Raw genomic sequence first — 71,280 nt, forward strand, 5'->3', positions numbered from 1 at the left:
AGTCAGGATAGCAGTCAACCCCCCTCAGTCGCCGAGATTTGATTTTATGGATCGTCGCGATACAGCCACGGAGGCAGTGAGAGCGAATGAAAGAAAAACGGCCGTTTATTTTATATCTGTACACGTGCGCGCGGGTGTGTGTGTGTGTGTGTGTGTGTGTGTGTGTGTGTGTGTGTGTGTGTGTGTGTGTGTGTGTGTGTGTGTGTGTGTGTGTGTGTGTATGTGTGTGTATGTGTGTGTGTTATAATAACAATATAATCTCCCGCCGACCAGTGGCGCCCTAAAGATGAGTAACCATAGGAATGGGATTGTTCTCGCAAGGGATTGCTGTAGGGTGTATAAAATTGTAAATGTATAACTACACACGGATAATAAATAATTTTTTTTTTTAGTTTTTAACTTATCTATAGTTAGTTAATCTTCAAATTAACTTAATAATTTGACTAGTTATTAGTTTAATGAACTCCTGAAACAACTTAACTATTATCACTTAATTTTAAAATAGTCCATCAAGTTAAATATTCAAAACTAAAAATATATATTTATTGAAATGTTTGGTTTTAATGGTTTCATAGTTTAATTTCTTTACACACGTTTTTAAATAAAAATAATCTTACACTTTACAATATACCAGTGTCCAGTAGTATACTTTTCAACTGAGTTAAATTAACTCATTGAATTTAGAATCAAACTATTATACAATATTTAAAATATTCGTACATCAACATTAAATTTAATAAAGTGTTCTGTTTTAGAATATCATGTTTACCTAGCGTTCGTATATGCATGCATTAAAAACCGTTTGAATGTGCAGTTGAATAAGAATGCAACCATGCTCCTAAAAATTTTCAAATATGCAGTAAAAAAAATTAAACTATATACAATAAAACTGATAGGTAGTATGGAAAAAAAATTATAGAAATTTACGGAACTCATACTAATATTTTTGAATTTTAATTTGTATGAATAAATACATTACTGGTACCTAATGCGTTCGTTTATAATTGTTTTAATTGGAATTGCATGTCGACCAATAATTTCAACGACTTAATAGTCTTCATATTGATTATACTATAAAATGTAGACAGATGTTTTCAAAGTTTTTAAACAAATTGTCGTTTATGATACACGTTGAATAAATTAGTAGATATAGTTACATCATATACCTACTAGCAATGTAACTTAAAATATACCTATTTATGTTTAAAAATTGTCATTAAATAGAAAACTTGCATAATTATATCTAATATACCTGAAACCTTGAAATATGCAATTATGCATATTAAATAATATAGGTAGGTATACTATACAGAATAAAATTGTAAATAATATTGAAAAATGTCCCATCGAAAAAAATGTTTATGTTAATTGTATTTAATACGACTCAGCAAGAATGATACACAAATGTATGAACTTATGAAAGTATATCAGAAATGATTAATGATTATATTAAACTATTAAAATAATATGTGTTGTATGTGCCAACTAATTAAATAATAAAAATAATAGACAGTATAATATTCATAATAATAGGCCAATGAAGCAAATGAGCCGAGGCAGCAATTTGTAAAATAATATTTAAGGAATATTTTAAATTCCATTATGTTTTTAGAAAATAATAATATACCTTTTAGTGGTAAAAAGTTTCAGGTTAATAATTATAAATAGGTATCGATGTATATTTTTGAATAGCAACAAAATAAACTAAAATCGTTCGCGGTAAAATGGTAAATTTGTGTTGATAATATTTTTTATTTAATATTATAATGACATTTTTAAGTTGCAACCCAGTTATTTCAATGAAAATATCAAATAGACAATTTATTTACGTATTTTATTATTATCTCCATACCTTAGGTGTTAAAATTCTTAGATCCGATCCTATTTATACCATACATTGCATACAATTTATACACTGTAAAAGTATTGTTAACTTACACACTTAAACCGATAACGTTTTAGGGCCAATAGTAGACGTATATAATAGGTACTATGCTACGTAAGTATAAAGTAGGTACCAACGACCTATATTATTTTAGTTTTGAATAAATGTTCAAGTTTTATACATGCGATACGCCTTTCTTTAATATATATATATATATATAGCAGTATACCTAAATTAAGCCTAATTAAGTATACTCTTAAGTCTTAATACAGGATTACCAAAGTTATATAAATTCTGCTGTACATAAGCTTTGTTTGGAAAATGTAAATAACATTAGGTATAAAATATGTATAAATAAGTATTACACTGTCGCCGTATTCCGTGTGGTCCGTGTTCAGAATTTTCTTATTATTCACCAAATTAAATAATATTGTTTAGGTTGAACGATTACACTACCAATCATTAAAATAACCACATTTAAATAACCACCCAACCCATGATGGTGTATTTGGTTTACCTATTTGGTATATATTACTGCGGTAACGGGTTAACCAAACGATTTAAACGAAATTCGAATACAGTATAATAATAATAGGTATAGGTAGGTAATAATAGGTATAGGTAGTAGGTACCTTAACAAGATTAAAAATAATCAAGTTAAAATGAGTTCACATCGAGTCCATTTAGTTGTTTGTAAACTCGTATCTAACGTTTATAGGTAAGTACTACACAGTATATTATAAGCTGTTCCTATTCGGAAAAATAGGTAATGTATAATGAAGTGTTCTGCGTGTACCTAGTAATGAAAAATAAAAACAAAAAAAAAAAATGGGTTGTTGTTTGGGGAACCACAGGTGAATCCATTTTAAGTATCCAGCATAAAAACAAAATTCAAATAAATCTATATAGTAGTATAAACTATAAGCTGGGGGACACTACATTAAATCAATTTAATCTGATTTTTAAACCCTGCATAAAAAAATTTACTCTATATTAAAATATTCATTGATGAATGAAGCTCACCCGGGATTGCTGCAAGTAAAAGTATTAAAAATGATTTGATATTTTCTCCGCTGGGCGAAAAAAATATTGAAATAGGTATGTGTTTTTGGTGGTCACTATTCTAATATCTAATGTAACAAGTATAGAGCAAAAAATATTAAAAATCGGCGAACAAAATATACTATTTATTTATTTGTCAATATTTGGGTTGCCATTGCAACTGTTACGAGAAATCATAAAGTTTATAGGTATGTGCGTGAAAATTACAAAAACTATATTATTTATTAATTTGTTTATTCATATAAACGGACCTAAGTCTTACAAGTTACAACACATTATAAACGCGAGCACAGTAAATGTTATATATCGTATGTAAACTATGTCTGATATACAGCAAGACAACATAAATATAACAGAATTAGAAGCTAAGATGATATATATTACGATTATACAGTTACAGATAGAAATAATATATAGGTACTTACCTATATGTTAAAACTGGTTGGCAATTTTGATTTATTAACTGCAGTGAATATTGGTTAGATATAATAGTGGGCAGTGGCAGAATTTCAACAGTTTTCTGAGAGGAAGGAGTCCTGAAAATTAATATGTATTTCAAAGGTGTTATTTTTATCTTTATTAAAAACAAATATGAACAGTATTTTTTTTTAAATATGTATATCGGTATCTGCAGGGGACTACCGGACTAATACCCCACTTAACGTAGGTAGACTTTTTTCATTATGATATGTTTAGGTAACATTATCACAATAAGAAATCTAATCTGAAGTCATTTATTTGTACGTAGTGCGTAATAAAAATAATTTAAAATTATAATTAATTTAGTTAATAATACTAAAACATCCTATACTCAATTAATTTAGAATATTTAAGTGAAAATTAAAGGTAAGCATGCCGACTGAAGAAATAAGAAAATACATAGCCTTAACAACATGTATGTAGCGTAAACGTATAGGAATACAATCGGGGAGGCTTTAGAGTTTGAGGGCTAAGTCTCCGCTAACAATTTCTATAGCCCTCCCCCCCCCCCAAACTTATTTTGAATTTTTTTTATACTTACCTATTGAATATTATTATTATAGTTGGATTCAGGCTAAAACATTAATTGTTTGTAATATAAAAATATAAACATTAAACATTATGCACCACTGGTGAAAATTGAATGACGTCATTATAATAAGAAGGTTAATAATTAGGTACTTATTATAATACCTACCTATTAATGTAAGAAATTCATCTTCGAACCATTGGCTTATTTTTATGTAAGTTGATGTTGAAATTATTGGAATCATTAATCCTATTTGACGATAACCATAATGTAATTTGACATAGATTATAGATATAATATTATGATAAGTTCTTATGAAATCTTAGAGATTTTTCGCCAATGATACTTACATAAGCATAAGCTACCTTAAGCTAATTTCGTATTATTTTGTCGCCTAATCAGTTTTGTAATGCATCAAATTTCGAATAAAAATATTCAAATACTTTTTTAAAAAAATATTTGAATACGTATAGGTATTCTGAAAAAAAAAATTTTTTAACTCGAAAAATAGTTTAGATTAGTGACAACTGTCAAAACAAATGTATCTATTAAAGTTAGGCACTTTATAAGTTAATAAAGTTAAACAATAGTTTTTCTCTTAGAATGAAATATAAATTAACCCACATTAATTTCATACCAATCCAAAACGACAAATATTACTGTGGAAAAAATATATTCTGAATAGGTATATTCGAATACTCGAAAATGTATTCGAATATTATTATTTTTAATGTATTCAAATACGTACCTATTCAGAATACTTTAATACCTACTCATTTATTCAAATAAGTATTCCGAATACAAAATAAAAGTATTCTTTACAAGACTCCGTATATGTATACATAGATATATATTAAAAATGTAAAAACTTTAGGTTTTAAATACAACTTTTTACACTTGCTTACCTAGTTGTTTTGCGAAGTTGCTACAGCAAATATAATACAACGGCAACAGTGCTTGAATTGGGAAAAATTAAGAAGATGAGCTCAATTCAACAATTTAAAAATTCATTTCAACTTTCCAAGAGAAATATTATTCAAGACTTGCCCCCCTCAACATTCTTAAATGTTGAATATTATATTTCACCATATAGTTATTGCATTTTAGCTTTATTATATTCCAAATATAACATATAACATGTAAGATGTAAGTGAATGTGGATTTATATTCACTCAATTTTTCTAGTTTTTGTTAGAACTTTTACAACTTTGTCTGAATAACTCTAGCTCTAACATTAAAATGTATATATATTATACCATTGATTATACATTTATACATTTATACATTTATACATTTATACATATATGTACATTATATACATATAATGAATGTTAATAGTTAAAAGCTATTAAAATATCTATTATTTTAATTTATATTTGGTAATAATGATTAAGATTTAATACTTAAATAGCTGTATTTATATATCTAATTATAATAATTATTTTTATTTAAGCATAATTAGAATTTTTAGTAGAAGAAATTTACACTAAAATCATGTGGGCAAACCCACTACTAAGCAAATAAAATAATTGGGTGATGCAACCTGTGAAATTGTCTTGTCTAACTTGCAAAAAGTTCACACCACCACTGCTCATATCTTACTCTAAAATTGCAATATCATAAAAAATCCAATGTACAAATACAAATTAATATGTTCTTAACTTTAAATTTAAGGATAAGTTGGTCAATTTACTCTAATACTAAAGTTATCAGCACAAGGTTGGATATGCTGAACGCAAATTTAAGTAAATATAGTGCATGGCTCAGAGAGAGAGAAAACAAATAGTACTGACATCCTCTTAAAAAGTTAAACAATTGAATTGTACATAAATTCATTATTAAAATATACATATTACTTATAATATTTATAAATATAGTTATAAATATTTATAACTGACTTTTTTTTATCACTAAGTGTATTTTTCACTTTCTTAGTAACCTTGCCTTGATCTCAGAATAAACTTGTCACTCGTTATATAATCATAAATCTTCTAGCTGAGTTCCATAAAAAATTGATTAATTTAATAGGCCACTAAAATACTGTTTAAGGGACTATTAGCACACTATTCATTTGTTAATTGCTTAGTAATCTTTCATGCAACCAGGAATTAGTATTATAAAAAGATGTTTGTTTAGTTTACTTGGAAGTGGAAATAATGAAATTTTATTTTGAATGTGATTTAATAAAATAAACTCGATTATATTAATTCTTGTAACTATATCTTTTTAAAAAACAAACAAAAATTACCTAACTGTACACATTAATTTTTAAAGAGGATAGCGATAATTTAACCTATTAACGCCGTGCGTTGCCATATGGCAACATAGATTTATTACAATCATTTTTGAGGTATAATATATACATTTTCAACAAAATGTTGATTATAATTGTAAATAAAAAAACTCTGGCGCTAATGGGTTAAAAAAAATAGATTAAAGAGTAGGATCAAAATAATTTAGATTGTATCAAAAATAATAACCATTAAATAAAATGATAATTTTCTATTAAAAATATAACAATGTACTATAGATGATAATATTTTCACAAGTATGTTATGAACACCGGGTATTTTTTTATAATTATTACATTGACATAACATAATTACTCCTTCTTAGCATGATATGTTGGTGTAAATTTTATTCTTGGTCCTCGACGATTAATTGCATACCTTAATAATGGTGGCGTACGAATATAAATGCCTCGACTTTCAGGTGTCCAAGCTTGTACATAACATACGTCATTTTCATATGGAGTCACGGCAACCCATCCTAAAATAAACACATATTTATATTATGTTGCTGAATTGTACTATCAAAACTATAAGTATGTTGTTAAAAATTTAAACAAGGAAATATATGCTACAAGTACTGAGCTGCAGCGCTAAACATGCATCTCAAATGAAGTTATACCTCAGTGACTCTTGTGAGACACTAAGATATATCTGAATATATTATGAGCATTTATATTTTATATCCTGAAATTTATAAAAAATATCATTATTTTTCAAAAGATCTACTTATATCAAAACATATTTTTTAACCATCTAGGATGGGACCAAAAATAATTTATATTTCAGTGATTTATAAACAATTTAGTGTCACCCTCTACAAATACCCTAAATTCTTAATTCCATATTTCTACACATAATTTAAGATTCTACAATAAAATATACTCAATAGTTGGTGTTATAAACAATATATTTAAATTAACATTATTAATAAAGTATGAGTTCCTTCTTACAAAAAAAGATCATATTGTGTTTAATTGTAATTAAGAAAATTTCAAATTTGTTTATGTTAATTCATTTTAATTCAAAATTCAAAATATAATTCATAATATTAGAGCTGTGGGTACAGTGGCGTGCTCAGCTTTTTAATAAGGGCCCGGGGGGGGGGGTATGAATTGTCTACTATTTTCAGTTCATAGAGTAGTAAATATATTTTCATTGCTTTATAAGATTATATTTTATACAACAAAAATGACACCCATATCCACCGTAAACACGATACTGTGTGAATATCATGATTTTACATATTATTAAGAAAACAATTTCACAATATAGGTACTAATCATATAATATCTAAACTCCTACACCTAGTAGCAAATAATTCTATTTGCAAATTTAATTATTCATCTAAATCAAACATTAAACATCGTAGTACTAATTATTAATTTTCAAGAATATTCATAGTAACAATGATCCCATTTAAATAATAAATTTCCACACTTCTATTTGGACCACCAGTAAAATGTACTAACAATGAAATGAAAAAATAAAAAAATTGTATTTATTCAATTAAATAATTTATTAAACAATGGCATGAAATTTTAAAATGTTGATTAAAGGAAAAGAGCAGCTTAGTCAAGGACAAAAATCACAAACAATGAAAACAAATTTATCTACCCATCAATGTCAAAAAGAAAAACGATCTCATCAGCATGTTACCTATTGTCACCCAACACCATTTATAGGATTTAAAAATTATTCATTTTACCGTGAACTTTAAACTACATCAAGGAAAAATAACCATAGAATGAAGTTGACATGAAATAAATAAAAAAATATCTTATATTATAAAATGCCAATATACATATTACAACGTATAGAGCAATAATTACTATGTTTACTTACTGTAGATTAATCTACATTTAAAAAAAGATTATGTTATGGACAAACGATACTGATTTTTATTATTATTGCATATGACATAATATCTCGGCATGGGACGATACTAATAAACTTATTGGACGTCTACAGGCTAAAATGAATAACTATAAATACTATGAGTACCATAGGCGGAACTATACAGTTTTATTAGACTGGGCCACTTTTCCTAGTCAATTCAGACATGTAGACTTATAAATGGTAAGGAGGAGGGGGTGGAAAATTCATTGATACCTTTTTTTTTAAACTAATTTCTATGATTTTTATATAAAAATTCAGGTAATAATTATATAAGTATATCGTAGTATAATATATAATGTTCAGTTCATGTTGACAATAATTTATGTTTATTAATGGAATACAGTAAAGCGTAGGTATAACATATAATAATTTATACAATTCTGAAGACAATAGTGGAACTGACATAATATTACAGTGTTTAAAGTTTTATGTTTTGTTTCAATATTTAAAATACCTAACCACAACTGGCATTGGCATGGCATAGTATACCTTAGGGAGGGGGCAAGCGGGGCATTGTGGATTATATCCATTTAATATATTACGTATAGACGTATAGTAGTACCAGTACATACTGACTACTGTGTATATTATTACAGGGCGCGATTAGCCTGGGCCAAGGCCCAGTTGACCCCGGCCCTAGTTCCGCCTATGATGAGTACAATAAAAATAGTTATTTTATTACTCACCTGCAGATGACAAAACAATATCGGCACAACTAGTTTTTTCATTTATACCAGTCAATTGAATTGGGTTCTTGTAACTACTTAGCCCTGGCCACTTGGACAGCCTTTCAATACTACCACATGGAACTGCTAATAAATGTGTACCTAAAAGTTTCTCATACACCACATCAGCGTCCTCTGTATTACAAACAGTGATTGGAAGTGTATGAGCACTGAAGACGGTAAAACGAACAAATTTAGCTCCTGTTTTCAAACAGTCAATTCTACCAAGACCACCAACAAACAGTGTTTGCAGGGGTCTTAAGCTGAATGTTCTTGGTTTCATAACCGTAGTTGGCAGAGTCATCATTAGCTCTTCGGTAGTCAATAAATTAATAGATTGATCTGGATGAACAACACCTGGTGTATCGTACATAAATTTACTGTTTTTGAATTGTGGATCATTTTCATCAAAACCCAAAGTGCTACTGGTTACGCGGCTTGTATTAACTTTAACTGCGTTTGTAGTAAATGGATCCGTTTCATTTTGTCTTACGATATCATCAATACTTGATTGTTTATGAAAAGTAAGACCGATTTGACCTGAAGTATAATTTTTATTAAATTTTACAATATGCAATAATCAAAAAAGCAATTTATTATTTACTAACCAATAATTGAAGGTAAATCATTAATTTTCAATTTTAATGATCGTCTTTGGTCTGCATCTAATTGTTGTTCTAAAATCCTTTCTTTTCTTTCATATTGAAGACGTTGAGTCCTCATGTACAATCTCCAATTAGATGGTCGCATTATTGGAAACTTCAAAATAAATAGTATTAGTACAAAAATAAATTTAGTCAATTAGCTAATCATACCTTAAGTAGATTCAGTGTAGTTCCAGGCCAGGGTGACGTAGTTGCTCTTTGTACCAAATCTACAGCTTTTACTTTACAATAATCTGATTGCAACAAGGTATTAAACATTGTTGATTTTCCCACATTAGTACACCCGATCAAATAAACATCGCCTTTAGTTTGCCAAAGTGAATGTAATTTATTGATTAATTCTTCAATGCCAAATCCTGTTTTTGCACTAACAACAGTTACGTGTTTAATATTAATATCTTTCGGAATGCTTTGAACCAATGATTTCTTTGCATGTTCAACCCATCCAGGGAAATCACCAGGTAACAAATCTAATTTATTACCTACAACAACTACTGGCTTATTAATACCAATACACTCCATTAAATTTGGCCAAATACTGCAAGGAAAATCTGTCAAATCCACCATAAGAATAATTAGTGCTCGTTTCTTTTTGATAGGATACAATAGCTTTGGGTATTCAACAGGGTCGACTTGTACAGCTAGAGCTGTGTTATATTTCTGTATGAAATGACATCGTTGGCATATCATGGTTCGGAGATCTTCAGGTCCACAGTGACAAAATAACTCGCTGGGCAAATAGCCAGGTATCGATGAGTTCTGACAATGTAACAACGCTCCACAGCCACCACACGGTACGTTGCTAATTAGTATGGATGGATCAGGTGTACCGTACTCCGAAGTCCATGAAGGAATACTGTTTTCCTCCTCTAGATTTCTCTCTTCATAACACTCATAATCGCTCAACCAGTTCTTTGTCATCAACTCGTTCAGCTCATCTAAAAGTTGAGACACACAATTTACAATAACGCAATGTCCAAGTAAAATAATCGAAAAAAAATAATAACGCTACGTCATAATGAAGGTGACACTTACAATCATAATTTATTTCATTATCTTCATTGTCTTCGGTCTGTTTGCTGACATACTTGTCGCTGACAATTTTACTAACAATACTGTACGGAAAATTGTGCGGTCTGTCCATAGACACTTCTGCCGCACTGTGTTCTGCGGTTTCGTCTGCTCCCGTATACCCATCCAAGTATTGCAATGACACGGGCTCGACATCACACTTCATCTCTTCAAACCTTTGTTTTTTAAGCTTCTCCCGAACGCTGCACCAGTGTTTTACAGGCTTTTTACCCTGCAACACTGAATTATACACGATTCTATCCAACACGTCGTTCTTAAAAGCCGGCGACTGGCCGTAGGCGCGACACCGCCGCTTCAGGTGCGACCGCAACAATCGAGTGGCGAACATTTCTCCACGTCAACGACTAAATTCGCGTAGTCATATTTGTAATATTCTCACGTAAAACACTGGTGTAACTCGAAACAACACTTCTCCAAAAGCACCCACACGCCGGGCTACAGTGTGTTGTATTCGTATATAACTATACTATAATATTTTATTTATATTCAAATTATCACCTAACCCTTAATGAGTCCGGCAAGATTTAAAAATTGTTTAGTTGTTATCACGGTTAGTAGACGTTTGTGGCTGTTATCAATTTATTGCGGACCGCGGTGTTTTTACCATAGATAATAAAGATCTATGTTATTATCTATATTTTATTCCTACTTTTTTTTACTTTTTGACGTGCCCATAGTAGTTGAGGTAGGTATAATATAGTTCAGTAGTTCCTGGTATAATATAGTTCAGTAGTTCCTACAATTAATGCCGTCTTTACCACGATTTAAGATATACCTTAATTTGTGGTCTTTACTCATATTCTACGAATCGTATTTTGTATTTATGTAAATCGTAATACCGTTGACAATGATTTTAAAAATTATATTTGAAGACTGAAGACAGCTTACTATAAGAGGAGAGCTGTTCTTATTTTACAATATAATTGAATTATTCAGATATTCAATTAGACTTCCAATTATATGTATAATACAGATTACAAAACTATAATAATTTTTCTTTAAAAGCTTAAGCAACATTTTATAATTAATCATGTTCTTGTATTATTTTTTTAAAAGCTCATTTCAGTACATTCTAAAATAATGGTACAAATATACATTAATATATTATATTATTTCCACAATTGTTATTTGAATAAAATATTTAAATATATATTTCATAAAAATAAAAGCAGTATGAATCAATTAAAACATAAAAATATATAAAATAACATGTGAATAAATATTTATAAACATTGTCCATTCCATACAAACATTTAAATTAAATATACAAAGTCTAAACACATAAATATATAAGTACTATAAAATAAAATAAAATGTCAAGTTTCAACAAATGTATAAATAATGGCCCATCGTAAAAGTATCAAATGAAGCTTAAATGCGTCAGTTTTTTAAAAAAAAATAGGATTTACATATTGCACAGTGCTCATTAGAAATGTAAGCAACTTAATGTAAGTTAATAAATAAGTATGTCAGCTTGTATAAAATAAGTATTTTGAAAACAATTATATTGACTATAAAAGAAACAAAGAACCAAGAATCTTAGGAAAAAGTTGATACTGCTTAAAAATTAAAACAACCTCATGTGCTGGTTTTCACAATTTGTGTATTGGTAGAATTTTTTACAATTGGATTTTTAGACTTGGATAGTTTTATTATTGGACTCTTGTGCCACATTTCTCCATTAATATTTTTGTCTTCGCATACACACAAAAATAATGTATCGATTACCACCTGTAAAATGTAAAACAATAAAATTATCTTAAATATATATAAATTTACTATCACTATGAAATTACGTTAATTAATGTAGGTAGTTACATTTTACAGAATATTATACTAATGGTAAAAAGACAAAATTCAAAAAATGTACTTCATCATTTATTGCGCTGAAAAACTAAATTAACGAAATGTTAAATGACATTACCTCGTGTAATGAAATGACACTGTGAGCAACGAAAAATGCAAATATACATATAATGATGATTGGTATTGCATGAAAATGCAATTCCAAGTTTGATCGTAGAGTGAACAATGCTAGAGAACCAATAATCAGAGTGACCAAACACTTAGCCAGGAATAATATGAAGTCGCCTATACTGTTTATGGAACCCAATCTCAAAGCGTTACCAACAATAACATGCCAAGCCTGAAAAGAATAAAAATCATTTAACGTTTTTCATTATATTTATATAATTAACATTATAATAATATAGGTACCCTCGAAGCAGCTAAACAAAATCCAATGCCTTCCATTGATACTATAGTATAAGCATTATGATTGATGTATTTGAAAAAATTATCAAACGAATATGAACAACAAGTGCATGTTTTTTTTAGACATCGGTTATTTGTTGACGTAGTATTGCTCCTGAAAAGGTAAATTGATTTCATTATATACAATTCCAATACAAAAACAATGAAAATGTTTGAATTACTTAGAATGACATGTCGTCAATACAAGCCTGGGAATCTTAAACAGAATAATTAACAGAGATCCAAGTGCTATAGAACCCAAATGGTAGAATGCCAGGTTATACATTGAAGAAAAAACAACAGATTTTTTATTTTTGCCGCTGAAAAATAGAACAATTTAAGTAAAATTAACAAATTACAAAATTTCATAGATGGATTACGCACTTGGTGAAATACCATTTTGCTACTGCTCCAGAAATAATCATATGTTGACATGCTAATATAAATTCTGAAGACCATATTAGGCCAATTATATATACCCACCACATATAACGTACCCAAGTAGCATCTTTAAACTCAACAGCTGAAAAACAATGATTGATAATAACTAATAAGAAACCAATAACATAAATATAAAATAAAACACACCATTGATGAATGGCAAAATATGTTTCTCTGACTTTTCAAGACTCGATGAATCATTAGTTTTCATGTTTTTCTCTACAAAATCAGTTACTAATTGTAGTGATTTTGTACCAGGATAATCTGTAACAATTTATTTATTTGTCATAAACCAATCATCATTAAACTGAAAACTTTAACTAAACTTAACTTACTTGCTGTAGCTAGATGAAGGATTACAGCAGTCCAAAATGCATACAAACAAATCAGCACAGAAAATGTACAAATAGGTTGCCAATATAAGGCTGGAAGTTTAGATAGACAATCGGCCGACTCGTGAAACAAAGTGGACAAAAAATTCAATCGCTTACGCATAGCCAAAACCAACATAAGTATAATAACCTGTAATTAAAAAAATTATTTAGAAACAATTAAGTCTTAAACACCAATTCAATTTACCGAAAATAACGTAAATAGGATGGAAAGTATTAGAAAGGTGTGTTCATTGCAAGCATCAGCACTTAATGTTTGTGCCTCAATAGTGTTGTCCAGACGCTTTTTCAAAGTAAAATATTCCCACCAAAGTAAAAACACATTTACTGAAAAATTCATGTTTTAAAACATAATTGTTAATGTCTTCATAGTATACACTGTAAAATAATCAGATAATTAAATATTACCTAGTACCATCAAGCTGACACCAATCAATAATATATAGGCTATAACTTTTGTAAGTAAATGAATTAATAAAATTATGATAAATGTCAATACTGTAAACAAAACAAATCAAAAATCATTAAATACATTTAAATAATGAAACTGAATATTTGGCATAACATTAGTGCTATTTTTTTTTTTAAAACCTAGGTAATTTATAGGGTGTTACCACTGGGTATCTTCCTTAATCTTATTATCATATAATCCTTACTTGTCACTCTACTAATTGTAGATTACTTCAAATAAATAGAAAAAAAAAGGTAATTACCTAGGACAGCGTTTCTCAGCCTGTGGTACGCAGAAAACTCATAGGTGGTACCGAAGAATATCTCCTTTTATAAAAAATTGGAATGGAACATTATTCACATTAAATATTATTTGATTTATTTGATGTAAATAATAATTGTACATATTTAATTTTCTTTTTGTGCATTAAATGCTTATATTGTCATAATTTTGAAGTTCCTGATAAAATAAAATTCCATACATGTAAAATAAAGTATATATTTTTGATAAGCAAATAAATAATGTTAATTGGTCAAGTAGTACATGAAAATTTTCAAACTTTGTAGGTGGTACGCAGATATAAAAGGTTGAGAACCGCTGACCTAGGGTGTTTAAAATGCTGCTGTCAAAATTAAACACAAACGCTTAACTTTAGGGTTATAATGATTTTAAGTTTATCAATTATGGTATAATTTATATCATATTTATAGCCTAATAGGTATTTAAGGAGAATAAAGGGTTTCTTCCTCTCCCTTTAGGAGAGATTTTCCTATCCCTCAACCATCTAATATCTAATGAGTAGGCAGCTGGTGCTGGCCGGTGTAGCTGACTACTTGTCATTCTTTAACTGGCAAGGTTACATCAGTTAGGATACCTTGTTGTACTATAAACTGCAATAATTGTTTCGCATATTCTTACCAAAAGCTAATATTGTGTAATACAACATTTGTGGCCAAGTTTTGTACAAATCGTTCAATATTTCTTCTGTGAAATCCCAATCATTCATCATACCATAAATGTTATAAATCAAAGGCAAAGTTTGATTGTTCAATTCTTCAGGAACACACCTATTCATCACATGATGACTTTTGTATACTGGAAATGGGGGACAAGGCCCCAAAGATGTAGTGAAAATAGTAGATTTGTAAAGCTCTTCATCGGTAGTGAAATTGTTCAAATCAAAATTATAGCTATGGAAAATTATATTAAAAACCCTATTATTAGTATACAAAAATAATAGGAGTATAATTTTAATTAGAAATATACAATTAATTTTAAGAGTATTACCTGCAAAGTAACGATTCTGTTCGATTATAAAAATTCTGAACATCTTCTAAAGTTAATATATTACTGTCTGGACATTGTTTAACACATATTTGCATACTATGTTCAATGTTTGCTGGATCTAAATAGAATAGGAACCTAAGAGCCAACAGTAAATTGCATTTGTTGAGTTTGTTTATATATGTCAATTGAAGGTAATGATTTTTAAATTTACTTTTTATCAGTAGTATCCAAGTTGGAAAGTTTGCCCATTTTGGAATTACCAGAAGAACCGCAAGTATTTCCAAAACTGTCATGGCCATTGATCAGACGCAGAGGATCGCCGTAAATAAAAGCAAACACAGCTATAAATATCTAAAAAATTATAATATGAAATTAAGAACCAACTCATACAATTAATATTTAATAGGTGTAAAGAAAAGCTGGGCGCCTTGGTATCAACAAATTAAAAAGTTAAGTTACCGAACTTAAAAATTAAATTTTAACTAAACCGTTTTTATTAAGGTGACATGAAATCAACTAAATACATTTTCATTTGAACTTATTTTTTTGTATTCAATTTTATTTTATTACTATCGATTTAGTTTTTACGTCAAAAAATATCTTGGGTTTTGTTTTATTATTTAGTGATAAAAAACTTCAATGAATTAGGTACTATATAGAAATACTGTCTAAACAATATATATTTTTAAGTTGGTTATAAATAATGAAGTAGGCTAGTAAATAACAAAAAAAATTAACTTTTTTTAAATTAATTAAAAGTTTAAAAATATGTTAATAAATAAAATTAAAATAAACTTAAAAAGATGTCAGCGCACTATCTTTTTTCTCTTTCTCTGGCCTCACACCAAGCACAGTACATCAAATTTATGTTTAGCAGAACTAACCCTGTGTTAATACTTTTAATATTAGAGTGAATATATTAATATTAGTATATTAATATTAATACTTTTAATATTAGAGCCTAATATCAAACTTTAAGTTAAAAACATTACCATAGCTCTACGTTGGCTATTATTTTATGATAGTTTAATTTTTATGTATGTTATGAGCGTGTAAATTGTTACAAATTAAAATATCATGAAAAAACTAACATAGGGGCACAAGTAATATTCTTAGCTTTAAGTTTGATAAGAGAATTCACTCTAATATTTAAAGCAACAACACAGGGTTGGTTCTAGTCAAATTGTGACAAATTGTCTATGTTGTACGTGGGTGTGAGTGAGAAAATAAATGGTGCACTGACATCCACTTAACTAAATTCACCAAAAATTATTTTAACTTTGAACTTTTTGTTATTAATGCATATTAACTAAAATTATAACTTAGCCGGGTAAAAAAAAAAAAAATCATTAACCAATTTTTGTCTACCTACCATCAGACACCAGAGAATCAAAAATGCGCACAGCCATACAATGTCCGTACATCCCCGGACACGGATTTGACCAGGCACTTCGGGCGCGTCACGGTCGAATCCGAAGCAAGCCATTTTCGATTTGGTGTTATCGGAAAACTGGTGCGACGGTCAAGCCGTGGGCGACGACAGTGTTGGGATGAGAAGTCAAGTGAGTGTTGCACTTTGCCTAGAAATTTGAGGTGAGAATAACGGGACGATGAAAATGTCAGCAAAGCGGCAACAGGTGGCCGGCCACAGCACTGTCTTCCGGCGACATCTCTATTGATATTAATTTGAATTTTTACGGAGACATAGGCAGAGCTGCAGACGGCATACCTATGTGCGGCACGTGACAAGTGACGGTGAGTACAGACTGACGTCGACAATGGAAATTCTTGAGTTGCGTTGACTGATGACCACAATATAAATTATTATTTAATAATTAAATATTATGTACGAAGTACCTGTGTACTATGACCTATACTCCTATCTATGTAAACAACGATATATAAGTGTATCAATAATATAAACAATATATTTTGTTATTATTACGAAATTACGAAATTATACACAAACATTACGTTGATAACATGTTATCAGTGCGGACTGAGGACCGTCGGCATATTCATCTTAGATCATTATTCATTATGTAATGAATTACGTTTGCTGCACTTCAAATGTTGAAACAATAAAATATTTTGTCATTGAAACATTTACCCAGATCAAGTTAAGAAAAAAAAATATTAAAATTGTATTAGAAAATGCTGTTTGAATTGTATCTATTGTATAATACATATTACTATAGAAAATGTATTCAATGTTTTCAATAATAATTGTTGTACTTAAAAATAGTTGTCCCACAGTGGCACAGTCCCCTGACTCTGGATTCGAACAGGATATTTGAATATAAGATGTATACTTTAGTACTTTACACTAATTGTCCCGTATTTTAGTGAGACAAGCTCAGACTGTTTATATACTTTTTGTACATTTTATGTGATATGTTTCATGTTTTAGAATCTGAGCGTAGCGATGAATGTATTGATTTTACAATGATGTGTGTTTTTTTTGTGTGTCTGTGTACACGATAAAGAGTTGAAATAATGCTTCGATTGAACTTTGGGCGTTGCCTGTAACAAATTAAATTCCCATATAATTAAACCCATCTTAAAATCTGTTAAACGTAAACGGCGCTGATATTTTATGCGATCATAATTACTTAATGTTTTATTTTCTGTAACCAATGGCAACAATATATAAATAAAATAATAATAGATTTTCGTGCGTCAACTATATTCAATATGTATAAATTTAAAAGTAAAAAGTAAGTAATAAAAAATAGCTCATGAAGTCATGACACGACGGATCCAGTTGAACCTATTGAAGAAAATGTTATGAAAAATCGGTCAAAAACTGGATTTGCATAAGGTTCATTCGTTTTAGACCTTTGATGTTACCTATATAGATGTAAAACCCGGGAAAAAATGAACAAATATAAAATTAAACGTTTTAATATTGGTGTGTCTCGGTTTCAGTGTATCTCAGTTTTAGTGTAGATACCTCAGTCCATGTGCCAATCGGTCTCAGTGTACCTAGCTTTGAAAAATAAATAATTCATTGGCGGAAAAAAAGTCCGTCAAGCCCCCTCCTTTTTTAGTTTTGTAGGATTGAAACCCCTCGCTAACATTAATGTTAACAATCTAAGCCTCCCCTGAAATTGTAATGGATTTCCGCCTATGGAAATAATTTACGTGTAATTAACGGGCAATAGCCCTTAACAAAATGTAGGAATACATTATTCAACAAAAAATAAGACAACAGCCAAGCTACATATATAAATAATAATTATATGACATTTCGATATTATTATACAAATTAGTGTTTACTGTATAGACCTATAAACTAATGGACAGCCGCGCATTCCACTCCGTCCTGCCATCAATGCTAAGGCGATCGTATAACCATATAACTGAAACTTGAGAGAGAAAGAACATAAACTTATGTCATAAAGTAGCATGAATAAGGAGCACTGCATAAGGAACTGTATACATTTTTCTACATTGTTTCTTTTCTCGCTCACGGCTCACTCTATATCATAGTATCATACCCCTGACTTCTCTCTCTCTAAGCGCTGTACATTAGTTAATTATAGATCTATGGTATTATAGACTAAATAATAATAATAATAATAATACAAAACTTCAATAATGTTTTAACAATTTAATGTATAATAATAAAATTTATAGACCACTAATCATGTAGGTAGGATAATTTTAAACCGGTCTAGTTTAGCGAATTTGTGGACTAATAACACTAGTTATCCTAAATAACAGTGTGCAAAAACGTAAAAATAGTGTAAAAGTGTATAAAATCGACGTTAAAAATAGTCATAAAAACACTTTACGATTTCCACTTTCGATTTCAAACGAACGTCGAAAGTCGATAGTTTTGATACCAAGGTTTCATCAATAAATTACTCGTCCTTGGCGGCTGATGTCACAAGCACGGTCATATTATACCTGCATAACATGATCCAGTTACATATGCTAGGTTGCCTATTTAAAATGCCTTGCCATTGGGATCATAATACATAATATTATTGATAACGTTTAATAAAAATATCATATTTTTTCATATATTATTTTGTTTAGACTTTAAAGACACTATAATGCGACAGAAAAATCGTCACCCAAATTGTTGTCACCCGACCAATGGCTTAGCAAATATTTACCTTTTTTTATTTTTGAACCGACGACGTCATGCCGGGGAATTATGTTTAAGTAGTTTCCTATTGATTCCCCGAAATAAATAATTATCTTGGATTCCACAGTGTCTATGTCGCCTTGGTTGGCTAATATAACGATTGCTTAACTGAGCGGAGCGATAAACGTATTGACTTAATAGTTAATAGAGAAGTGTTTATTTTGTCGATTTTCTACTGCAGCTATTCCGGTAAGAAAGTGACTATACTTAAAAATTCCAAGTAGTTTTCAAAAACTTTTTTTTAAAATTATTGTCAGTAAATATCTAATTTTTTGCTCGGTCATAAAACTTTACAAACATTGTTATACAAGGCGCCTTTAAATTTATTGTTAATAGAGTAATTAAATAAGACTTTTGAGTGAAAATCCACAGTATTTTTTTAATACCCAAAAGTCAAAATAATATTGTGCTTAGGAAAATGAATTAAAGATGTATGTTGTCATTCAAAAAAACTTTTAAAAAATAAAAAATTATAATTTTTACCAAAAATTCTATTTTTTAATGACTTAAAATTATATAAAAATAATATTTTCAAAAACATTAGTATTTTTTTGAAATATTGAGAGTCACGTTAAATGGATCACTCCGTATATGTATATTATATACCTATATTATATAGCTACCTATTATTGTACTTGTATAAATTATAATATTGTAAGTAGACTTTACATGGCAATTGTTTGCATGTGTATATTATGAAATATGAACACTTATATAAACACATAATATGACATAATAATACTACATATTATATTGTACTCGCTGGCAATTTGAAGTTCTCGCAAATAAATCTACATAATAAGGTATAATACTATAATGTACCAACACACGAGTAATTTTCAAACGACATATTGCGTGTCAGGTCCCTATTGTCACAGTCGCGTTGTACCATAGGAGTACATTATAGTACCTACCTACCTATAGGCTATATGGAAAAACAATAAAAAAAAAAATAGAAAAACAAACAGTCGTGTGCACTGTACAATATATATATATTATAATATATAATAAAATACATATATAGTGATTCAATGCCCCCCCCCCCACTAATTGTACGCTGTATTATGTGTTTATTTAATATACTGGTTTTTGAAATTTATTTAGACCATGTTTTAAAATACTAAAATTTGTTATGTCGTATAAAAAATCTCCTAACTTACTCCTATTTCAGACACGATAGAAACTATTTATCCCAAAAATTACTGGTTTGAATTTTATTTAAAATGTAGGTGGATCAACAATTTACAAATAAAAATCATTTGCTTAAACAATAAAAAACGAGATTATATCGAACAGTAAATAATATACCTTAAAATATCCAAGTATTTATAAATACCGTGATTTTACTCTAAGATTACTTAAAAACATAGAAAAAACGATTCTGCGCAAATGCATTTTGTCTATGTTGCGCGTGGGCTAGAGAGAGAAAACGAATAGTGCGCCGACATCCTCTTAAAATACAAATACAATGATAATGGTATAATAAATATTATTTAGCTGGACAGATCAATGGTGGATCCGGAGGGGCAAAGGGGGCATTTTCCATCCCCCTCCAATATCCGTAGTTTCCATATGTCTTACACTGTGTTTTTTTCACAATAATGCAGTTTGAAGTGGTTACTGGCTTAAATCAGGAATTAAATGTAAATAGATCTTAAAACTTAAAAGACATATAGACCGTTTTACTAATCAAAATGAGCGTCATTTAGAATTTGTTGTATAAACTATAAAATTTAAAATTTTGCGAGATATTGTGTAGATGTTGTAAATTATTTTGTACTTTTGCCCCCCCAAACAAAAAAAAAATTAAGCACTGGATCCGCCACTGGGACACAGGTCTTATTAAGTATTCTATAGGGATATATAAAAATTAAATAGGTAAAGTACCTATACTAAGGTCAAGGATAATACCATACCGTTTATAATCGTATATGGTATATACCTACCTTAGCAGGAAATAATGTGTAATATGGGGTTTTGATAATCTGAAAATTATATAAGTAAGTACCAGCTATACATATCTAAATACTTAATGGCTAATTAATATACATTTATTACAATTCTGTATAATTTTTTTAATATTGTCCGAATAAAATAAAAAGTGCCCAGACTAAAATATTACATATAGGTATACCTATTTATTTTATATATTTTTATGAAACTACTTACCTATCGTTTGAATTTCCATTAAGTTGCGTCAATATTTACAGTAAAAAAGGGTAGTTCTTGAATGAAAAAAATATGTTTATATCGCCGCAGGATACTCATTAAATGCTAAAAATGTAAGTTCCTACTTGAAAATGTGTATGTTGACATAGGTACAATATCTTCTATATTATTTAAACATGAATATGATTCCCCGTTCAATATCGAACATAATAGTAGAAGGTACCAAACATGAAACTACCAACAATAACAAAGGATACGATAACGTATAGTACGATGAATAACAATGGTCAATGACTACAAAAACGTAGGTCACATTTATATCATATCACACTTAATATACAAATAGGCAAGTCTCGTATTATATGACACGAATGTCAAATCATGTGTTCCATCTATAATATATAGAAATCTATTTAGTATTTATATATAATATCTCATCAGTTGCTTATCCAGAATTTTTTTTTGGGGGGGGGATTACTTTTTTGACAAATTGCAATAAAAGTTTTATCAATAGATTCCTTGTGACTCTGAGGATATTTATAGATTATTTGTTCAACCCTTATAGGTCTAAGGGTGGCTCACACATGAATTTAGTTTTGGCTCTCGTTGTTAGCCATTGGTTACAGATTATAATTAATACTATTATAATACAATTAGTAGAAGTATAGCAAATAAACATTTAAAAAAAAAAAAAAAACAAATATTAAAATCGAATATTCTTACGATTTACTTTTTTAATTCTAAATATATTTTTGATATAAACACATAAAGACGAATACCAATCTTAACGAGATTGGATTCACTTCAAAAAAAATGTTCAATAATTTTAATTTTCATCTAGGTCTTGTTCTAATATTATGATTTCTCAGCTTAATTAACTATCGCCATATAAAAATAGTATATTTAAAAAAAATTACAGTTAGTTACTATTAATACTTATCTACAGTTTTTGCAGACACACGGTGTATAAATCGTATTTTATACATAAATGCATAATACGTACCTATAATATATTTATATTATAAAGGTCGTAGGATTTACGGTTAAATAATATCCGACATACACGCAACATGCCACATAGTGACATATTTACGGTGATGAGGGGAATCCCTCCCTGACCTTCTTTTTTACCATTGAAACCTAAAGTAATATAATATCTTCATACAGATGAGGAGGTATTGAGTATTATTTTAATACAAAAAAAACCCGGTGTATAGTGCTTGGGATAGGTACTTACAAATATTTTGACGACGATGACGAGTGACATCAATAATACGATCAGTAAGGGTTGCCGTTTCAGTGGCGTAATTAGGAATTTGTCCTGGGGGGGGGGGGGGATATACATATTTTACACACAAAATATTAAATTTTCAAGTACATTGGTGAGTTAATAATATAATATATAATATTATGAAGACTCTGGGGGGGGGTCTATCCCCCTCATCCCCCCTTAATTACGCCCCTGTGCCGTTTAGACAAATTGTTCCAACTCTTTTAGGTACAATTAATAGACACAACGTTACACGTTTGAACACAAAGAATCAGAGAGCCGTAACAAAGTTTTTCATCGCTCCTGGGTATTAACAAATTTTCGCCTTTGCACATGTTTTTCACTCCCTTCTTCACACACACAAACACACATCAAGGATTTATACATAAGTTATTTTTAATAAATAATAAACCAATTCGTCTTCGAATTGGATAGTTGTCTCGTCTACCTACTTCAGCAACCTTTGACACTTGATATATAACAGTTCATTATTTTATAAATATAAATTACAAATTACTTTGAAATCCAAAAATAAATAAAAATTAAATATAATAAAACATTCGAAAAAACCAAACAAATGTTGTATCTTTTGAAGTAAAAATTTTTTAATATACCTAATTTAGCTCTACTTCAGATGATTGTTATTTTTCTAATTAACAGAGGTAACTTATACTTTATAGTTTATACGCTATATTTCTGTAAATATAATATACTATACAACGATACTATACAACTAGTATAATATTATACGTATATACGTCTATATACCTGCGCTGTAAATTGTTCATAATAATTATTCATACGAACTTATGTAATTGTTGAATGATTTTTATACGATTAATGATTATTATGTTTAAGTACTTAAACAAAGTAAAATACAAGTTAAATTGTAATTTGTACATGACGTGTTTATTAAAAATAATAATTATACCTGCGTAATTATATAAATAAACATTGGATTTTACTATCGGTCTTTTTTTCGTTGGACTTTTTGGTAGAATACCGCCGATTCGACAAGTAATATAGGTACCTACTTACATCAGATTATTAGAATAACTAATGAGTTTGTTCAAATGGTAATAAACTAATAAATTATAATAAATACCTAATAATAATGCGACGTCAATGGCCCAACCTTATTATTTTTTCTTATTAATTATCTATAATACAATATAATACTATGACGTGGGGACGTTACGTATTGCCGTATTGGACTGCAGTGACGTCATTCAGAATATGTTTGAATAGAATCAGTTGTATTGGAGTATTTGACGCAGTGACGCACGCCCCGTCGGTAATCAGTGGCAACTGGCAAATCGTACTTCGTATTTATTCAAAATAATTCTGAATATTGACTATAGTGAATAATTTCCTATACAATATATTGAATGGGTTGACGACTTTTTCAACGTTACAATATGTTGTTTTTTGTTGTGACCTACTTATGAAATCAAAGGAAGACAAACATGTAATAAACTGTACATGCTACATAGATACATTTGTTGATGCCTTGATGGATTGATTTCTCACTTTCTAAGCCAAATCTGTCTAAATACGTGTACGGCCTACGGGATACCATTGAATATAAAAATGCAATGCCCAAACCTACATTAACCACTGCTAAAAAGTTTTATCAATGAAATATTTAAATCATATATTGGTTGAGAAATATCTTATAAATTACATAATTTTGTCAAATGATATTATAATTAAGCAGGTATCAATAAAGCAAAAAAACACATAACTTATACCCATAGTGAATCATAATTCATATTCGTCTCTAATGCTTTTGAAAACTTCTCCTTCTAGCCTACGTAATATACTTGTTTAATAACCAGTCAATACACTTGCACTAACAAATTATTAGACATATTCACATGGCTAGTGATAGTCAATTGGACAATTTGTGTTGTAAGTTTACTTTTGTATTTAGGTAATTTTAATTGACATCATACATTCATACTAGTATTGCACTATTGCCTATAAATTATAAAAGTATTTATAATAAATGATGATATTAGTTAGGTATAGATAAAGTTTTTAAAATAAACTCTACAATATTTTCAATGTTATCATTAGGTTTTATATTTAGTTACTTACAACTACACACTTGTGTAACGGCATAGTGAGTACCATAAGATATAAATATTGTTATCATCAATACAAATTTAATGATTGATATAATACACCGTATAAATTATAATAATTTAATACACAGTTATTAAAGACAAAAAACATATATTTTTATTATCACTTCAATATAACACTACACTTTTTATATGATGTTTATAATGGTTTTAAGTGTTTTAAATATTTAATTTAAAAAAAATAGATTGACTAGCCAAACCACAAGCTTAGAATGATTGTGAATAATGTCTATTTAAAAATTGTCTAATTTTATTTAACAAAACACTATTAAATAGTACAAAAACATCCAAATCTTAAAATTTAGTATGCTTTCTCAATTCCAAATACATGATTAATAATTAAAAATAATTTAATTTAGTAAAACATTTTAATATGTATAGAATTAAAATTAAATAATATTAAAATAATAACAAAACATTAGGGCGTGAGGTACGCATTTAATTTATGTATCACAATAAAAATGGAAGGAACATAATGGGATTTAGCGAATATTTGGCAAAATAAATAGACTCAAAGTAAAACAAAAAAAAATGAGAAGTAATATTGAAAAATGGAAAGTTAAGTTGAAAGAAGACATTACATAAATTAATACAACAAACAATTCATTCGGCTTTTGAAAGGCCGTTTTCAGTCAACAAGTTGTCACACTTTTTATAAAGAGACTGGAGTGGTACATGTAATAATTCAACCAACTCTGGAAAACGTGGCTCTGGAAAATTCAAATTCAATATAATTGACACAATAGCTAAAATGTTTTTAGATAATTAGAATATTATATATAACTTTAATCTGGTAATCAATTATTTTTCTGTACTAAACTTACCATTTTCTGGATTAATAATTCCATGTCTGATCAAAAAATCAATAATTACAGGGCAGCTAGTAGTCTTGAAGTCTGGAGATAAAATTCTGTTCACAGTTTCCTAAATGATTACTTTTCATAAGAGTGGATAATAGATAATAGATAATAAAATATATACAAAGTAAATACTAACACTCGCAGTCACCAATTCAAATTTTTCTACTTCGTTATCTTGATTACGAGGCACAAAATCTGGAGGTAATTCTAAGTCAAATACAAACTCTGTGTCAGGAAACAATCCTCGTTCACTTTCATAAAAGAAACTGAAACATAAAAAATATACTTACATTTAACAGAAAATTAATATACATAAAAAAAAATAGCTTACGACACAGTGCCGGCTGATTGCAAATTTTTCATAAGGTCTGCAGTCAATGATGCTTCTTCTTCGCCTTCTTTATGAGCAGTGTGTATAACACTGTTTCCAACCGATAAACCTCCAGCAACCATGTTATCCCATTTTCCAGGCCATGTCTGTTTAGTCAATGATCTCTGTTGAAGCCAAATACATAATCCTTTCTGTGGATGGTTCACATAACCATTTATGTCGACACCATAATTACAAATCCCAAATAGACCTACAAATAAAATAACAAATACAATTAGGTGTTTGGATAAAAATTTTTCACTGTCTGGGACATTTACAAGTAGCAGACCGATCCATTTTTAGCAACGGTTGATCAGCAAACATTGTCCGTACTTCATAACACTAAATTGAAATATATTTCATTAGTTAATTTTGGTCTTACAATATATCTTTTTATAAGAAATAATAAAAATACTAGGAAATACAAATTGTTTAGGTTGTTAAAATCATGCTGGTAAAACACTAAATAAAAAAACTGTTATATCAATAAAAGAAGCATGATGTGTTAATACCTCATCCCTCCACCCTTTCAGCGTTACAAACAACTTTTTTTCTTTCATTTCTTTAAGTACAGACTCTATGTTTGCAGAACGTTCATCGTAATCCCTGAATGCTGGGTTCAGCGTGACACTATTTGGGTTGACAATAAACACATTCGGATAGCGGCTTAATTCTATTGTAACGGTAGCCTGGACCAACCCGACTTGAATGCCGTCCACGATGAATGCGCGGCATTCTTTTTTCTGTAATCCTGTGTGTTGACAGATGACGATTGTTAGTGGGTACGGTTTATAAAAAAATAAATCACTCAGTGGGTATGGTTATGGGTAAACAATGTACGATGGGACACAATACAATACAACACATATATTATTATAATACAACAATCACTGGCACGGGGTATAAGGAGACACACGTACCGTTCAAGTAAAAGCTGTTGAACTTGTGCGCTAGTTTTAAAAACTTGGACATTGTACGGTGGTGATGTGCATGTGCGGTAGAATCGTTCATCACCGAATGCGATATGCGATTGTGGTATCACCGCCGCCTCCGCCGGTTCAATACGTCATCATCCGGCGACGGCAATGAAGCGACGGACCGTCCGTGAACCCGATTGAAGCGATGGCAATATTATTATGGCAAAGTATCGAAACGGCGTCCGACGGGAGCGACACAGGTCATTCGCCGGTCGATGTGTGCACCGACGACGATAATGGACAAAACAAATTGTTATTTTATATTGGTGGCATTCGCGATTCACTGCGGACGGGAGCCGAGCAAAGAGAAAACAATATTAATTGCGAATATCGCGTAACTGCGTAAGTATTCGCGTTCGCAAATCCAATATTATGTTTATTGTTGGGTGATAAGACTAATAATATTCCGCTGGACGATGGATGAACGTTTACCAGGTAATCGATATACCAGGGGGTTGTAAAATGGCGCGATGCACTGAACTTTCAAAATGTACGCCGTTGCAGTGTTGTATCCATGATAGATATTAGATCCAGGCACGGACTGGCTGGGATGCTGGGATGCTACAGCATCCCTTGCCCTAAAATATATTTGCCTAATATTATTTATTATATATTCAAAGGCTCTAGACACCTAATGAACAGCGGATCGTTCCCAACTTACTTACTTACGATTATTTGTAATCTATAATATTGTACAATTTTGATTGAAAGTTTGTTGTAACTGGTACTTATTTACGTTTTAGATTCTGAGCGAAGCGATGAATGTATTGATTTTACAATGATGTGTGTTTTATTTTTATTTTTGTGTCTGTCACCACCTTTTAGGACAGTAAAAGTGCTTGGATTTTCTTCAACAGTAACTTTTCTGATAGGAAAGTGAATCTAGTTGGTACTTAAGGGGGTCAAAAGTAAAAATTTCCCAGTATTTTTCAAAAGCGACGTGAAAAACAAAAGAAAAATTAAGGAAAAACGGGAATTTTTACGCAAAATCTGTTTTCGAGAAAATCGATTTTGGTTTTTGGTGTAACTCTAAAACAAATGACCGTAGGGATATTAAATTTTGACTGAATGTTTATATTAGCATTTTCTATACACCATAATATTTTCCAAATATTTTGACTCTTTTTGAGTGGTTTACGGACATTGTGAGTTTTCAATTTTTTTAGTTTTTTTTCTATAAAATCAATAAAAAAATTTTTGTTGTGAAAATTGAATATAAGGCTCCTGATATATCGTTCTAATAGCAGTTGAAAAATATTAAAAATACATAGGCACAATTTTTTTTAGCATTTAAAGTTCAAATTTTGACAACATTTATCAAATTTATAATTTATTAATTATTTTGTAGTTTTAAAAATGTATAAAATGTTTAACTTTTATGGCTAAGAACTGAAAATTTAAAACAAGGCTCCTCGTAAATAGGTTATATATAAATTACTTTATTCACAATAATATCATCAAATATACTTATTTCATAGGCTCCTATCATAGGCTGACTGACCGTTTTCGCTCAGAATCGTTTTTCTTATACAATGATATTATATCATTGAATTCAAATTTAACACCATCCATTACAGTGACCCACTTGTAACCTACTGTACAGCAGAGCGACATCTACTTATCCACCTTTTTAACCTTTAGGTATACAATATTTTTTTTAAACGGAATAAAATATATTAATATTTTATAAATAATCTACATGTTTTAAATTTGCCCCAACAATTTTTGTTATTTGCCCTTTACATTCTGTAGCATCCCGTGCCCTATTAAACCAGTCCACGCAGGCCTGTATTTAGGGGGGGCAAGGTGGGCCATTGCTACTTCCTGTGGAACTTGGGCGGTAAATTTTCATGAACTTTTTTTTATTATTAACCCAACATAGTTATAACTTTGAAATTATGTATAATGTTTTTTTCCTTATTATGTATTTCGATTATATAATATTTATAGGAGTGCATATATAGGCGTATAAAGTGGTCAAAGTAACTACTACCTTTGTTTATTTGGTGTGCAAAATTATATCTAGGATTTAAGAACGTATGATATTAGGTAAAAAATTAAACTTGCGTAGGTTTAGTGGCGTATGCCTAAATTTATCGTCGAAACGTTTTGTTTGGAAAAAATAATTTACTAGATATAATTCATGTACAGTTTTATTGTGTATAGAAAATGCTAATATAAACATTCAGTCAAAATTTCATGTCCCTACGGCGCCACTGCAGTATGAATATATTTATTTATTTTTATCTTACACATAGTGTCATAATTACCCATTATATTCACTGAATTTTAAGTCTATACTTACACATTTACCTGTTAGACGGTGGAAGGATATTATTATAATAACGCGGATGGTCTACAACAGTAAGAAGTTTTGAATGTTAAATATTATGTTCTAAATTAAGCAATAATTCATTATTATTTTTTTTTAAATATGGCTTTGTTTCGATTAAAACATTTGAAATATTTGAACTATTTATATATTGCTGACGTATCTTATAATTGCTTAAATGTATTCGTAGCAATAAAAGAATATAAGAAGTTTAAATATTTTGAAAATTGCATTGTGCATAAACTAATATATTAAGATAAAACTTAGATTACATTTTTAAGGTTTTTGATAGAAATATTATCAATATTTATTGGGAGTAAACTACACAAATTAAAATTGTTCAAATATTTAATAGCTTAAAATATAACTCAATTATCATTTATACATTATTATTAACTTCGTGTATGTACACATACTTCTTTAAAATTTATTTCTTGCTCCTTAAAATGTATTTGCCTGCAAGTGTCCCTATCCCCCTTTTTTTTCGTTTATTTAAATATCTTGTTGACAATTTTATATAGATTTTTTAAACATTGAAAACATGCGGGTGCCATCTAAATTTTTTTGCGTCTTAAAATACGTTGGCCTGGGGGCTTCTATGTTCCCCTTCCAAATTTTTTTTAATCAATTCGATCTGGGGGGTACGTGATGGTGAGTGGGTGGTAATACAGATGATGATGGTCACTGGTCATCTCTTCAGTCTACACTGTCTCACGGTCGGTCCTGCGGGGCGGACGAGAGTCGCGGGCGCGTTTGCTCTGGACGCGAAGGCGACCATCATGGCACCCTGTAATTATAATATAGTCATCCGTCACTCACCCGCCGCGAGGTCTGCGGTCTCCGTCACCGCCGTCTTCGTGCAGCAGTCGCGCCATGGTACCGCCGGTACCGCTAACCTCCGTCGCCGTGTCGTCGTCGCTCTCGGACCGAAGCAGCCGGGCACCAGCCGCGCAGCCAGAAGGTCTTGCGTGTCGGCGACCTCGAGCGCGGGACGTCCGCGATCCCGTCTCGCTGCCGTCGGTGGTCGGAGAACGTATATGACGTGTAGACGCAGTTGTCACATTCAACAATTTATTTAATATCTATATTAAAAATTACCAACAACTGATCTGTGTGTACCAAAATAATTTTTTTTTTTTGGGGGGGGGGGTCAGAACCCCAGAACTCTACCCCTGCGTACGCCACTGCAGTACGACGGGTAGTAGTTGGCAACTAATTAGTTGAGATTTCCTCTCACACGATATATAAACACGGCGCATCGAGATAATAATGTGTTGAATATTATTTCCGCGTTGACATCACGATTTACGGAATGTACTAATTAGTGCCGCCTGTGCTAATCTTCCGCGGACGAGCCGTCGTCGGCGTCCTATATCACATCATATTATATAATTACTCAATTAATTATTATGACAACACAATTGAAATATACAAATAAAATAATATAATAGGTAGGTTAGGTAACGATTAATCATTAATGTGTCGTGCGTGTGCATATTATCTATGTGCGTGTGCCGGTCGGTGGCGGTGTGGTACCATCGTCAAAATTCGAACTTAAAATAGGTACTTATTAAAAAAATGTGTGCCTATGTGTTTTTGATATTTTTCAACTGTTATTGTAGCAATATATCAGGAGCTTTGTATTAAATGTCCACGCTTTTAGGCCCAACAAATAAAATTTGTTACGTAATGTACCTATACGTAAATATATTTACAAATAATAATAACTATAGTACGACACTTCGACGTAAGAAGGCCGAGTGTATATATTTAACACTATTTATAAAGTTATACGAGTGTAATATTTATAGGCGTGCATATATAGGCGTATAGAGTGGTCAAAGTAGACAGCTAACTACTACCTTTGTTTATTTGGTGTGCAAAATTATATCTAGGATTTAAGAAAGTATGATATAGATATTAGGTAAAAAATTAAACTTGCGTAGGTTTAGTGGCGTATGCCTAAATTTATCGTCGAAACATTTTGTTTGGAAAAAATAATTTACTAGATATAATTCATGTACAATTTTATGGTGTATAGAAAATGAAAATATAAACGTTCAGTGAAATGTTCATGTATCTACAGTTGTTCGTTATTGAATTACAACAAAATAAGAATATCACTACACGAGAAATCGAGTGAATATGCAATCTTGTAAAAATACGAAATTCAAATGCTCATAAAAATTTAATTTGAACAGATTGTTGACTTTTTTTTTTATAAAGGTAGACAAACTTATGAGGAATCTTGTTTTACATTTTCAAATCATATTTCTTAGTTTTATTGACATTTATAGAAAAAAAAGACTAATAAAATTGGAAACTGAAAACATCCCTGAACAGTTCAAAACAAATCAAAATATTTTGAAAATGTTATCGTGTATAGAAAATGCAATTATAAACAACCAGTGAAAATTTCATTATACGTTTATTTGTTTTAGAGTTGTTTTACACCAAAAACAAAATCGATTTTTTTCGAAAACCTATGTTGTGTAAAAATTCCCATTTTACCTTAATTTGTATGTTGTTTTTCCTGTCGCTTTAAATTTTAACCTCTCGAATGCACCAACTAGATTCACTTTCCCATCGAACAAGATACTGTTGAAAAAAATCGAAGCAGTTTTACTGCCCCAGACAGTGATGACAGACAAAATAAAAATATAAAAAATAACACATTATTGCAAAATCAATATATTTATCGTTCCGCTCAGAATCTAAAAAGTAAATTTTAGATTCTGAGTGGAACGATGAATGTATAGATTTTACAATGATGTATATTTTTATTTTTTATTATTTATTATTTTTTTTTTTTGTGTCTATGTACACGATAAGTAGTCGAAATAATGATTGGATTTTCAATTTCAGTATCTTGTTCGATGGGAAAGTGAATAACGTTGGTGCATTGGGAGGTCAAAATTTTAAATTTCCAATAGTTTTCAAAAGCGCCGGGAAAAACGGGAATTTTTACAAAAGTTTTCCACAAAATCGATTTTGGTTTTTGGTGTAACTCTAAAACAAATGAACGTATACACATGAAATTTTCACTGGTCATTTATATTAGCATTTTCCATACACGATAAAATTTTCAAAATGTTTTGATTTGTTTTCAACTAATTAGGAACATTTTCAGTTTCCAATTTTATTAGTATTTTTTTCTAAGGATGTCAATAAAACTTTATTTGTTGGGTGAACAAGTTTGAAAATGTATTACACGGTTCCTACTATACTGTTACAATGACATTTGAAAAATATTAAAAATTCTTAGTCACAGTTTTTTTTTTATAAGCATTTAAAGTTCAAAAATTGACAAAATATGGAAAAATCACGAAAATTACCAAATTATTATTATTACCATAGAGTAATGTAGTAAATTTGTACAATATTTTAGTCCATATGAAATAGTAGTACCATAAATCGTGCCTACGTTATTGGCTTCACTTTTTAGGAAAAACTGCCAGTCATGTAATATATTGTCCTAAAATTATATCTGGATCTTCAACATCTACCATGATTTTAAAGAACTTTATAATTCTTTATAATTGTGAACTCTACCAACACCAGTTACTCAAGTTATCAGCGAGGCAGTGGCCAGTGAGCAATTATTTTCATTGGCAGGCCAAATTTTATCTGCTAGAAGAACATTGCATGATCTTGAATAGTTGAGTATGTTTTAAAAGATTATTATAAATTTATGTTGAAAATAGAAAACATAGAAGTCAAATTTAAACAACCCGTGGAATGATAAATACCTATTATACTCACGTATCAAATGAGTAATTTATATATTTTAATAAATAATGAAATAAATAAATATAATATATACAAAATATAATCAGGATTATTTAAAATTTTTGTTATTATTTTCTTTTACTTGGTTCGATGAATACATTTTTTGTTATTCGGTTGATTTTTTAAATATGTTGATCTTATGATTGATACATAATAAAAAACACATTTTTCATTTATTTTATAAATGTGATTTTGAAGTAGAATATTTTTATAAAATTGTATTTATGTATAAAATATATATCTATGATATTAACAATTAACATTTAACAATGCTTTTAAAGTTTTAAATAACAAATAATTGATATTTCAATAATAATACAAACATCGACATTTTTAGAAAAATATTCTACTGAAATACGAAATGTATGTGTGACTTCCACATTAAAACAATTATTCTGTAAATGATAAATAAATTTAATATTTATTAGGTACACCCATAAAAAAACATGCACAACTTTCTATAAAATATCTATTACTGGATTGATGATTACATTCTATACAATAATTTCTCAATTAATGATAAGGAACCTTTGTTTTGTTTTAAACTATGATAGCGTATAATTGTATATAACTATACAATTTATTTGGTTAATGCACAGTATGTATATAGTATTGGTATAATGGTACACTAATATACCTATGCTATTTTTAATTGTTATTAATATTGTTAAAACCTCAGTGGCTGAATAATGCATATACCTAGAAATATAATTTAAAATAATATGTTCCATACATATGTAAATAAATTATGGGCACAATAACAAATAAATTAAATATTTACTTGAATAATATTCAATAATGTTTAATCAATTTATATATTATGTATTAGATTATATTTGTGTTTTAAATATCTGCTTCATTATCTGAACAACTATGTGTATGTGTCTCATCACTATTTCAATTTAATATTATGGTTTACCACGATACCCCATACATACTATGGTATTGGTTTGTTATAGGCTTATAGCCTCGCCAGGGCGAGTGAAAACTGTATAACCCCACCACTCAGGTTTGTTATCCCCCTGCCATCCATAATAATAAATACATCGTATAAATATAAATAAATGACATAATGTTAAAAAATGTATAAAATGTTTAGGCTTTCCATAATTCCCAAAATTCTGCTACATCTTTTAAAATTGTTTCAAACGGATCACTATTATTTAGTTTTGGTTGTCACATAAATTTCGCCATGAACAATTCTAAAAAGATTCAGTCTGTTCCTCTACATTTTTTGTTCCCCTATTTGGGCGAACCCCACACTCTCTTAACACTTTGTGTGTGAGCTCCTGAGTTAGGGTCCACGAAATTGTATCTATGATTGACGTGATTATGTTGAAATCTGTGTTATTACAAATTAGAATTTATTAGATTAATAATAAACAACAAATAAACTCAATATTTTATATATTTTATAATATGATGTATTTATTATTATGGATAGCGGGGAGATGACAAACCTGAGTGGCAGGAAACAAAATTTTCACTCGCCCCCGCCGGGGCTATAACAAACCAGTACCTATATTATATTATATTTCTATGAAATGTATATTTTTATTTACACCATAATAATGGTTTTATAAAATTAAATAAGTCGTAACTTTAATTTAATTACATATAAATATAACTTATATTCATGAAAAAAATATACATTAAAACATAAAATAAAAAAAAAATACAATTAATAAAGGTAAGACAAGCATATTGATATGATAGCTTTAATTTTTTTTTTACATAATTTTAATACAATACATTGATTGCAGTCTTATTTTTTTCTTTTCTCAGCAGTTGGAAATTCAGTCATACCTTTTCCACCTAAGCCACAGGTGCCAATGCCAACTCGTCCATTAACATTATCGGGAGAGGCAAATATGCTTTTTTTTGGTATGCCTTTTTTTACACCCTAAAGATATGGAAATAAAATATACATGTATTAATGCAAAAGTAAACTAAATAATATTTCATTATTTTTTAAACACTATACAGTTTTACAAATAAACAATTTCTAGTAAATATTGCATATACAAGGGGATTTTTCAGTCATTAAAATTTTTTAATCTGTGATAAATTATGATTATATTTTATGAGAATACAATTTACTTTAATATACATTGTTTAAGCTAAAATTTTGTAATTTTAACATAATACTACAATGTGTATTGTTTTGTAATATTTAACTATATAACGGTATAACTATCGGTTATTAATAATTATGAGCTAACCTTGAAATGTTATAAATTTATTTATTTACAAACAATGCGTCTGTGCAAATAATTATATTAAATATAATATAATTGTATATATTAAGATCTGACTGTAAACTGTATCATAATAATTTTTATAAAGATTATTTAAACTTAGTTTATAAATAATTTAGTTTAGGTTTCGGTAAATTTATTCTATTCATCAAGATTATACTAAGTAGAAATTTATAAATATCTAATATATCTTACTTTAGTAGCAAATGCTAGCCATTTATTTTTTTCTACTTCACGTTCCTCTTCTAATTGTTTAAACCTCTGTTGTTTAGCAAGTTTTCTTTTCTTCTGATATTCTCTATACTTGGCTACTGGTTGTTTCCTATTAACATACAAAAATAGTTTTAAAAATTAAAAAAATTAAACTATTTAAATGTTTAATTGTTTTACTTGTGTTTCATTTCATTAGGATGAGTTCTAGGTAAATCTTTAATAAAATCTAATGTTGTTACTGCAGCGGCTTTTTGTCCATCAATTAAAACTGCCACCGCTTCTCCATCAATAGTCTCAATAGTACCTTCATAAAATTTACCATCATCCGCTAGCTGAGCCAAACATCTGTCCCCTGATTTCCATTCCCCTTTCGTCTTTGCAACAGATGGTAGTATATCAGGTTGATATGATGATTCTTTTTTTGTTTGAACTAAGATAAATACAAAGTAGGTATGTTAACAATATAATCATCCTATTAATTTACGTTTTACTATACATACCAACTTCTTTTTTTGGCTGAGTTTGCGTTCTTACAAGTTCAGCTGTTAATTCAATAACTTCTTCTAAATCGGTTTTTAATTTCATGAGTTCTGGATCATCGGGACTATTTGTCAATGCAGCTTCTACCTACAAGTAGAATAAAATATAAGCAACGCAAATATTACATTCATGTAAGCATTTTCCCCAAAGTAAACTAATTAGGGCCTATAACAAAAGTGTATTGAATTGATACAATTTATTATATACTATGGTCAATAGACCATAGCTTTGCCAGACAAACCTTACCGGTGCGTATAAACGATTACATCCGGATGTAGAATGTTCAACATGGCTGAATCCTAAAAATTCCGACAATCTTTTAAAAATCTTTTCTATAATCTCAACCAGGAGTACTTTTATTTAAATACAGACCATGGTTGTTTGTTTTTACAGTAACCAATCAGTTGGTGAATAAATATCAGCTACAACTGTTCCAACTGCTGGTGCCAGGTGAATTGGGTATAATGCAGGTAAAGCAAATCTGAAGACTTTTATGAACAGCAATTTTTCTCTACAATTTTATAAACCGGGAGAAATTATAAATTATATTTTAATTAGTTGTTTGCCTAATTGTAATACCTTGATACTTTGGATGATGCCGATGTAAGATACAGATGATGCTAATAATGTTTCCCATTGCTGCATCTATTTATTATTAAAAAAAATATATTTATGGTGAAGGATTTTCACTATAAAATGTTCCTTTTTATTTTAATTAAAATTTTAATTTTTTTTTAAATTTGAACTCCAATGAGTGAGGATTTTATTTAATATCAAAAATAAGCAATTAATTATTTACATTTCTTTAATAGGCACTAATATGGGATAGAATATGATTATTGCATTAAAAAAATTTATTTGAAACAGAAATTAGAAAACGGAATGTTTGATTTAAATATTTGATTAAAACAATAATTAGAAGTAGGTATATGATAGACATTTCAAAAGTTATAGCATTATCTTCATAAGCTATAATCTAAGCAAATACTTGAAATACTTAATTGTATTAGTGAGTAGAAAAATATAGGTAACTAGGTAATGCATACTACACTAATTTGTTATATTTGTAATGCATTATATTATTTAAATTAAATTGTATCATATCAGTTTCGCTCAATGGCAAATAAATGGGCACTAATCAAAACATTTTGTTTTGAAATAGGTAACTCTTAATTTCTATTACTTTCGAAATTCAAAATTATTGTTTGCTTACATTTATTAATATAAATTGTTGTATTAGCTCAAGATCATCTTATTATATTTAATGAAAGGTGGAAAAACATTTTAAAATATACCTAAGGACCTTACTGATAATATACTATGTTCATGTTTTAAAAATTTATATTTAAATAAATTTATATTATAAAATATTCACCAAAAATAAATTCTATAGGTGCCTAAGAAATATTTAATAATAGATACATTTAAATGTATTTAAATTATGTTAGCATTTAATTCAAATATCAACAAACGTCTTTAATACAAGAATTAGATGTATATATTTAAAATTGTATAACATATCGTAAACATAACAATCATAAACTCATTTACTGATACAATGATATTTCAAATTTTACTATATTTGTAGAATAAACTAATTACCTAATTTAAATATTTTATAACACTCATATTTCACATTTGATTTATAATATATTTGCTAATGTCTTAGTAAATTAAAAGATAGAAGTAAACAATTTTGTATATAAAAAATGTGTAACTCTGTCAGGAAAGTTAGTCATTTATTTTTTGTAATTTTAGGTATTTATTTTTTTTTGTTTTAATGGGCTTTATATTTAGTTTTAAGTTGTACTGTAGTTTGCAAGTTTTAATTTTTAGAAAAGGCTATTTTTAGTGGGTAATCTTATTCCATTTTAACTTAAGTTAAAATACGACAGATAATATGTTATGAACTAAAATGCAATTAAATGATTGAAGTGGGTACCAGCATTTTAAATTCTAGAAGGTACTTCAAGCTGATTTCTGATTCTGTTAATATTTATTTGAATACTGTAAATAAATTAAGCCGGGTTCATAGCTACGTTTTTGGTCTTTTCCAAAAGTTGAGCTCGGCCCAACTCTGGAAATTTCAACTTAGATAAAGGTTAGTGAATGATAAAATGATTACAACGGCCAATCAGAATACAATAAAAGGAACTTGACACGTAATTGTAAAACTGTGAACCCAGCTCAAAATCAAATGGATTTAGATTCTCACGAGGATTCTCATATTTTGATGGTTTGTTAATCAATGTGATATGTGAAACAAGCGCACAACATCCAGATGGTTTTAAATCTTATGAACGTACGACGGAAAATACATGTTACATAGTTACGTTGAATAACAAAATCATAAATTTTATATACTTATATTTTATTCATTGTTTTATACAGTCTGTGACGACATTGTAACATTATGCAAATAGTGAGAAATAATTACCTGCTGCAGTTGCAATTTGTAATTGATTAGCTCGTCCGCCATTGATAGCAGTCGTGGAGTTTAGAACGTGCAAATTTATTGTACAAACAATGAAGTTGTAGCTGCCAAAACCGTATGTTTAGGTAGATATCTTTTAGGATATATAAATATATTAAATATGAACTCGTATATGAATCTGTGCGTGTGTTTAGGAATACAAACCGTGACCTAGGCGTTTGATCTATCACCACTGACGAGTGTTAAAATAAAAATAACGTTAGTGTCGTAAGACGCGGTCGATACTCGATCGTGATTAAACGTTTTATGATTACAAATATTACAATTTATGAATACCGAGTGGTCACTGGCCAGCTGCTGCTGTGACGGCGGCGACGTATTAAATACAATTTGACTATAAATAATAATAATAACCGCCGAGATTCGGGTGGCAGAACGTCTACCACTAAGCACAAGTTACAAACTTACAACTCCCAAAGAGTTCCAACCGGACGGCAGTACAAGTTACGACGGTACGACAACGGAATACGGAAAGCCGTGTAAAACTCATACAGTATCAATGCCAGACAATGCATACATGACAGGAAGACTAAAATGAATAGGTATGCTCAGTAGAAAACCAATATTCACTATCACTACGCATTAGCCACACATGACGTCACGTTACCGCCAAATATTTTATCAATATAAAATTCAAATTCAATGTTTATGGACGACCACAGATATATTATAAAAGTACTTAATAACATAAGTATTTTTTTATTTTTATAGATCCGTGTGTATAACATAGACGTAAAGTGTAAAGACCGCACAGTAATAATTTTATTAAAATTGTATTTACTCATGATTTCAAATTTTCAAATATTATTAAGAGGACGTCCAGCCGCATTTATTTTCTCCGTCTTACACAAGTACGATATACACTGGTGTCCAGTGTTCACGCTAAGAGGCACCACTAAATATTTCCGTTCGACGTTCTTGAATCGAAATGGGGTTTTCACTGAATGACGGATGGTACTTAATTACATATTTTCAGATAAATTTCAAATTTTTTTACACAACATTTTTTTTTTATCTTCTTAGTGTTCAGTACCAAAGACAAATAATATATATTTATTATATGCCTATGGTAAGTACTATAGACGAGAGATTACTCAGTATTCACAGACCCGTTCATAGGCGTAAATAACGTGTGGGATTTGGATTTTGGTGGGCTAAAGCCATACGTTAATAATATAAATTGAATAAGCTTTAAACATTTTGGAAATGTTTGTGGGGGGGGGGGGGATTAGCAACCAAATCTCCCCCTCCCCCTATTTGCCCCTTTGCTGACACCACAGTTCAGTGGCCACTGGCCACCACCAGACGCCATTAGTGTACTCATCTGTTGAAGTACGCACGTTAACAGACGGCGCCAACATTTTGTTTTTCCTCTCCTCGAGAAAGGGGTTGTAAATACATTTGCGTGTTTCACGCATATTAGTAATTAATTATTACGATTACTCAGAGAGATTGCCAACTAATCACTCGACACTCACTGAGGTATATTATTAAACTAGGATAATTAAAATGTAAATGTCAATATTTGAATGATCATTCAGCATTAAACATTTTATATTATTCATTAGTTTGCTCCAATATTGAATATGCCCCTTTAATTTGACACTTAGATTAATATTTCAAATAATAGGTACCGTGTGTAGTACAGTATGCATGTGTTAAAATCAAAGCTTGTAGTGACTACCATTAAAAATAATGGTTCGAGGTTTTTTATATTATAAAATATATAATATTGAAAGAATTCCTCATTCGGGTATACCTACTAATAATTATATCATGTGGTTTTTTTCTAAATTGTTTCATTAAAAAAAAATTTCAATTGTTAGTCATGTCAATTTATATTTTTATTAATACACTATTTGATTGATGGTCCCAAACTTGATACATGATACTTGAAACTTTAAAATTACGTATCACAATGTATACAAGATACAATAATATTGCATCTTTGAGTCTGCCAAACCCTGATTGTTTCTAAATAGAAGTGAGTGAGTTTAGACTAAAACTTAGTATTGTGCCAAGTTTATTATACTATTAACCTTTTATGTATTCATTATCTTGGTTAGGTAATATTAGTTTTGTATGTGCTTTATTTTTTCAGTTGGCCTTGCAAAGTGAATAGTCCACCAAAATGAATAAATTGAAGTTGAAAAAATTAGGGAATGATAAAATAAATGTCCATCATTATGTTGACAAGGCTACGGCGACGGAGTGGTGTGGATACTGCTCACAACCACTGTGTGGTTGCAGGAGAGGGTGACACTCACGGAAATCACACAACACAATTTAAAAGTGAAAAGTCCACTGGGGACGTTTATTCAGGTTAATAACAATAACAACGATACACCACCGACGGTGATAGTATGACCCGTTCAGAAGCGTTCACGTGGCGGTCGAAAGCTTTAGTGACTTCAGTGATCGGACGAGGAGCCGGTGTATTCGACGTGGTATGATCACTGGCTGTGAGTTGTTGTTAAGACGGTCGGTAAAGGTGAACGAGAGTGCCGCGGCGGCCGGTACTCGCTTTGCGCGACTTGCCTTTCCGTCCCGCCTTATGCTTTTGCGGCACGATCGTCGTAGTCTGTGGTGGCGGTTGACAAAAGTGTAGATCGGTTGCTGTGTTACCTGTACTTTAGACTGGTTGCCGCTGCGTACCGTGTAAATGTGGATATGTATATCTTAGATTGTGATGTACACTTAAATATTTTAATTTATCTTGGTTTTTATAAATATTACGTTCACAAATATACTTAATACCATACAATTTCACAATTTATATATATAAATTATACGTCTGTACACCTATAATGTTCATATTTTGGATTTTGTAAGTTCTAGACTTTCCATTACCTAATTGTTAATATTACACTAGAGTCTACAAATATCTGTAATAAACATTGACACCTATTTTACAAAAATGTAAATTGTCTGGCGGTTACCCAATAATTAAAAAAAAAAATGTTTTTATATATTTTCGATTTTCAGTTATGACTCATGAGAACAATAATTTAAAACTAGACATAATTGTATAATTTTTTATCTGTGTGTTTTGAATAGGTAAATGTATAATATTTTGAATGAGAAATGTATTCTTCCAATGTAACAACCCTACAATATCACAACAATCCATCACACTATTTTTAAAGTATAAAAATCACAAAAATCCTAAAAGACAGTTAAAAGTATGGTGGCCTAGGAAATAACTTCAGTCTTGCAGCAAGACTAGTACTTGCTTAATTAACATGTTAGGTAGCACTTCCAGGTGAACATTGCATCCCTCTTTCAATTTGCTAATGAAAATTTTTTGTCACCAAAATTACTTATTGTACACAAACTTACACAGATTGTAATTATCTATTAATAAAAACACTTTTTTATTTTAATATTAACATATACAGTTTTATAGAACTTTACTCTTAGAGAGTTGTTGTAATTGTCCATAAACTTTAGAAGGTGGAGATCCAAGAATAAGATTACAAATAGCTCTCATAGCTACTTGTATATTTTGAAAAGATCCTAGTATATGAATTTTTGTGTCTGCTAACACTATTCTGGTTTTAGTAACGTTTTCGATGGTAAACTTTGTCCGTCCTCCTTTTCCTGCCAATCGTCCAATTGCACGAGACAAATGGTCTCCTTTTAATGTTTTTACGTCTTTCACCTAAATCAAAATATAACCAATATTAATATTTTCAAAAAAACTACATACATTTAAACTATTATTTTTAATATTATTATTTTACATCTTTAGCTTTTACAAAATATAGACGTACTTATATGAATATCAGATTTATATTTGGTGGTTGGGATGTTACTATTTTTTTGTAACAACTACTACTTCCCACAAAAAAATTGTTTGCTATCACCACTGTATATTTTTTTTATTTAGAGCTTTACTTTTAATGCAATTGTTTAAATATAGTGTGCTAAATTTTTTTTTAATGTTCATTAATAATTCATTTTTTTAGTCTTTATTCATAATTTGTTTATGATCTTCATTATTTTCATGTAATTGCAGTTTATATATTTTATATGGATCTAAAAAATATTTTACTAAAAATTGGCAGTTGCAACTAGACGGGATGTGAATAGTAAGTGAGTTACAAAAAATTGTGAGTTGTTACGCATTTTAAAAAAAGTTTATGGCTGTCAATTGATTAGGTGGGAAATAAATAAAACAATATTTTTAAAAGTATATCATAGATGATACACCAATATTACACTTAAGGGGATTTTATACCGTGATTTTCTGTTTTTGTCTAACACACGTGCAACATATTATTTTAGATGTTATTTTTGCCAAACATACCAATTGATCTAATGAAGCGATAAGAATTCTAAAAACAGATTTGAATTTGTCGTCAAGTCTACTTGAAATCGACTTTCCCACATTTTTTATTTTTTTTTGGTTTTAACTTCTCCAAAAATTTAAATACAACAATCTTTAAATACTCTTTTTTAATATAAAATTTTTAGGAATTTGGGGTATAATATCAAAAATGTGGGTAAGTCAATTTCAAGTAGACTTGACGATAAGTTCAAATCTGTTTTCAGAATCCTTATCGCTTCATTAGATCAATTGGTATGTTTGGCATAAAACACGTCTAAAATACTATGTCACGTGTGTTAGACAAAAACAGAAAATCACGGCATCGAATCCCCTTAAGTGTGATGTGCATCTTTGTTGTATTGTAAAAATCTTAAAACATTGTATTGCATTCAAATCATAAGTGGTGTACCTTAACTTGCAAATACACAGAAAAATCATGAAAAAAAATATTTTAGGTTTGATAACCTTTTCTATAACTAAAGGTGATTAGGATTATCGAGCGTGAAAATAAGTTCAATACTGAAATAGTTCTGATAATGATCAGCCTAGTGCCTACTTAAACTGTCAATCTCTATTCAGAATAACAAAAACTTTACTCTGTCTTACGAAAGGTACTAGTCAATCTTGCGCATAACCATGCCCCCACAAGACACTAGTAACAACGACAGAGGTCGTCGGTAACAGTCGTGGTACCGAGTCAACATGATGGCTGCATCGGCTACATCAATGCTGATCATTCACCATCGTAATACGTAGGTAATAATAGTGCGCACAATGCTCTGATGGCCAACAGTGTACATGCGCTAAACTTTTTTTCAAAAGACAAAGTATAAGCATGAAATGCATTTTTATTTTGCCATTTTAATTACTCAGCGTGAAATAAGACCGGCATGATACAATATTATACCTACCTACAATCTAAAATACTTGTCGAGTTGGTTGGTAAAAAATGTTAACGGGAGCATAAGCACCACAATTGGACTATAACTAAATGATATAGTAGTGTATAATGTATTAAACGTATATAGGCACGACTGGTACGTACTTCAAAAGATTCGACAAACAGATTGTCCAGTCTTATTAATGCTAACGCGTCTTCCACTTCGAACCCGTAGACAAACGCTTTGACAAAGTCTGCGGCCTTCTGCAAGTGTTGCGAGCCGATCTCGTCGTCGGGAACGGGATTTCTGATTTCCACATTTCTCGATTTGACGTTGAATCTAATATCCAGACGGAGATGATCGACGACGGGCGTGTAGATCTTTAACCAGTGTTCCTTGAGCGGCGTTAGCCTATGTGACGGCACGGGCACCTTGCGCACCTCCCGGTTGTCTGACGCCGACTTGGTGGACTGGATTTTCCTCAGTGGCCTGTTGTGAGTCGACATCCTTGCACTGTAATTGAGTTAAAAATTAAAATGGAATTCCCGGAAAGGCATAAGTATAAAAAAAAATATTATCGGGAAGACAATACCGCGTACACACGTGCAGGCATGCAGCTAAGATAAATGATAAATTGATAATTAAATTAAACAACAATATTATTGAGTATCTGAGTGATAACACTGATAAGTGGTTCAATTTGGTGATTGGCTTAAAAATACTAAAGAATAAGAGCCTAGAAGAAAAAAAAATCATATGTTTCGATGTCAGGAACAGATGTTCCAAGTAAGTGTTGCCATTCGTACCGTGGTTATGAGATTTTTATCCGACATTACAATTTACAACGGGACGTCTACTCGGCCGATCGTAGTAAAAGCCATGTTATAACTATAAAACTATTAACTAACAGTTAGTTACATCATGGTAAAAGCCAAAGGGGCGAACGAACAATATTAATACCATAACGAAGAGTATCCGTGATCCGTCCACCGTCTGTCTGGGGTCCGTGGGGTCCGTCGTCTTATAAAGACCGTACAGAAATATTATAAGCATACACGATAATATATTTGCTTAGATTATATCTGTGGGTATCCAGCATCCGCCATTCGACCATGGAGTAATATATATATATATATATTACTCTGTGCATTCGACGGATCGAACCACAGATTTCTGTATTAATAGTGCAGTCTGTGGATCGAACCCTACCGCGACGACGATGACCTCGTTCAGCAGCTGGCCAGTCCGTAGCGTTGGCCAACCTTTGTCGCCCCGTACCTTTGTTATCTGGTTCTGGGATATTGATAATCGAATCGTCGTAACTCGTAATTCATAATATAATAATAACATTATATTATTATTATGCTCGGTGTGATATTATATACACACATAATATTGCATTATACATTATTATTATTATACACGCATTACGCACACGAAGAATAAAAAGGAGGAATCTAAAATTAATTTTTCTGCCTTGTTTTCATAAACATATTTTCTCTCCATTCGTATTTCGTTGACTGTTTTACTGTTTGACGGCGACGACGACGACGACGACGACAACGACGATTAACGTTAACGACTTTCGGCGACGGATACTCCTTTTCCGTCCAGACCGTTCGCTGCCCCGTCTTCTCTTTTGTCGCGTTTTCCAAACGTATTGCTGAGAAATGTCGCTGAGATCGAAGACGGTGTGCGAGATATGCGGCGAATCGTTTTTGACAGAAAACAAACTCTCCAACCATATAACGGAACGACACGTCCACTCCTCCACGAGCCCATCGCCAAGCGTCGGTTCGTCGTCCAAACGTCGGAAACTGGACGCTGACTCGGACGTCAGGTGTCCGCTCTGCGATTACGTAGACCTGGACACCGACCGTCTGCAGCAACACGTCAATCGCATGCACTTTGACCCTGGCAGTCCCCGTCGACCGGGAACCGTAGACTTCCCTTGCCCGATATGCCCACTGGCGTTTGACCACTGTGATAATCTCGAAACTCACATAAACGAAGAACACCACGATATTGTTAGCCCTCAAACGGTAATGTAAAGACGTCACAGTGTCCGTCGCTGCCGCACCCCATTAATTTTGTTACTGTCATTATAATATCATGTTTTTTTCTATGTCTGCAGGACTGTGATAGTCAGAGGATACCGTTGTTGGAAAATATCAACGAAGGTTGTGTGATATGCGGAATGAAAAATTTTGATAGCTTAAGAGATTTGGATGCACACATTGAGCAACATTACCGAGGTAATACGGTATTCCTAATACCTATTCTATTTTATGTACTTTATTCTTTTACTGATATGAACTGTTTTAATTTGTATGCTAGTGTGCGTTGGAAAATTATTTATCAATTTATAACTCCAATACAATTGAATACAATACATATATATTATGATTTGTTCTCTACAAATTAATCTAGTTACTAATTACTATAATACGCTTAAATTGTATTGCCATTAACAAACAGTGTGCCCATGAAAATTGAATAGGCTTGTCAGCAAGATATATGTCTAAATAAAATTAATAAAGCAACCAATACAATTAAAAATTAATTATTTTTGATAGAATACATTTTTAAGAAATTTCATATTAGTAACATATAGGTACATAGGTATATTGGAACAATTTAGATTTAGAATTTTTTAGCACAATTTTCTTAAACTAATCATAACAACTCTGTAGTTTGGATTTTTACAAGTTACAATTTTCATTTATTAATTATTTGGGCGCGGATTTTAATGTAATAAAAAAGTCAAAATATGTAAGTACCTATTAAAAACCATGAAATATTTAACAAATAGTTTTTATTTAACATTCATTAAACAATTGTAATTATATAAAAAAAATAAAAGTACTGAATAGAAAAACAAATAAACAAATGACAACAACTTGTCATTAGATTAATAGGCTATAAGTTATAACAAATAATAGATATGGCAACTTTTAAAACTGTTTGCCTATTTTATTGTATTTATTACAACATTCTCTATTACAATTTATGACAGATTGATTATATTTCCCACAGAATAATGAATATTGTTAATATGTCTATGAATAGGTTTAGGTATATAAAAATACTAAATATTTAACAAAATAATTTGTTTGTATTGGTAAAATATTTAAGAAAAAGTATTAATTTCAAAGCATGTAATATTGAATAAGTTTTATTATATTTAAAATGTTCTGAAATGTGCACAATTTCAATCAGAATTAGGAAACCTGCTATCAAATAAAACATGTATTTTTTTCAAATGTTAAAATAGCTTAAAATAATTAATTCTAATATTTTGTTGAAAAATTAGAATATAACTAATATTAATTGGTGGGGTGTTTCAAGCCTCTAGAATATTAATATTTTTTGTAATACAACATCACTAAAATTATTATTTTCAACTTAAGACACTTAGGGCCGTTCTTACAATGTCCGGTAAAGTGTCAGCTAACGTTAACCGACCGATAACAGATTTTATTACTGGCAGAATTCGGCCTGTTAAGTGTCGGTTATCTTTAACCAGACATTTAAGAACGGCCCTTAAAAAGAATAACAGTGCATTTTTTTTTTTTTTTAATTACTAAACAAAACTTATTATAAAGAACCTTATACTATATTTTTGAGCTGTATTGGTATAATTGTATAAAAATTTAGGTTTTAACTATAAATACTTAAATATTATATCAAAAAATAAAAAATTATATATCTCTAAATAACTCAAATAGAGCAAAAATATTTTGATATTTGCACTATGTATAAAAAATGCCAATATACATTTAGTGTTTCAAGAATACAATTATTCCTTTCTGAATTATAACAAAAACAAAATGTTTTTATTTTCCCACTGTTTATTTATAAGATTTCTATGATATTTCCTGCCCAAAACGTGAAGGCAGATACAAATAAACAAAAACATTGTACAAAACAAATACATTCCTTGTTCCAATTAGATACTAATTTAAATGTTGAATCTATTTGATAAAAAATGTTTGTGTTTGGATCAGAATTAACCCGATACCATGCAATTACAAAAGGTGGAATTTTTCTCTTTTTAGGGTTCTGTATGGTAGAACGGGACCCTATTACTAAGGCTCCGCTGCCTGTCTGTCACCATGCTGTATCTCATGAACCATAAAAGTTAGACAGTTGAAATTTTCACAGATGTATTTCTGTTGCCGCTATAACAACAATTACTAAAAATCCTAGAATATATAATATAAGTAGTGTTACCAACATGTTTATAGATAATGTTACGGAATCCTTCAAGCGCGAGTCTGACTTGACCGGTTTTTAAATTTTTTTGTTACATATTAACATTTGATAAAATATGTATACTATATTTTTTTAATTGCCACGAAAAGAGTTAAATTGATTGTATTTATCCAATTTCATTTTAAAAACCCGGATACCAATAAAGGAATTTTTTATTATAGGTTAAAAGCCTTGGTTATTACTTATTATATTAACCTATATATTGATTATAAAAATGTTTCAATATAATTTTTTTATTTTTAGGTTCAACACCACCTACTCAAGATCATTTAACCAATCATGATCAGCTTTTGGCCAAACAATTGGAAAAACAAGAACGTGAACGTATGAAACATAAAGAACAGGAAGATTTTCAAAAGTTACAAGCTGCTTATGGGATGGACAACAAAGGCAATTATAATCAACAAACTATGACTAACCTACAAGAAGCTGTATCCAGTGGCGAATTAACGGTTTATGATTACTATGAAAAAATATATGAAATAAAAATTGCTGAAAGTAAAGGACTTGATACTGGTGAATCAGCTACTAGAGGTTAGTTTAATTGTTAAAATTATTATTTATTGAAATCTGTCTATTTATACAGTTAGGAATAACTCAATCAAATTTTATTTACTCTTCAGTAGTACTTAGCAGTGACGTCATTTCAGTTTTCAATAGAGGGGGGCAATGGTATTGACCGGCCCGAATGGGTAAAAAAAAAACCGCTCGCTTCGCTTAATAAAATATAATAATGGTAAAACGGCAACAACTGGACACCGGCCCATCAGCCCGCTTTTAAAATCAGATAGGGGCAAATGCCCATCTTGCCTCCTCCCCCCCAAAAAAAAAATGACGCCATTGGTACTTGGTGGTTTTGTAAATTGTTCCTCAAACCCTGGCATAATCAGTTATGTATACCACATACACTCGCCAAATTTACAATGATACGTGTATACCTGTGCGTATTAGAATTTTCAGTGACCTAAAGAAAATATTCTGATAATTTGTATTTTTCATTTTCAAAATTTATTTAATATGTTTTAGGTTATAATAAAATGTTTCTGCTTTTGAGGCGTATTTATAAATAAAAAAAAAAAAAAATGTTCTGCTTAAGTATGTGTGTGGTAATGAGTATATTGTATAATATACCTATTCTATATGTTATATTATGTCCAAACTCTTACAAGATGTGTACATTTCACATTTATTATAATCATATTATACAATTTATTTTCATTTTTTTATGTAAATATTACTAGAAATATCCATAGACAACCTTAAAGTACAAACTACTTGTACCTAATTGGCATAATAAGAGCTTAAGTAAATCAATACATTTTTCTAGTAATATATCACTGAACACACTTAAGTCGTAATGAAAAACCCAATGACCCAAACCTAATCTTATAGGCTATAAGTATATAATTTGGTTACAAGTTAGCCATCTACATATCTTTTGTAATAAAATATGTTGTTTTAAATTGAATACAACTATAGTTAGAAAATAAATAGGTGGCAATTATTTCAGTGAAAATACATCTGTCAGCAATGTTTGCTCAAAACTATATAATAACTATTATTTTTCTGATTTAATTTTCAAAATATTTTAGCTTTTTTTTATTATTTTTACTACATATACATATATTTGAAATTTTTGAATGTTTTGTTTTGATTTATGTAGGTACATACATTTTTGTTTTTGAGTTATAAAGTTAGAAAATTAATTTAATACAACTGTACAAGGTTCTCAGAATTAGTTACTCAAAAGTTAATAACAATTATAAGATATACAGTAGATTCTGCTCATTGTGGATACATTGGGACCAAACTCATTTACCCACATTAAACGGTTAGGTTAGACCATATAAACTGAAATTAGTTAGTTAGTATGTGTTGGAATTGGGATCAGACCTTACCTTTTTCCCATATTAATCGGTGTACACATAAGGCGGAATCCACTGTAAATATAATACATCATTATGACTTAAAATAAATAATAATAGTAAAATAGATTACCAATATCAATATAATTATATAGTGAAATAGTTAGGTATCTTATTATTAATCTAACCATAATGATTTAATGTGTAGTTTGTACCATATTTATTGTCTTAACTTTTAGTTTTAGTTTAATTTAATTGTTCTATATTATTACAAATGTAATTGTGTAATTTATCAACATTTCCAAAAGGGGTTTAAAACCGTCACCAATTTATAATTATAAAAATAAATTATACATAATATAGGCCAGCAAACCAACTCAAAATGAGTTTCTCGATTTTATATCTTCAACAACATACTAGATTGTTACCACATTTATTTCAATTAGTTTTATTAAGACTAAGAAGATCGCTAAAACATAAAAACAATATAACTGATAAAATGAAAATTATAAGGATTTTTATTGGTTATATTATAGCTTGCTTTTTTTCTTTAACAATATTTGTGGTTCATAAAATGTATACAATATACTATTATTAGGTATAATATGATTCTTAATTGCTACAAGGTTATATAATTTAATCACATACAATTACTGTCAACAAAGAAATTTTTAAATAAAGAAAACCATCTGTGTTCAGTATTTAACATTAAGGCACCTAGTGCTAGTGTAATTTTGTACACAAAAATACGCTCTACGGTAATAATTATCCTGTTCTGTAGAATCACCAAATTTGATAATTTTTTTTTTAATTTATAGAGGCCGCATCAAAGTCTATTTTTAAATATTTTAATCTCAAACTTGATAATATGTTTTCAAAAATAATACAATTTTAAGTGTTTTTTTGTAAATTATACTATACCGTTATTTAAAATAAAATAAAAAATTTGAGTTTGATGCGGCCTGTAGGAAGTCATTTTCTTTCAGATAAAAAAATAGTTATCAAAATCTAACAATTCTACAGTCTAAAAATTATTCCCGTGAAGTAATTTTTTTCTCCATATAATACACCCTATCAGCTCCTCTTAAATAGGTATCGGGTAGTAGATTAGTGGAAAAGTATTATAATTAAGGTGGCAACTAAAATATAAAATTTAATTTTGATTAACTGGCACCGGGCCCTTTAAACTGATTAAAGTACTTATTGACTTATTGTTGATAATTTTTTAAATGACAAAAAAAAATGATTTACTGATTTGTATTATATTTTAATCAAGACTATAAACAAGGTTATGTTAAACTATAATTTCAATAACAACTAACTATGATATTTTTATCTTATCAATTGTCAACCATATGTTTTTTTTTATTGTTTATTAAATACTATAGACATATTATTATATATATATCAATATTGTATTATATTATGTCTATGATTAAAGACAAATAACTTAATAACATTGATATTAATCTATTTAGCAAGGATTCTTATATTTTCTGAAGTAATAAGTACCTAATAACATTACAATAACACAATTTATACAACATTCTATTTATTGTTATTTTAAGTAATGTTATAAACTTTTGAGCATATTCACTTTTTAATTTTGTAGTTTTTCTTGGAATTGTTTTGTGAAATGTGAAAATTAAAGAATTTTGAATGTGAAATTTATACAAAATGTCTTCTGAAACAGTATATCTGCCTTGCGAGTTTTGCAACAAAATCATTGATTTAAAAAATGTACACACTCATCAAGCTGAATGTCAAACAAACAATGATCTTTTAAATAAATGTCATGATGAAAACAATGATGTCACTCTTCCGTGCGAGTTTTGTGAGAATCTTATAGATTTAAATAATCTGATGTGTCATCAAATTGTGTGTCGAAAAAAATTGAAGAAAATAAAAAACAAAGTTTTAAATATCGGCGAAAAAACTGGATCAAGTGTATATTCCAAAAATATGCAACTATCAAGTGTTAATGAAAAAGTACCTTATCAAGATGAATTTAATCTAAGCCTTTTAAGTGAATCAAAAAAAAAAAATTCTGTCCAAAACAGTAGCCATAATTTAGATTTTAACTTGCCCAGTACTAGTAAAAACTATGCAGTTCCTGCTGCAATGTTAAGAAAACCAAATTCAACTGATGATCACTCATCTAGTAGTTCATTATCATCAAAACAAAGTATGATTTTACCAGTGAAATGTAATTTTGACATAAAATCAACGGGTGTCACCAATGTAAAAAACAATATGCATAATGATAGGTCACCATTTTTAAGTTCATATGGAAGCGATTTTCAGAATGATTCTACTAGCAAAAATGTATCTTACAGTGAGCATAACTGGCCATGTGTAATACATGGATTATAATATTATATTGACAGATTTTAAATATTAATTTTATTCTTTTGTTTAGTATTTATGTTATACATTTTATTTTAATTGTTTTAGACTTGATTGAGTATATTCGTCACTTCAGTGCATCATCACCAAATGTAGTAGAATTACATTTGGCTTCTCCGACCGACCATTATAGATCGACTTATGGTGACAAAGGTTGGGGATGTGGATACAGGAATATGCAAATGTTGATGTCCAGTATGCTTTTACAAATGGATTACAATGAACATATATCAAGAGTATGGGAAGTTGAGAAAGGACCTCTGCCACGTGCTTGGATGCCATCCATATCGAGATTACAGCAACATTTAGAGAAATCATGGAGCATGGGTATTGATGAACCTGGTAGAGAACAACTAGGTGGTACTGTGTACAACACGAAGAAATGGATTGGAGCCACTGAAGTTGTTACTATGCTAACAGCTTTGAAAATTAAGTAAGTTTCATTTTGAACTAGGTGGAAAAAATGTCATTGGACTAATTTTATACCATCAATACAAATAATGCAGATTTAACTTTATATTTGATTGCAAAAAACATACATATTAACATACTGATTTATAAGTTGTTTTTTTAAATTAATAAATATATGATTCTTTTAAAGTCCCTCACACATTTCTGATCGGTCTTTATGTACAATGAATGGGAAAAAAACATAATGTGATTAACATTTTACATTATATAATGTTGTCATGTAACGTATCTAATAATTCAATATATTTGATTGTTCAGAACATTATTAATAGACTTTCGAAAACCAACTGGTTCAAAAAATACTCATCCAGAAATGTTTCATTGGTTGTATGAACATTTTAGCAATAGAAAAAAACAATTTATTCCTCCAGTTTATATACAACATGAAGGTAATTATACTGGTTTTTTTCTGCACACTTGGTAAAAGCTAATAAATTACACCAGTAAGTGATGATATTATTTGTTGTTATTTAGGTCATAGTCGAACTGTTGTCGGTGTTGAAAAACTATCCGATGGAACAATTTTACTTTTAGTATTAGATCCAAGTGGTCATTATGATAAATTAAGAACAGAAGCTGGGATGTCGACTATGTCACATATAAGAAAATCTATGTACACATTCAAGGCAAAAGAGTATCAACTAGTCACAGTCAGTGGCATAATCACAAGTGATTCAGAATTTGAAGTAAGTAACATTTTCTCTGTCATTGAACTCTGCTTTTAACTATGGGTTTCTCAAATATTTGTCCATTACGTCTATTACAGATTTTTACGTGTTTACTAGCTTTTATACTTGACCTATCTAATCGAAATAATAATTATTCTATTTTTAGTAATTATTATAATAACTTATGTGTATTTATGTAACTGATGTCCGTATGAATAGTGTCAATGTATGTATCACATTATTTTACTCCTGTCTGTATACAACCCATTATTAGGTAGATCAGTGATTCTCAAGCCGGGGGTCGCCAGATGATTATTTATTTAGGGTCACCATTACATAAATTATGAAAAAACCTATGCATGCGTCTACATAGAAATACTTTTAGGTGCTGAGAAAAATTCATTTTTTTTTGGTTGTCGCTTGAAACACGTTGAAAATCACTAAGGTAGTTGACTTACTAGACAATTAGCATATATATATCCAAATTGATCTCTGGTGATAAATAATTTTTCAGCAGTATTGTAAATTTATATTTGAGGAGAATTTATTTTTCTGGAAGTTGTAGCATGTAAGTGTAGACTGGATCTCAGTTAGATGCTGGGTTAAATATTAGAATAGGCTTATAACTACCTCCGCTCATTGGTTATCTCTAATTTTCATTATTTACTTTTCTTTGCCTTTGAATAGTTTTGAAATACTTTTCAAATTGGTCAACATACCAGATTTATTACAAAGATTAATACCTAATAATGTTTTAATTGTTGCAGAGTGGCAAAACAATTAAATCTACCCGTGGTTCATAACAACTATCAAGAAACTACAATTCATTTTGCAGAGCTTACAGATTTTGTTAATATTTTAATTTTCCTTTTTATACATTCTAAATCCCGTCAAATAAAATTATAGCCTAAATGCGAACTATATTGTTTAACACTTTTAGAATGTTCTAGTACCTATATTACAAGTTACTACGTTTAATGTTTATAATATAATCACACTTAAAATCCACCATTACAGGTAGTGATTTTAATAAAATATTGTAGTTTATAGAAAATCATTTGTTTTGTAATTTAATTTATTTATTATCTAAACAAGCACTTGTAAATTAAATAGTGTTTGGTTTTTAAATTAATACATTTAATAGACTAGACAAAATTAATGTATCTACAATGTAAATTTGTACAAAAAAAAAAAAAAAACATTTACATCAGACTTTAGGAATGCTTGCTATTCAAATATTAAAACCCATTTTTCTCATGCATTCCTTATGTGCTTCAATTAGATGCCCACATTTTTCTTCTCCGTTTTCCATGATACTGTAAAAAAGAAATAATTAATTAACAAAGAATGGTTTATTTGTTAATGAATCTTGAGCTTTTTTTTGTAGTTAATTATTAGAGAAAACATCAATAATTTGGGTTTTCCATAAAATATACATAAATATTTATATATATATATATATATATATGTGTATGTAAATTTAGTTTTAGGAATAACAGATTTAAGATATATTTTTTACTTATATGATAATAATACTTGAATACTGTCAAAATAAAAATATTATTAGATTTTTGTTGATTTAGTTTTGTCTTTTTTTATATACATTACATATTATTATATTTTAAATAGTATGGGCTATAATAAATGTTATTATATGGTTAGATATGATGAAGTGTATAAAATATTATATTAGAGTAGAACAACATGAGATTGTACAAAATATTAAATATCTATAAATTACTAATATATTACATTAACTACAAATGGTATTAAACTGTATTTATTATATTTAATCAAATCATAACAATATAGTTAAATTATAAAATGTTGGAGATCTATATTTTTATAAACGGATAAGATATATTCAAATAATAATTATATTTGTTCAGGAATTTTCCATTTTTACTAACTCATACTTGGGAAATGATTTAAAACTTGTAACACGGATAAAATATATTTTGTTTATTAGAACTAAACAAAAAATGTTTTTAACTGTCAATTTTTAACGTACAAATTCAGTTTCACCACTTTATATTGGAATTGCTTTTGACTCAACTGAATTTTCAGTTATAATGCAGTTATAAAGCTAAATTTTAATAGCACTCAAAATTCTGTTTATTTCATTGTTCAATCTTGCATTTATTGAAATAAAAAACTAGTGAATGGAATTCTTAATTATTTCTTAAAAAGAAATTTACAGATTATAAAATTTTGAAAGTTTGGAACTGTTCCAAACAATATTTTGCACTTGGAAAGATGACTCATTCCAGAATCCAAATACACTAAGTATTTGAGTCGCTACAGGTACAGATGTGAAAGTATATTTTCCACAACGAACTCGATCAAATCGAAACAACAAAATTTTTTAATGAAATTAAACAATGTAACATGTGGTTCATTAACACAAAACGCTTCTAAACTTTTAATTCTTTTGAAACACTGATCTACTCAAGAGAATGATGTTTGTAGGGCTATGAACATAATATTTCTGGCACATGAATTTTTATTAAAACTGAACACGACATTTTGGCATGTGGCACGAAAAAGGTTTGACACCACCGTTCTATAAAATAGAATTTCATCAGTAAATAATATAAGGAATTGCTCGGGGAAAAATTAAAAAATATTTAATTATTGTTATTTGTAAGTGACTAAATCGTTGAGATTCGTAGACACGGACTGAAAGGTTTGCCTACATACAACATGAATTCAAAAATACCAAGTAGTTGCATAATTAATGAAAAACAATATTACCAGGCATCTCGGACTCTTTTTGTGTCCGGACAAGCACAACAAGCTTTTAATTTTTTCGGTTCTTCGGCGGGCTTGTTCTCCAACGAGGGTGCAATGGACTTGTCGCTGATTAAGGGCATCATTTTTTACTGGCTAAAAATACTGGGACGGATTCAAAATTTTATAAAATATTGCGTAATGTGACGCAAACTATAACGTTATGTCGTATGCACACTGCACAGTGAACAATTTGTGAGTAGACTTATTGACAAAAAGCACGGACTACTAGTAAGATTTAGGAATTAATTTAATATAATTAAGAATGAATTCAGAACTCTGAAGTTGAAAGACGAAAAGTAAATATTAAATAATAAAAACTGAACGTTTTAATCGTTGAAGTTAAAGGATCAGTAAGTGTTTAAGGTTATTTTTGTTAAGACATCGGAGATTGATAATATGATAATATTAAATAGATAACACGGACTTCTTCAGCACATGTTATGGCGCTGCACTAAATACTGACATTATTATATTGTAATTACACTCATAAAAATTAAAAAATGTAATTTGACTTGCGGGTGGAAATCATTTTTTTGATAAAAGTAGACAAACTTATGAGGAATAATTCATTAATCTTGTATTAAACATTCAAATCTTAGATATAAAAAAAATATTATTTATAGATACATTTCTAATTAAAAATAATTTGCAAATTTTCGCGATTTTTACAAATTGTATTGTAGTCTTACGGTCAATTTTATTTTTCATTTTCACTAACTACAACTATTTTGAGGAAAATTGTGTTACATTTTATCAACCTAGTCAACATTTGTTGAAAATATGTTAATAATATAATATTCAATGAAAATTGCATGTGTTTACTGTAATTTTTTTTTAATGTTACACCAAAAACCAAAATCGATTTTGTCGAAAACCGATTTTGCGTAAAAACACTTGTTTTCCTTGTACGAAAGTTCATACTCTCACCAAAAAATCTAAAAAAAATTATAAATATATGGACACAGTTTTTTTGGTGTTGCTATTTTAAGTTATAGTACCTATTTATATATTGTTAGAATACAATGATAATATTATTATAGTATCATTGTCATAGGCGCAAATAGGGACGGGGGGCTTACCGGGCTAAGCTCCCCCCCAAAAAAAATGTCTATAGCCCCCCCTAAAAAATTCCTACATTTTGTTTTAAGCTTATTCAATATTATACAAGTAAGGCTGTAACCAAATCCCAAACGCTATTTGCGCTTATGATCATTGAATTTTATTCAAATTCAACACGATACATTACAGTGGCCCACCGGCCTCTATCGTAACCTAACTGTACAGTTAGAGTGGAATCCACCTGTTTTTTGCATTGCCATAGAAACGGTTTTCTGCGTTCGATTTAGAAATTATATTAAAATGGGCAACATTGCACAATCGTCTAATCCGTATTCAACACGCGCAATCGTATTCTACCCAAATCGTGGGTCTCTCGAAGGTTTGTCGATCCCTGTGGTTCGATATAGGCCACCACTTTGGGGACCTCCAGTAGTCTGGTCAACACGATTACGATATCTTCTACCTATTATTCTTTATATTATATTGTAATTTATAAATTATAATATATACTTACCTAGTACCTACTTACAGATTTTGGTGCAACAATAAAACCTCATATTTGAACCAATTATATTACAATCGACACCACTGCGCTTCCACTAAAATTTAATGGGGTTAGAAAATCTGTTATATGCGGGTAATTCAGTGAAGATTTTCAGAGCCGTATGAATATAATTCTAACAGTAGCTTCTCGAGAGATTCAAGAAAGATAGATCAAATAATAAGTTCTATCTAGTCTATATGTTTTATTATTACACATTTTTTTATTAAATTAAAATATACATAGTGTGACGACAGACTTACGAATATTATGGACATCCGGTATTCGTTAGTGTGCAGGTGGCTGTTGGCCCAGAACTATTGAACTTAACACAATAACACTATGTGTATTTTGTATGTGTTAACAGTAGTATAGATAGCTCGTACCTGTATGTGTACACAGATGACTATATATGTCTAAGAAACTTTATTCTGTATTACCAAAAAATAATAATTGTGTTTATATGGTAAAGTTTGTAACGGTGTCACACGTTGCATTGTTATAATAGCAATTTTATATTGCACCTATATTGAAGATAGCAATATTATACTATACCTAAATGCTGTACTGAACAATAAATTATCAGGTGTAATTCACCAAGTTTGTTAATTTGTACTAATTAATTTTTTAAAAATTAAAATGTACAATATTATCACTATTTTAATAATTATACATTTAAAAAAAAACAATGTATACTATATTTTCTTATGTTTTGGTTGTTATACAGTTTTATAGTTTTATACGCGTATTTTACCAACCCTAAAGGCTTGAGATGTATTTTAAAAAAAACTATAGTTTTAATTATTTTGAACCATTTACAAAAATGTACATAATCAAAATTAAAAAATAATTAATAAAATATGAGTTCAAAGTTTTTAATTAAGTTGATGATTATTAATCAATTAACTATATTATTTAATGTAATAATGAAAAGAACAATAATATAATGGTCAAATAAAGATATACTGTTTACACTCTTAATATTTTTTATTTAGTTTCAAATATATATTATACATAAGAGAAAAACCGTTAACTTAAAATTCCCAAAGTTCCAAAATTGGTCATGCAAGTATTTATATTTATTCATAAATAAATGTAAAAATAAAATATAAAAATTATTTTACAAAAGTGTTTTTGAGAAATACTTGTATTAAAATGTTGTTTGACTACAAGCAAAAAGAGAAATCTATTTAATTCATTTAATTTTGTCATAATTCTTGTTGTTATTTAATTTGAAGGAGGAGGTGGTGGTGGCGGAGGTGGCACTGCTAATAGTGTTTGCAAATCAGGGGGAGGCATCATCATAGTTGGAGGATTCATTGATGGTGGAGCTTTTGCTTGGTGTTGTTGCTGGCTTGGCCATGGTTGAGTAGGTGGAGGCCACATACCAGATACAGTTGTAGGAGCAGGAGGTGCAGGTGGTGGACCTTGTTGCCACGGAGGTGGCATAGATGTTGGTTGGTTGGGAGGTGGGGGAGGTGGTGGCATAGCCCATGGCATCTGTTGTTGAAAATTTTGATTTGATACTGGTGGTGGTGGTGGAATGTTAGAATACTGTTGATTTGATGGCGGCGGCATTTGCCAAGGAGGTGGAACATTTATTCCAGGAGGAGGCATGGGTGCTCCATTCATCGGTTGATTTGACCATGGTGGTGGAGGTAATGAATTTGGTATTGAATGAGGTGGTGGTATTGACATAAGTGGTTTTAATGGTTGAGGCTTATTAAATAAACCTCCATTACTGTTCCCAATAGAAGGACGCATGGAATTATCATCATGTTTTGGTGGTGGTGGACCTTCACCAAGTTCAGCCATCAGAGACATGTATTCTTCATCAATTTTATTCTTATCCTGACTAATTGGGAAACTAGCACCGCCGGTGTTTTTCATTCTACAATCTTTTGCAATATGCCCAGCCCCTCCACACTGAGTACATAATATACTGTTTGTAACATTAGGTTTATCTTGACACTAAAAAAATAAATAAAATAGAAAACATTATAAAAATAATTTTTTTTAAAAGTTCTTTTTATATTATTTGCATAATAATGACAGAAATATACTGACCATTTAATAATAATATAATATATAGAATTTATTATAATTTATATCAATAACTGTGTGCGAAAAATTAGGTCCAAGTATGGAGTAAGCAAATAGTAAAAACATATTATTTTTTTAAGTTTTACCGACACATTTTGACATCCAAACTTAAGTTATGAATAGATTATAATATTGGAAGAAATAGTAACATTTTATGTAGGTATTGATATTTATACCCAATAATAATAATTATAATATTTGACCAGTATTTTGTTTAATTTAATTCAACTTAGCTAAGAATTAAAACAAATTCTATATAATAGGGCATTATCTATAAATGGGTTCATTGTTATAATATTTAATTTAAAAGTAATTATTGGCTGTATTGTGCTTAAGCAGTAATCTATAATCTCAATTACAGTGCGATAAAATTCTGTAGAATTATAGTAATCTATTATACTCACCATCCAAGATTTATGATCAGCAGCACCACAATTAGAACACCTTGGTCCATCATTTTCTCTCAGAGTACCATTCAATAAAGCAAGTTCCCTAAGTTGCATGCGCCGCAAATCATTTTGACCTTCTGGAACTTCTACACCTTGTTTTATGATTTCTTTAATCTATAAATCATAAGAAATATAAATATTTAACTAAATAATAACAAGTTTATGAAAAATACTTTGTTCACTGCTTTTTGAACATATTCAGGATTGTTTCCAGTTACATAAGCATGTAATGGTTCATCTTCCCCTGGTAGTGGTTGTCCGTCTTTACGAGCAACTTTTCCTTCTTTGACTGAGCCTTTACCACGGATAATAATTTTTGCACCAGTCTCCTTTTCCATTGCTACAAAATAATGCATAAGTAATAACATGACATTTTGATAATAAAATAATTAATTAATTTTAACGAACATTTTAATGTATTTCCACGTGGTCCTATTAAAAGACCTACAAAATTGATGTCTGGATGTTCATCTTGAGGTATCATTACTTTATCACTAACACGAATAACTGGAGGTCTGGAATTTAGAATTTATATTTATTAGTTTTTACAACATTTATTTGTATTTAGTATTCCTATTTACTTATAATCAGCAGGAGGTTTAAATGTAGGATTTATAATTGCCATGCGTTGAATAAGCCTATGGCGTTCTTCTTCCAACTTTTTACGAGTTCGATATTCTCTAGTATTCATTCGCTTACCGTCACTGCTATAAATGGGTTCTGGTGAAGGTGATCTGAAACAATATTGGTGATTCTTTCTTGGTATCTAATAATTTAGCCATAAATTTAGTCTTATTGAAAAATAAAAATGTTTAAGGTCACGTGGACATTACATAATATATCAAATTATAAATTAAATGTTCATCATATTAAGATATGAAAATTTTTAGCATCCACTGGAAGAACATGGTTTAACTTCAAAAATTAAAATATAAATGCTAAATAAAAATATTAATGAAAATTGTGATTAAACTTAAAATTAAACATATGCCTGTTTAGGAAAAATTAATTAATCACCTAACAAAATTAATGAAATCTTAATAATAATTTAATTAATTCAAGATTGAAGGAAGGTTCCACAAAACATTTTAAAATTAATTTTTCATTATTTAAAATAATAAATTGAAGAGTAAAACTGTAAAGTACCATATTTAGTTTAATGGTAAATATTAAAAAATTTACAATATTAAAGATTTTTTGTTTTGAATGTAAAAACAAAGTAGTGGAACTTTCCGTGGTTAATTATTGACCCTAATCTTAAAATACTGCCTTTGGGAATTCTTTGTGTATTCTCTACTGAAAACAAAACAAATAGTATTATAAATGTCAATATTATGATTAGACCAAACCGTATAATGTATCGAAAGTAGTAGTGCTAAATAATAGTTGATGGATTTCCAAATCAGTCAAACCTTTCTTCAGGATTAGATGGAATGCCCAGCTCTCCTGTCCTCAGCTTGCGTCCAATTTCTTCTATTTGTAGTTGTACTAAAATGTAAACGGGTTAGAATAGGGCAAAAACGCCCGGAAATTAGTACATAAAGATTAACATAGCTCACACAAAATATTTTATAATAAATATTTAAATTACTGATGAATAAAATACTTTAAATCATCCGTATTTATTCAGCGCCATGTTTTAATATATATTTTTATTTTTTATTGTTAAATGATATAGTATTACTTATAAAAATTATTTTAATTAATTTTTAAGATTTATATATTAATTAAATTTTAAATGTACATCCATAGTTTTTCTAAGTTCTCATGCATGGTTGCAAATAGTTTTAATTTATATTGTGATAAAAACATTTATAAATTAACCTTAATAAAAAGTTTTAAAAAAAAATAAAAAAAAAAATAGAACTTTAGAATTTAGATAGAATAGATGTAAGCATATTAATCATATTATAATAAAAATTAATACATCAAATATTACGAAAAATCCGGAAGCTACACAATAAGTGAACTATCGTAAATGTAAAAAGTTTATAAGAGCATAAAAAATATATATCATTAGGTATTTCTTATTGCTACACATAATGACAATTAATGTTTAATTTAGACAAATAATATTTAAAATTGTAAATACATTAAATGTAATGAATAAGGGATATTAATTCTTACAGAATATATTTGAGAATAAAGTTTAAATTATGTTTTGGTTTTGGAACATGCAAGTATTTATAAACTACCATGCCCAAATAAAAACTAAGTAATAACAAATTAAAAACTTTGAATATGTTCTAGTTATATTATTACCTAAACCCAAAAATATACAAATCCTTTCATATTCTTGTACATCGGGTTAGGCAGATAGTAGTCAGTGCGCTGTAAAGAAAAAAATGAATTCTATTCCATAGTTTTAAGTACATAATTATTGTATGTACATAGATTGAGCATGCTACTCATGATATTTTATTTCTCAAAATCTTAAAAAAGAATAAATAACTGAACATATTAGCCTTATTTAAATATATATTTATAACTAATATGGTTGTAAATGAATATCAAACTTTAAATTGAAGTTTAATACACGTGAACTAGTTGGTTTACATCCAATAAGTATATAGCTTTACTACAGCTTATAAAGTATTAATGTATTATATATAAGACAAGGCAAATAACAACAATAATGCCATATGTTTAAATCATTGTAACAGTTTGGTAGATATTTCTCAGCTAAATATTTCACTAAAAACAAAAAATAATCCTCATATTATAAAAATACAATATAAAAATGAACTTTCCAATGAGTTACATAATATTGCTTGTTTGCCCATACATACTTGGACAGTACTGGTTTATTTAAATTCATTCACCGCGACTTAATGTTTTAGAATAAAAAACATAATCAACTAAAAACATTATTATCTTTCCATTTTTTTTTTTAGATATTATTATTTTATTTCATGCACATGTTAAATTAAATCAGACATTTTTAATAAATATTATTAATAAAGATATTGACTTACAAATATAAGCTTCCTCTTGTTCTTTAGTGAGATTATGAGGCAGTACTGTGGGCATGCCAGGTATAAATGTCTTCTCCAAGTCACTTCCACCCCATCTCGACTTCTTCTTCCGCTTGCGGTCATTAGCATCAGAACCTGAAAATCACATAGATAATTTCCAAAATGTAACTGTCTTCATACAAGACATTTTATTTGTGAAGTTACCTGACGATTCGCGTTTATTCAATGAGCTATCGCCGTTCTGAGGTTGTACAAACATATTCATGTAATTATTGACGCCCATGTTGGAGCTCATATTTTCAACAGAAACTAATTATGGTTGTCTGTCACGAATTTTAGATACAACAACTGAAATTGTAGATTATTAATAGTTGAAGTTTAGACGTACAGCAGTCAATGTTCGTCCGTGAACATGATTAAATAAATTATTTGTACGTCACTTACTTACGCGAAAACGGTATCGAGCATAAAAATTAGGTAGGTACGATCGACAATTAACTATTAAGCACTTGACTACCGAACTACGATTTACGAAGTATTTAATTGTCCAACATAAACTATATATCATATAATAATGCGCGTGCGACCTTTGAACAAGAGTTAACTCAGCTTGAGAGGTTCGGACTTCGGGGTCCGGGATCCGGGCTTAAGGTTGAGAGCCTGATAAATTTATTCGTGTTTGTTGACGCCTCCCAGCACGACTCGGTAGAGCCATTTTTCGTTAGATTTCTGTTCCATGACATAACCTTAATTTTTTATCACCATAATTTGAACTTATCACTCGTAGAATGGTTTGAATTTGAGTCGCATGCGTTGTGTGTATGCCGTATCCGGGCACTCAGTAGTCAGTTGCTTGTTGAAAAACATTTGATTTTTGATAGACTAAAATGTCGTTTTTCATCCGTAAAAATGTTTCAAAACGAAAGAAACCACCGGTACGCGTCATCAACAATAACATCAAGAAGAAAAAGACACAAAATCTAGCCGACGACGAGATCTCTTCCGATTCCAGTGAATCCGACCACGATGACCGACAACCGTATTCGTCCGAATCGGAGAGCGAAAAGTTTATTACGGCGGGTGAGAAAAAAGTTCAACTCGCCAAGAAGTATTTGAGTGAGATTGAGGAAGAGGAGCGTCGACGTTTAGAAGATGAGGACGACGATGAACAAGTTAACAAAAATGTTCTGAAACGTTTAAAAGACGATGCCCTCGATCAAAAGGGGCAATTGAAAACAAAATTGGCTGACGGTTTATCGTTTCCAACCGACATTGTTGAGTTGCGAAACAGGAACCACGCAAAGGCTATTACTTGTACAGTTATATCACCCGATGACAAGTATGCGTATTCTTGTTCAAAAGATTCTTCCATAATACAATGGGACTTAGAAACCTGTAAAGTACACAAGTCTTTGAGCTATAATCGCAAAAGACCACAACACAATCCAACGCACCACAACTATCCAGTCTTATCTCTTGCCGTTTCAGACAACTATTTAGTGTCTGGAGACAATTCTGGTCTTATCGTGGTCCGAAATCCAATCACGTTGGACTATATAGGGTCGTTGACAGGGCACAAAGATGGTGTTACCGGCTTGACAATTTGCAACGAATCAAATCAACTATTCAGTTGCTCAAAAGATAAAAGTGTCAAGGTTTGGAATCTTGTTGACATGTGCTACGTTGAAACGCTTTTTGGCCATCAGACTGAAGTCACCTGCATGGACATGTTACAAAAGGATCGTATAGTAACAGCTGGAGGCTTGGAGAATATAGTTAGAGTGTGGAAGATACAGGATGACACACAGTTGATATTCAACGGAACAGGTGGTTCAATAGATACTATTCAAAAAATTGACAGTGCACATTTTGTCACAGGCAGCGATAATGGCGTTGTCAGTATTTGGGGAACACTGAAGAAAAAACCATTGTGTAATGTCGAAAATGCACACGGAATTAACAATACTAACGACCAACCCAATTGGGTATCTGCAGTTGGAGCTTTAGCAAATTCAGACCTGATAGTGTCAGGAAGCAACAACGGAACCATTAAGTTTTGGAGGTGCACAAACAATTATAAGTCATTACTACCATTATTCAATGTTCCTGTAAAAGGTTTTATAAATGGACTTGCATTCACAAATGATGGTAGTCGATTGATTGTAGCTATCGGCAATGAACATAGATTTGGCAGATGGCACGATGTAACTGGTGTCAAAAACAGCTTGCATGTAATTAAATTGAACTTTATTAAAAAATAAATTATAAAATACAACTTTTGTTATTTTAATTTTAAAATATACAACTTTAATTAAACTTTATTCTTAAGACATTTGTCCTAATTATCCATTAACTTTAGAAGGTGGAGATCCAAAAATAAAATTACAAATAGGCAATAGCTCTGGTATCAACTAAAATTTCCCAATATATTAACTTATGTTTCTACCAATACTATTCTGGTTTTCGTAACGTTGACGATGGTAAACTTTATTCTTCTTCCTTTTCCAGCTAATCTTACATATACACATTACAAATTGTCTCCTTTTAATGTTTTTACGCCCATCACCTAAATCAAAAAATAACTATTAATTGAATTAAAATTAAAATTAGTTAATTAAATAAGTCTAATAATTATTAATTGTATACATTTTCAAAAACAACATATATTTTTTGATATCATTAAAATAGATGGAAATATATATAACAATACCAAAAAACTATTTCTAAGATAAAAGAAAAACATATTTCTTAATATTAACAAGATCTATTAACAAGTGTCTCATCTAAATAAAAATATAATTTTCTTTAGGAACATTGTTTAAATTTAAAATAGATGCAAAAGTGTGTGTTGTGTTATTAAGTTTTTAATGCATTGCTACATTGTATCCAAACTATTAATGATACTAATTGTGTAACTTACAAACCATGATACTCATTTTTAAGATCATAAAATAAAAAATTATACGTTTGATAAGCTTTTCCAAAATAATAATAGATAAATGGAGTGGTGAGTATGAAAATCAGTACAAAGATATTTACAATGAGACATTAATTTGCTTTAGTGAACACTCGAGCAAAATAAGACAATTTTGGTACAAAATTATATATATTATTAGCTGGGTAGATGGGAGTCAAACAAATTTTAACGAGAGCATAAGCATCCCAAAGTTAATGACTAATGCCATAGTAGTATATAATGTATTAAAGGCACATACTTCAAAAGATTCGACAAACGGATTGTTCAGTCTTATTAACGGCAACGCGTTTTCCACTTGGAACCTGTAGACAAACGCCTCGACAAAGTTTGCTGCTCTATACAAGTGTAACGAGCCGATCTCGTTGTTGGGAACAAGATTTCTGGTTTAAACGTTTCCGAATTTGACGTTGAAGTCGATGCCCAGCCGGATAGTATAAGGTCTATAGCACTTAGCAGTATGCACACAGATTACTATATAGTACAGTACTACAGTACCTCTAGTCCGTGACTTTTGCAGCACACAGTACACACACGTGCGGGTGCAGTTAAGATAAAAGATAACCAAATAATTGAGTGATAACATTGACAACTGATAAGCGATACCAGTTAGAAATTCATTTTTATTCCATGAACATTTGTCATAAAGAGGGAGTAGGGACCAGTACACTTGTATACTTGTCTATGGTAGCGGTTTAGACTCTAGGGACGTTCATCCTACATTCTAATTCATATACTATTTGATCTGTCATGCTTTTTACTTGATTTAATAATCTATGGGTTCAAGGCAGTAGTATTAAACTACTAAGTAGTGAGTAATTACTAACTACAACTAGCCACTTGTCGGCACCATTGATTTTATAGTTATCAATAATAATATAGTAATATACTATGTTATTATAAAATCAATGGTAGGCAGTAAAGTATCCAAGTTTTTAGTACCTACATAAAAATAAAAATTTTAAATACCCATGTACTACTTGTTTATAGTATTGATGTATTGCAGTATGCACCACGAATTAAGATATACCTTTTATCTTAATTCGTGGTATGCACATTGCTCAGTTGCAGACTGCAACTAAACACTGTCTGACTGCACTGCCTACTGCAGTATCGAGCGTAGTAAAACGAATGGTACCGATTATTCGATACTTGAGTATATTCAATACTGTATTGTAATTCATATTTTATGATTTTAATTCACCATTACCGTTATTATATATTTTAATCTGTGGACTGTAATACAGCTTGTCCGTCTGGTCCTCGACTCTCGAACCCAACCCGACAGGCACTTAATCCGCTATTACTTGGTAAATGGTAGTTGCAATAGAAAAAATAAATATTTGGTACTTGTTAATACTACCTATGGCCGTTTCTACAATATTGAATATACGCATAACGCATTACGCTCGACGCCATCGACATTATACGTCACGACTCACGTGTGTGATCGTGTGACTCACTGATTCGAGTATTTGACGTTCATATTTTAATGTTGATTATAATTTATACCTTCGTAGCCGTCTATGGTCTATTGCCAGTCATAATTGCCACAGGTGAGCTGAAGGTGCATCGATGGCGGTCGGCTCGTTGATACCTATATAAGTTAAATTTAACGATTTTTTGTTTAGCTTATACTATTTTACAGTCGTATCAGTTATTTGTGGTTTTCAACGAAAATACCTATATATTACATTATATTATTCAGTTCCTTTTACAAATTGCATAAAAAATTATGAATACCGCTATTAATAAATATTCTTTGGTTTGCAATGCGACCAAAAACATATTATGTGGCTGTTTCAAACGGCGTTCGTCTCATTTTGTATATCACCCTGAACGGATTTCCAATGAACTCGGTGAGATTATATTATAAGTATCCACGAAATTATTATTTCTATTAGTTTTATTTCAATATTTATTGTTTAACACATTTTAGGTAAAACTAGCAAGAAAAATATGTATCAGGCAATCAATAGTGCTATGGATTTGGTACTGAGCAAAGATCCAAACAGTGGTAATTTATTATAGTGTAAATTATTAATCTTGTATATTAGGTATTTCTTGATTCTTAGTATTTTTTCAGTTACATTGATATTTCAAACAAATCATTACAACTTGGTTTTGAACTATAATAGATATACTGCCTATTGTAACTGGATGATTATTTTTATTTTCATGTATTAAACAATTTATTTATCAAATGTTTTTTTTAAGAATCCAATATCATAATATTCTAATTTTCAGTATAATGAAAATAAAAATTACTGATAAATTAACTATAGTTCATTAATTCTGGCTGATGAACAAACCTCCACATGAATAAAACATATTGATATATTCTAGTATAGTAAATTATACAACACTTATCCTGTATGTAAAATTAACATGCATTTTCATTAGATATTTAATTGAGATTATCTATTTACTTTTGCTGTTACTTTAACATTTTACTATACATAATTAATATTTCTATTACAAATGATTGGTCCTGAAAAATGTTTGATTCTGACTTTGTTGTATAATAAATGGAATATTATGTTAGGTATGTATAAATTGCAGAAAAGTCAATGGGTTAAAAGATAAAGAGTCATATCTTTACATAATCTACTCTCATTAATTATTTCAATTTGTTACTATTTATCTAAGGTAGGTACTTAATAATAATTGTTGAGAATAAACAAACTTATTTTTTGTCACGTCTGCACCGAAAATTTAATTTTTAATGCCAATAATAGTATTTTAAAATGATCTTTCTCTGCCCAACGGACAGCAAAGTTATTGTCCAAATCAAAATATTAATACACAACGATGAACACATACAACATTTTCACAGAAGAAATTGGAGTGTATCGATACGTATTGGGTCAATTTTGAGCATTCAAGAAGTTACACATGTAATATACAAGCAATATGTATCGACTCGTATCGGACTCATACTTCAATACGAGTCAGTATGTAACTATTCCCTGTCGATACATATCAAATTTTTCTTCTTGAAAATCTTGATTATGTTGATACGTTTTGGTTATCGATAATAATACGGTTCAATATATTATTAAATTAAATTTTATATTATAATGAAAATTTGTCATTTGCATAATATATATTTGTACGTGTATTGATATTCTAGTTGTGTTTGGTGAAGACGTAGGATTTGGTGGTGTATTTAGATGTACTAGTGGCCTGCGTGAACGATATGGTGAAGACCGTGTTTTTAATACCCCACTCTGTGAACAAGGTATTGTTGGTTTTGGAATTGGTCTTGCTGTAGCCGGGACCACAGCAATTGCAGAAATTCAATTTGCAGATTACATGTTTCCTGCATTAGACCAAGTACTTTAATAATGTTGCTTAATAATGATACTGTTAAATTGTCATACATAATTTATTTTTAGTTGGTGAACGAAGCAGCAAAATATCGGTACCGTTCTGGTAATTTATTTGACTGTGGTAAATTAACTGTACGAACTCCGTGTTCTGCTGTTGGTCATGGTGCGCTTTATCATTCACAAAGTCCTGAAAGTTTTTATGCTCATTCACCAGGACTCAAAGTAACTATTATTTTTAATTTGTGTCTAATAAGTGTTTGGCAAACATCTCAACATTTTATTATAATTTATTTTCAATTATTAAATATATTTTTACTATAATAATAAAAATTATTGTCTTTAAATATGTTTTTACTCTTTACGTCATAAACATGAATTATGATTGAAGGCATTAACTAAGCATTATGAATAGGTACACAAACAATATTAAAAATAATATTTAAAACTGTAATTTATGTATCTGGTTTTATATAAAGATTATAATAATAGTTTTAAATTTAATTAATTGTTGTATAGAGTGTTAGAAGGTTTAGATGCATTCTATGTCTTGGTATCCCTTCTATACACTGAATTTAATTATAATTTATATCTAATTTTTATAATTCATTTTTACAAGCCTTTAAAGTAATTTAGAAGTTCTTTATATAACAATTATTACAGATTGTTATGCCTCGCAGTGCACAGACAGCAAAAGGATTACTTCTATCTTGTGTGCGAGATCCAAATCCATGCATATTTTTTGAGCCCAAAATTATGTATAGGTTAGCAGTAGACGATGTGCCCGATGATGACTATGAACTACCATTAGGAAAAGCTGATGTGTTGATCGAGGGTAAAGACATCACATTAATTGGTTGGGGTACTCAAGTTCATGTCTTGCTTGAAGTCGCGGAAATAGCAAACAAGGATTTTGGAATTTCTTGTGAAGTAATTGATCTGGTGACCATACTGCCTTGGGATAAACAAACAGTGACAAAAGTTAGTAGGAAAAAAATGTTATATAAACATATATTTGTTTTTATATTTATTCAATCTACTGTACTTTATTTAGTCTGTGAAAAAAACTGGCCGTGCTATAGTGTCCCACGAAGCTCCCTTAACTGGAGGTTTTGGGGCTGAAATATCTGCTTCAAT

At 29.7% G+C, this 71,280-nt stretch overlaps 9 protein-coding genes across 15 annotated transcripts in view; 3 read left to right on the plus strand and 6 right to left on the minus strand.

The window, feature by feature from the left end:
- Window positions 1-6,443: 6,443 nt before the first annotated feature.
- On the minus strand, window positions 6,444-11,160 carry LOC132941661 (nitric oxide-associated protein 1). The gene is made up of 5 exons (XM_061009805.1): window positions 10,569-11,160; window positions 9,684-10,471; window positions 9,477-9,627; window positions 8,830-9,408; window positions 6,444-6,725 (listed from the first exon to the last, which is right to left on the minus strand). Exons 1-5 carry the CDS (start codon window positions 10,951-10,953, stop codon window positions 6,559-6,561), a joined length of 2,070 nt encoding a protein of 689 aa, XP_060865788.1. The 5' UTR covers window positions 10,954-11,160; the 3' UTR covers window positions 6,444-6,558.
- Window positions 11,161-11,666: 506 nt separating this feature from the next.
- LOC132941734 (choline transporter-like 1) lies at window positions 11,667-17,410 on the minus strand. Of its 2 annotated transcripts, XM_061009882.1 has the most exons (14): window positions 17,179-17,410; window positions 16,822-17,121; window positions 15,661-15,800; window positions 15,450-15,584; window positions 15,081-15,352; window positions 14,120-14,209; window positions 13,899-14,038; window positions 13,655-13,841; window positions 13,467-13,583; window positions 13,263-13,401; window positions 13,061-13,198; window positions 12,843-12,993; window positions 12,550-12,771; window positions 11,667-12,356 (listed from the first exon to the last, which is right to left on the minus strand). In XM_061009882.1, exons 2-14 carry the CDS (start codon window positions 16,933-16,935, stop codon window positions 12,204-12,206), a joined length of 1,998 nt encoding a protein of 665 aa, XP_060865865.1. In that variant the 5' UTR covers window positions 16,936-17,121; window positions 17,179-17,410; the 3' UTR covers window positions 11,667-12,203. The 2 variants fall into 2 exon arrangements, with proteins under 2 accessions (XP_060865865.1, XP_060865864.1); XM_061009881.1 differs by having other exon boundaries at window positions 16,822-17,410.
- Window positions 17,411-25,277: 7,867 nt separating this feature from the next.
- On the minus strand, window positions 25,278-27,752 carry LOC132941259 (uncharacterized). Its single transcript, XM_061009229.1, has 7 exons — window positions 27,342-27,752; window positions 26,934-27,172; window positions 26,700-26,763; window positions 26,383-26,632; window positions 26,188-26,317; window positions 26,016-26,115; window positions 25,278-25,901 (listed from the first exon to the last, which is right to left on the minus strand). The coding sequence occupies exons 1-7, from the start codon at window positions 27,430-27,432 to the stop codon at window positions 25,795-25,797; spliced, it is 981 nt and encodes a 326-aa protein (XP_060865212.1). The 5' UTR covers window positions 27,433-27,752; the 3' UTR covers window positions 25,278-25,794.
- A 7,157-nt stretch (window positions 27,753-34,909) lies between these two features.
- On the minus strand, window positions 34,910-39,477 carry LOC132941260 (survival of motor neuron-related-splicing factor 30). 3 transcript variants are annotated; one of them, XM_061009232.1, is made up of 8 exons: window positions 38,968-39,477; window positions 37,110-37,175; window positions 36,903-37,041; window positions 36,777-36,829; window positions 36,491-36,617; window positions 36,168-36,420; window positions 35,973-36,099; window positions 34,910-35,422 (listed from the first exon to the last, which is right to left on the minus strand). In XM_061009232.1, exons 5-8 carry the CDS (start codon window positions 36,573-36,575, stop codon window positions 35,285-35,287), a joined length of 603 nt encoding a protein of 200 aa, XP_060865215.1. In that variant the 5' UTR covers window positions 36,576-36,617; window positions 36,777-36,829; window positions 36,903-37,041; window positions 37,110-37,175; window positions 38,968-39,477; the 3' UTR covers window positions 34,910-35,284. The 3 variants fall into 3 exon arrangements, with proteins under 3 accessions (XP_060865215.1, XP_060865214.1, XP_060865213.1); XM_061009231.1 differs by lacking the exons at window positions 36,777-36,829; window positions 36,903-37,041; window positions 37,110-37,175 and having other exon boundaries at window positions 38,968-39,097; window positions 39,169-39,477; XM_061009230.1 differs by lacking the exons at window positions 36,777-36,829; window positions 36,903-37,041; window positions 37,110-37,175.
- A 2,897-nt stretch (window positions 39,478-42,374) lies between these two features.
- LOC132941262 (RNA-binding protein pno1) lies at window positions 42,375-45,335 on the minus strand. 2 transcript variants are annotated; one of them, XM_061009234.1, is made up of 3 exons: window positions 45,196-45,335; window positions 44,400-44,748; window positions 42,375-42,685 (listed from the first exon to the last, which is right to left on the minus strand). In XM_061009234.1, exons 2-3 carry the CDS (start codon window positions 44,739-44,741, stop codon window positions 42,425-42,427), a joined length of 603 nt encoding a protein of 200 aa, XP_060865217.1. In that variant the 5' UTR covers window positions 44,742-44,748; window positions 45,196-45,335; the 3' UTR covers window positions 42,375-42,424. The 2 variants fall into 2 exon arrangements, with proteins under 2 accessions (XP_060865217.1, XP_060865216.1); XM_061009233.1 differs by lacking the exon at window positions 45,196-45,335 and adding an exon at window positions 44,828-44,932.
- Window positions 45,336-45,537: 202 nt separating this feature from the next.
- On the plus strand, window positions 45,538-55,488 carry LOC132941258 (zinc finger-containing ubiquitin peptidase 1-like). 2 transcript variants are annotated; one of them, XM_061009227.1, is made up of 7 exons: window positions 45,538-46,277; window positions 46,370-46,490; window positions 48,754-49,044; window positions 52,830-53,214; window positions 53,511-53,641; window positions 53,727-53,938; window positions 54,688-55,488. In XM_061009227.1, the coding sequence occupies exons 1-7, from the start codon at window positions 45,906-45,908 to the stop codon at window positions 54,721-54,723; spliced, it is 1,548 nt and encodes a 515-aa protein (XP_060865210.1). In that variant the 5' UTR covers window positions 45,538-45,905; the 3' UTR covers window positions 54,724-55,488. The 2 variants fall into 2 exon arrangements, with proteins under 2 accessions (XP_060865210.1, XP_060865211.1); XM_061009228.1 differs by lacking the exons at window positions 45,538-46,277; window positions 46,370-46,490; window positions 48,754-49,044 and adding an exon at window positions 49,079-52,710.
- Window positions 55,489-59,281: 3,793 nt separating this feature from the next.
- LOC132940491 (splicing factor 1) lies at window positions 59,282-64,527 on the minus strand. 2 transcript variants are annotated; one of them, XM_061008134.1, is made up of 9 exons: window positions 64,289-64,527; window positions 64,045-64,188; window positions 63,841-63,975; window positions 62,278-62,353; window positions 61,447-61,599; window positions 61,274-61,380; window positions 61,039-61,205; window positions 60,821-60,979; window positions 59,282-60,284 (listed from the first exon to the last, which is right to left on the minus strand). In XM_061008134.1, the coding sequence occupies exons 2-9, from the start codon at window positions 64,133-64,135 to the stop codon at window positions 59,541-59,543; spliced, it is 1,632 nt and encodes a 543-aa protein (XP_060864117.1). In that variant the 5' UTR covers window positions 64,136-64,188; window positions 64,289-64,527; the 3' UTR covers window positions 59,282-59,540. The 2 variants fall into 2 exon arrangements, with proteins under 2 accessions (XP_060864117.1, XP_060864116.1); XM_061008133.1 differs by having other exon boundaries at window positions 64,285-64,527.
- A 92-nt stretch (window positions 64,528-64,619) lies between these two features.
- On the plus strand, window positions 64,620-66,332 carry LOC132940492 (U3 small nucleolar RNA-interacting protein 2). Its single transcript, XM_061008135.1, has one exon. It carries the CDS (start codon window positions 64,728-64,730, stop codon window positions 66,099-66,101), a length of 1,374 nt encoding a protein of 457 aa, XP_060864118.1. The 5' UTR covers window positions 64,620-64,727; the 3' UTR covers window positions 66,102-66,332.
- A 1,988-nt stretch (window positions 66,333-68,320) lies between these two features.
- Window positions 68,321-71,280, plus strand: part of LOC132940860 (2-oxoisovalerate dehydrogenase subunit beta, mitochondrial) — a 3,213-nt gene continuing 253 nt past the window's right edge. The window contains exons 1-6 of the mRNA XM_061008655.1: window positions 68,321-68,673; window positions 68,754-68,831; window positions 69,948-70,150; window positions 70,213-70,368; window positions 70,807-71,124; window positions 71,198-71,280. The exon at window positions 71,198-71,280 is cut by the window's right edge and continues 4 nt beyond it. Coding sequence (XP_060864638.1) covers window positions 68,550-68,673; window positions 68,754-68,831; window positions 69,948-70,150; window positions 70,213-70,368; window positions 70,807-71,124; window positions 71,198-71,280 — 962 coding nt within the window. The 5' untranslated portion in view covers window positions 68,321-68,549. The remainder of the gene's footprint in view (window positions 68,674-68,753; window positions 68,832-69,947; window positions 70,151-70,212; window positions 70,369-70,806; window positions 71,125-71,197) is intronic.

Source organism: Metopolophium dirhodum, chromosome 3 (assembly GCF_019925205.1).
Source record: "Metopolophium dirhodum isolate CAU chromosome 3, ASM1992520v1, whole genome shotgun sequence".
Lineage (NCBI taxonomy): Eukaryota > Metazoa > Arthropoda > Insecta > Hemiptera > Aphididae > Metopolophium > Metopolophium dirhodum.

What these genes read in the sequence shown, in the direction of transcription:
- LOC132941661 (XM_061009805.1), bottom strand. Translation starts at nt 10,953, where the DNA reads ATGTTCGCCACTCGATTGTTGCGGTCGCACCTGAAGCGGCGGTGTCGC. An exon ending in CTACACTGAATCTACTTAAG is followed by an intron (nt 9,628 to 9,683) that starts GTATGATTAGCT and finishes TTTATTTTGAAG; the next exon opens with TTTCCAATAATGCGACCATC. An exon ending in TGATTTACCTTCAATTATTG is followed by an intron (nt 9,409 to 9,476) that starts GTTAGTAAATAA and finishes ATTATACTTCAG; the next exon opens with GTCAAATCGGTCTTACTTTT.
- LOC132941734 (XM_061009882.1), bottom strand. Translation starts at nt 16,935, where the DNA reads ATGGCTTGCTTCGGATTCGACCGTGACGCGCCCGAAGTGCCTGGTCAA. An exon ending in TGTCAGCTTGATGGTACTAG is followed by an intron (nt 14,039 to 14,119) that starts GTAATATTTAAT and finishes TGAATTTTTCAG; the next exon opens with TAAATGTGTTTTTACTTTGG. An exon ending in TATTTTGCCATTCATCAATG is followed by an intron (nt 13,402 to 13,466) that starts GTGTGTTTTATT and finishes ATTGTTTTTCAG; the next exon opens with CTGTTGAGTTTAAAGATGCT.
- LOC132941259 (XM_061009229.1), bottom strand. Translation starts at nt 27,432, where the DNA reads ATGAACGATTCTACCGCACATGCACATCACCACCGTACAATGTCCAAG. An exon ending in CAATCAGCCGGCACTGTGTC is followed by an intron (nt 26,318 to 26,382) that starts GTAAGCTATTTT and finishes TTTATGTTTCAG; the next exon opens with TTTCTTTTATGAAAGTGAAC. An exon ending in AATTATTAATCCAGAAAATG is followed by an intron (nt 25,902 to 26,015) that starts GTAAGTTTAGTA and finishes TGAATTTTCCAG; the next exon opens with AGCCACGTTTTCCAGAGTTG.
- LOC132941260 (XM_061009231.1), bottom strand. Translation starts at nt 39,009, where the DNA reads ATGGCGGACGAGCTAATCAATTACAAATTGCAACTGCAGCAG. An exon ending in TCAGCCAAAAAAAGAAGTTG is followed by an intron (nt 36,421 to 36,490) that starts GTATGTATAGTA and finishes TATTTATCTTAG; the next exon opens with TTCAAACAAAAAAAGAATCA. An exon ending in GGCTAGCATTTGCTACTAAA is followed by an intron (nt 35,423 to 35,972) that starts GTAAGATATATT and finishes CCATATCTTTAG; the next exon opens with GGTGTAAAAAAAGGCATACC.
- LOC132941262 (XM_061009234.1), bottom strand. Translation starts at nt 44,741, where the DNA reads ATGTCGACTCACAACAGGCCACTGAGGAAAATCCAGTCCACCAAGTCG. An exon ending in TGTTTGTCGAATCTTTTGAA is followed by an intron (nt 42,686 to 44,399) that starts GTACGTACCAGT and finishes ATTTTGATTTAG; the next exon opens with GTGAAAGACGTAAAAACATT.
- LOC132941258 (XM_061009227.1), top strand. Translation starts at nt 45,906, where the DNA reads ATGTCGCTGAGATCGAAGACGGTGTGCGAGATATGCGGCGAATCGTTT. An exon ending in ATATTGTTAGCCCTCAAACG is followed by an intron (nt 46,278 to 46,369) that starts GTAATGTAAAGA and finishes CTATGTCTGCAG; the next exon opens with GACTGTGATAGTCAGAGGAT. An exon ending in CATTGAGCAACATTACCGAG is followed by an intron (nt 46,491 to 48,753) that starts GTAATACGGTAT and finishes TTTTATTTTTAG; the next exon opens with GTTCAACACCACCTACTCAA.
- LOC132940491 (XM_061008134.1), bottom strand. Translation starts at nt 64,135, where the DNA reads ATGAGCTCCAACATGGGCGTCAATAATTACATGAATATGTTTGTACAA. An exon ending in CCATCTAATCCTGAAGAAAG is followed by an intron (nt 61,600 to 62,277) that starts GTTTGACTGATT and finishes ATATTGTTTCAG; the next exon opens with ATCACCTTCACCAGAACCCA. An exon ending in AAACCTCCTGCTGATTATAA is followed by an intron (nt 61,381 to 61,446) that starts GTAAATAGGAAT and finishes TCTAAATTCCAG; the next exon opens with ACCTCCAGTTATTCGTGTTA.
- LOC132940492 (XM_061008135.1), top strand. Translation starts at nt 64,728, where the DNA reads ATGTCGTTTTTCATCCGTAAAAATGTTTCAAAACGAAAGAAACCACCG.